The sequence below is a fragment of the Pleurodeles waltl genome, chromosome 12, assembly GCF_031143425.1.
Source record: "Pleurodeles waltl isolate 20211129_DDA chromosome 12, aPleWal1.hap1.20221129, whole genome shotgun sequence".
Classification (NCBI taxonomy): Eukaryota; Metazoa; Chordata; class Amphibia; order Caudata; family Salamandridae; genus Pleurodeles; species Pleurodeles waltl.
In genome coordinates, this window is record NC_090451.1 from 216,558,744 (window position 1) to 216,630,832 (window position 72,089).

The 72,089-nt window shown below is 45.8% G+C and overlaps 1 protein-coding gene across 1 annotated transcript; it reads left to right on the forward strand.

The window, feature by feature from the left end:
* Positions 1-16,885: 16,885 nt before the first annotated feature.
* Positions 16,886-50,275, forward strand: TUBB3 (tubulin beta 3 class III). Its single transcript, XM_069216593.1, has 4 exons — positions 16,886-17,180; positions 41,907-42,015; positions 43,366-43,476; positions 45,221-50,275. The coding sequence occupies exons 1-4, from the start codon at positions 17,124-17,126 to the stop codon at positions 46,294-46,296; spliced, it is 1,353 nt and encodes a 450-aa protein (XP_069072694.1). The 5' UTR covers positions 16,886-17,123; the 3' UTR covers positions 46,297-50,275.
* The last annotated feature ends 21,814 nt before the right edge of the window (positions 50,276-72,089 follow it).

Consider the following 72,089-nt stretch of genomic DNA (forward strand, 5'->3'; position numbering starts at 1 on the left):
GATTTGACACCTATCCCATACCCCGGGTTGACGACTTATTAGAGAAATTGGGAAAAGCTCGGTATATGTCGACCCTAGACCTCACAAAGGGATATTGGCAAATACCACTCGCGCCCGCGGATAAAGAAAAAACTGCATTTTCCACACAGTCAGGGCTGTACCACTTTACAGTTCTCCCTTTTGGTCTACACGGGGCTCCAGCCACGTTCCAAAGATTGATGGACCACCTCTTAAAACCCTTCCAATCTTTCGCTGCCGCATATTTAGACGATATTGTGGTATTCAGCAATACGTGGGATGATCATCTAAAGCACCTCCATGAAATATTCCACACCTTGCACCAGGCCGGTCTCACGGCCAATCCTAAGAAATGCAATCTGGGGAACGATCACATTGCATACCTGGGATATTTCATAGGGAAAGGCCAGCTACGTCCACAGAAAAGCAAGGTTGAAGCCATCCAACAGGTTCCCATACCCACTACCAAAAAAGGGCTTCGCTCCTTCTTGGGGTTAGTGGGGTATTATTGTTGCTTTATACCACAATATTCTACTTTAGCCGCCCCCCTCACTGATCTCCTCAAGAAACACTTCCCATCAAAATTGCCATCCCTATCAGATACACAATTATCCAGTTTCCACCAATTGAAGACTTGCCTCACCACAGAGCCAGTCTTACAGTGTCCTGACTTTTCCAAGACTTTCCATCTCCACACGGATGCTTCCGATGTAGGGTTAGGGGCTGTACTCTCACAACCCGACGAGGAGGGACGTGACCACCCTATTGTTTACATAAGTAGAAAATTGCTTCCCAGGGAATGCAATTATCCCATTATCGAACGAGAATGCTTAGCTATTAAGTGGGCAGTAGACAACCTGAAGCATTATTTACTGGGCCGCCCTTTTGTGCTTTTTACGGACTATGCTCCCTTGACTTGGTTAGCTTCTCATAAGTATTCCAACTCTCGAATACTTCGTTGGTTTATGGAACTCCAGCCCTTTTCCTTTCAGATCCGACATATTCCGGGTACTCTGCAAGGCCCCGCGGACTTTCTGTCTCGTTTTCCGGATCCGGCGGTACTATATCAGTCCCGATCTTGGGATGGGGTGTGTAGCCGGTTGTCGATAAACCCGGCTCAGGACGCCTCCGATTGGCGCTGCCCGCGCGGCGTCCACAGAGAAGACAACGGCTTGTCCCGTTTCCTGGACGACGAGGCCGGAATCACCCTCGAGAACCCGGACATCCGGGTTCCCGCAGGAACAAAAAGAGAGGACGGACTGCAAGGAGGGGTGGTGGAAGAGGACGCTGAAGAACCAGGAAGGGAGGAAAACGCCGAAAGCACCGAAGACCTGGAGGAGAAAGAGGATGCCGACAGGAGACACGGGAACAGCGAGGTTCCCAGAGGAGCAGCCGAGCAAGGAAGGAAGGAGAAGAACGGAGACGCGCTTACAGCCCGCCACGCCCCAGGAGGGACGTGGCTGACGAAGGTACGGTCCTTTTTAAAGGACAGCCTTAATATAAACCAGGAGGGTAACGGCAGGATGGGAGAGGGGAGGAACAGTGCAGGAGGAGGGAGGAGAACAGCTTGGAGGGAACAGGGAGGTGATGAGGAGGAGTAAAGACAGGAACTAGAAAATATACAAACTTCACTTATAGAAACAGTACCCTAAAGAGCACCTAACTCAAGTTCATATTTACGGTGAACCACCCAGAGGTGACTTTACACACTCTCGCTCTTATCATACCACCTACGCACCCGGGAGCTATCTCTCTCTCTCTCCCTCCTATCTACCCTGGTAGGATCTGGTAACATATATGACCCTGTCTTACCTTCCATTTCGTTCCTTTTCCGGTGCGATGGAGAGAACGGCAGACCATCTTCGCCGGTCAAGAGGTAACCTAGGAGGAAAAGACAGGAAGGACACTTTATAAGAAGAAGGACATTACCCCACACTGTTGATAAAGTAAAAGACTATAACGAACTATAAATAAATTCACACTATCACCCCACTCGAGCCTCAGAGTCCTTATTATCACCTCACCCATTGTTACACTCCTTTATCAGGATAACAACTATGAAATGCAGAGCTGGAAGTTGGTCTGCCTTTAGAGCTTTTACCCCCAGAGACCCCTTTTACTACAGTTAAACATTCCTTGATTTTCCCTTTCCCTGGTAATCTCCTCAACCTCCCTATGTGTTTCTTATTAGACCTCCCCTTGGCTACTGGCATCTTACTTATCACAGGGGTCACCACTGGGCTTGAAGACTCAAGAGGTTGTCTGAAAGATCCTTCCCCCTGCAACTTCAGTCGACCCACATGTTTTCTGCTTCCCCGCCTTCTGGGAACCCTCTTCCGGCCTGAATCTGACAGCAGAGTGAGACTAAACTTAGACAGGACTCTTTTTCCCCAAAAGCAGTCCCCTTTTTCAAGACTAAGTAAGGGTATATTGAAATATATGTCCCATGATTTGCAGTGCAGTCAGTAGAAGGCATCATCTCTTGGGGGGCAGAAAGAAGACCTATCTCCGGGATAGCCCCTTTTGATCTCTCTCCCAGAGTAGCATCTTTGGCCCCATCCTTTACTGATTTACCGATAGTTTTGAGAAGTTGGATAAGCTTAACATTTTGGGTTTTGTTCAAAACAAGAGCCTTTAACATTCCCTGACAGGAGATTTGCAAAAGGGAGAGCAGGTTCAGCATTGACAAATAGTGAGCAAAGTCAGACACATTCCCCAGGGAGTTAGTCTTGTTGGTTTGTACATGCTTATCACCTACACCCCCCTTGCTGATCCGGCAGCCAATTCTTCATACCCAGTAAAGGGTATTCGTTCAGTTTGTGCACTGCAACATGGTTTGGTAGGGCTGCACCAGGCCCTACTCCCCTCTTGGCTATTGGCAAGGATGAAGACATTCGAGGTCTAGCTCCTGACTGCCCCCCCGGCCTTGAAACCCCTCCATCAATTTCGATACATTTGATAGCTCCTGCTCGCCTAAGCCTTTTCTGACACATTCAAACGCAAGTTGGGAATACTCTACATCAATCTCTTTGTCATAGGGGATACTTAATTGAGCAGTGTCAGGGACCAAGTCAACTGAGCTGGACGTTAAGTTTACAAGGTTTCTGTGCTGGACGAGATTATTCACTGGAGGGCGTCACCCCTATTTTGAAATACACATTGGGGTACCCACTGCAGGTCATCAGCAAGAGGTGTCGTAGTTACTACCAGCTCCTACTTTCCTTTGACCTTTGGTAGAACACCACCTGCCCCGCTATGACCCATAGGATAGTCTACTTCCAACTGCACAGTCACTGTCTCGGCGGAGATGGAAAACTCTCCCGTGAGGATTTCAAACTCTAATTCCACTTTCCAGTCCACCTGCTGTTTGAGACCCTTAAATACTAACAAGGTAATTCCCATCATCGACATTGGTTTTGTCCAATCTCAAGTTACTCGCCCACTCACTCAGCTCAGAAAATTGACTTTTTGCTTCAAAATGTTTTTTGACGAAGTCTCATAGAGAGGAAGGCAACCCAGCAACTGTCCTGATAGACTGTGTAGACTTCTGTCTATGCCTTACAGCTTGAATCCCTTTTATCTCAGGGAGTTGAGCTGGAAGTGACTCAGTAATAGTTATACTTGTCGGCGGCTCATATGTGGGCTGCATCATTGACTCCATTGTATGCTCTGTAGACCCATCCCGCAGGTCTCGATTTATCCAAGAGGACAAGACACCATAGGACCCTCAAGAATGGCCGGAAGGGTTGCTGATGGGGTCACAGTGGTCAGGCCCTGATTAAGCAGGGTGCTGCATCTCCCGGGTAATCCCCATTTACTTATTCTGTAATGCTGTCATCTAACCAAACTTCTCCACTATTTTTAGAGATGGGTGGGGTTCGAGAGTGTGAAACATTAGTACCCCCAGCGGATTCTCTTAGGCAGCCCATTGTAGTGAGTCCCCCCAAAAGAGATACCTCAACTTGCTCCTGGGCTGGCTCAACATAAGCATATGAGGCTGAAGGGGAGGGCTCCACAAGGGTCCTGATGATGCACCATGCCTGACTCCAAGGCACTCTTTAATCAGCGCTGATTGGGCCCGTCAACCTCAGTCCCCCTCCCTCTTGGCCTCAATAGGCGCCCTGACATAGTAGAGTTGAAAACGATTAAGAATAAGAGTTACACAAGAGTCAATGGCTTTCTGAGTCCTGGTTCCAACTGATGCCTCGATCAGGAGCGAATAATAGTTAAGATAAGGTACCACTGCGCCAAGACAAATGGGGTAAGAGAAAAGTGTGGGCAAAACTCTTCAAGAAGCACTTAACACTCTGAGACTTTAACATGGATGTCTGGTCTAGAAGATAGAGAAATGCGGACGAGGGTGATTAATAACCCTTGACCAGTGCCACAGCACAGCCTGGTTGTACTCGCAATAGGCTAAAGTGTAGAACATGCAAGAGATGAGCTTTCGAGACATCTATAGTGTTTTATCATACTAAGCAACAAACCTAATCCACCTTTCAGAGTAGACCGTCTTGTTGGTGACACAGCAAGCAGACAGATTTACTTCTACCACATCTACTAGTTACTGAAAAACAACTAAAAGTCCATGTTCTATCTCCAGACATAGCTGTGTAGGTTCCAGAGCTTGTGATTTAGAATCTGTTCCTATAACTGGGAGAGAATTTCCACCCAGAGAGGAAGATGAAACAGGAGATGTAGAGTGATGTAGGGGTTCTGCAGTTCACACCTTTTTTGGCCAATCTGGAGCAATAAGACTGAGTTGGGCTGGGACTTGACAAGTCTTCCTCAGAGCTCAAGTAATCAAAGGTATAAGAGGAAACGTGTAGTGAAGTGGAAATTTTCATTTACATCAAACCACATCCCTTAAAGCCCCATGCAGTGGATGCTGGAGAGCACAGAACTGTGGGTAATGGGTGTTTCTGGGAGTTCCAAATACATCCCCTACAGAGCAAAGATGTTGAACAGGGTCATCGGCTTGCTGGCAAGAGAAAGATGAAGAACGCGACAGACCCTACGGTGATGCATTTTTATTAATTATTTGCTTTGCATTATAATATAGATACATATATTTGCTGTGTATATTGCAGTGGAAAATCATTTGTGTATGTTTTCATTTCATTGCTGCGACCTTTTTTAAACGTGCGCTTTCAAAATGCTAATCTCCTTTTAGGAACCTAGTGAAATAATAAATGTCTCCTTTGGGCTAAGAAGCACATTCCAAAGATTTTTGTCAGTGCATGAGTCTTTTAGCTCAGTCATTTGTGAAAAGCAAAACATTTTGGCACAGATCAGACAGTCTAAAAGGGAGGTCGGAGGTTAAAAGTGTACGATATAAAAGTGAAAATATGTTTTTATTCAGAGTGTTAAAGGAGGCATCGCAAACCATGTTTGAAAATGCATGTGTGAAATTAAAATGCCTTATGATGTCTTAGCAAATGTGTTTTCTTGTTTATCAGGACAAATTTTGGGATGAATGCTCAGATAAAACAGAATTAATGATTGTACTTACGTGTTTAGCAAAGGTGCTTTTTGAACGGAATGATATCCCTTTTGTTCTTGACAGGAGGGTTCGGACACTTTCGTCTGCTTACAGAAAAATGCATGAGAGATGTAAACAGTTAGAATATGAAAATCAAGAATTGAGGGAACAACTGAACCAGAATAAGTTATTACAAAATGAAGCTGAAATCTACCAAGCTGTCAGAGGGAAATCTGACTTTTTACATTCCAGTAATGAGGAGGTTAAAAAAGGTGGGGGCCAGTGTGAGCTGCATGAGCAGAACGTAGTTCATTCGTAGCCAATATTTGGACGAAAAATACAGAGTAGCCCACAGTTTTTGACAGGAGTTGAAATGCATTCTTTACATGATTACACCCAGCAAGGAGTTAAGGATGTTAACAATATATTCACAGCGCGTTTGCAGAGTACGATGTGTACAATTAGTTCAGACAAGACACAGGGACTATCGCAAAATGTGCAGTTTCTAGGAATTCAGTGGAATCCAGAACATAGAGAGATGTTGTTAGAGGAAAAACAAAAGATTTTGGAGTTTGCTACTCCTCGCACTAAGCAAGAGACACAGCGTTTCATGGGATTGTTTGATTTTTGGAAACAGCGTGACCGTCATCTGAGTAAAATCTTAACCCTTTGGTACAAAGTGACAAGAAAAAAACATGAGTTTGATTGGGGTGAAGAGCAGCAGTATGCTTTTGATTTGGCAAATTAAATAATTCAACAGGCTTTAGAATTGTGGCCAGTGCAGGAGTGAGACTTTGAGTTACATGTAACTGTTCCGATGCAATATGCAAATTGGAGTATGTGGCAAAAACAGGGGAGGACGAGGGTGCCCCTGGGGTTTTGGACTAGAAAACTACCTGACTTTGGGGAGCGCTATACTCCTTTTGAAAAACAGCCTTTGGCCTGTTATTGGGCTCTAGCAGGTACTGAGCAATTAACACTAAATCATAATGTAATTCTGAGAAGTGAAATACCAATCATGCAGTGGGTGATGAGTTCACCTAAATCTCACTGTATAGAACATGCTCACATGCTCAAGAGGCTAGTATCATACACTGGAAATGGTACATACAAGACAGGGCTCGAATAGGACCGGCAGGCACTGCAGCCCTCCATGAGCAGGTGTCACAAGCCCCTGTACAGGATGAGGAGAAGGTGCAGGAGGTACAGCAGGTAAAGGAGTCACCAGTAATATGGGGTGTGCCATTTGAATCCTTGTCCCCTGAGGATAGGAAGCATGTTTGGTTCACTAATGGTTCATTCAAATCCGTGGGTGCCAAAAGACATTGGAAAGCAATGCCATAAAATCCAGCTACTAAAAAGTTGTTGACCACCACAGGAGAAGGAAAAAGTAGCCTGTAACAGGGTTTTGACAACCCTGTTGCGGGACAAGGAAGCGTGCCCTTATTGTCGTACCCCGGGGGTACTGAAGAGAGAGAACCGAGGGCCGGACTCTCCTCGAAAACCCAGATATCTGGGTTAAAGGTGAGAAAAACACGGAAGAAGAGCAGGACGTGAAGGAGAAGGAGAGAGGCGCAGACAAAAGAGAGAACACGGAGGAAATGAAAGGCACAGAGCAAAGCGAAGGAAGAGGTGGAAGACTGACCAGCACAGCTGACGAGAGTAACTGGATAGAGCTGGCCGGGACGAGCACGGTGGAAGAAGCAGCCGACGCGGAAGCAGAAAGCACGAAGGCGGCTCAAGGCACAAGAACCAGCCACGTCCCGGGAGGGACGTGGCTCATGCAGGTACGTGCCTGTATACAAAATCCCATGGGATATTGGTGGTAGTGGGGAGGAGGAAAGGACAAAGTGGGTACAAAGGAAAGAGCAGACGTAAAACCAAAAAGAGGGGACTCCTATACACTTTGGCTCCACTGTATCTCCAATAGAGGGAAGACTTAACTGAAATAATTTTTTTTCTTTTCAGAAGGTGTTCACACTATTTATTTTCCTTTAAAATCTCTTCCCACATGGAACAAACCCACTCGCTGTCTGTCCTTTCAACCCCCCTTTTTAAAAAAAAAAAATATCTATAGAAGAGAGGAGTCCACTTACCTGTTCTCCTGGTTCTATTTTGTCCGCAGGGTCCCGCCTGTGTTGGAGGTGCTTCACGAAGCTCAAAACCTAAAAGAGGAGAGAAACAAAAGGACATCAACACACACATAAAGGAGTTCAACGAGACAAGAAAGAGAAGGATTGGGACACGATCTTTAAAGAAATAAATGGACTACGATTACTTACCTGTACACACAAAACTTAAAATAAAATTCACCCAGTATCCAACTTGGCTGTGTTACTTTAGTACCTTCCGCAAATGGTCATAAAGAACCCATCACTCTGGTGTCAGAAGTGGGATTTAAGTGGAAGATAACAGACACCTTGAACAATAGAAAGTAAACCCACCCTAGAGGACATGATTCAATGACTGGCGGAAGGTCAACGCCATTTACAATTGGTATGGGGAGATCAGCAGAGAGAGACCCGAAACAACAGAGAAATGCTCCAAAATACCCTAAAGAGTAAAGCTACGATAATAGCTAATAACCAATTAGTACATGAAACCACACTACAAAAACAAACTGATACTATTACTTCCAGTCGGGTTCACCCCAACGTCCCAAGTTCAGTGTTACAAAAATTCCAAGAGGGAGAGGATCCGGACGCCTTTTTTACCAATTTTGAACGAGTAGCCGCTTCAGCTGCCTGGCTAGAGGATAGGTGGGGACAATATATAGCTCCACTACTAACTGGAACCTTACAGGCCGCATATCAGGTTATAAATCCTGGGGGTACAACACCCTATCCTGAAATAAAGAAAGGAATCCTAGAACAAGTGTGGTTCGATACCGAATATTATCGAACCAAGTTCCGGAAAACGAAATGGAGTCCCATGTAAAATCCTCGTGCCCTCGATTACAGAATCCAGGACCTGGGGCTAAAATGGTTACGTCCCATAGGTACAGATAGAGAGGAGGTGATCCAGATTATTCTACTCGAACAATTTCTAGAAGCCTTACCTCCACAGACCCGTAATTGGATTAAGCAACATCCAAATGTAGACACCCACCACGGCAATAAAATTAGCTTGTGCTTTCCATCGGGCCCTGAATTTAAAATAGGAACTACAAGGAGACAGACTATGGGGAACCGCCTATCCAGTTCCCCATATCGTGTAAAACCTGGGAAGGGACCCGAAGGGAGTCTTATACCTAGAATACCGGATAAGAATCCCAATCAACTACCTCAGTGTTACAATTGTGCCAAATGGGGGTACTTAGCATGGAACTGTCCCCATAAAATTGAGAAACCGGAACCAATGGAAATCGGGGTCACCAGAGGGAGAGTTCTATATACGGGCAAAAAAGTTTCTCGCTATGTCAGGGAAATGCTAATAAATGGACAACCCACCAGAGTATTAATCGATTCCGGCTGTAGTCAGTCGGTAATTTGTGCAAGCTTAACAGCCAAGACAGCATTATCCAATGCTGAATGTGTCTCGATTTGTTGCATTCATGGAGATATGAAGCAATACCCTTTAGTACAAGTGTCCATCGAGTGGAGAGGACAAAAAGAGACTCTTATGATGGGGGTAATACAACACCTAGTCGAAGAAGTGATCATAGGCACAGACTTCGACATTTTCCATGATTTATTGAACAGTGTCCATGACAGACAAAAACTAGACTTATGGTGGGATGAGGCTCCTTTTTCCCAAATCTCTATTACCCCAGAGAAAGACAAACTGAGATTAAGTAAAAAACAGCAGAGAGAAATAAAAAAAATCATACCAAATGGATAATATGTCTGTTAAACCAATTTCAACAGACAAGTCGGTGCTGGCAACACTAACCCCTTTCCGAATTAGTCAGAGAGAAGACCCTACACAACAGCACGCCTGGGAGACCGCTGTAACAGAAAAAACAAGAAAGCTGGGTCCATACTTTCTTGTCCAGAGAGGTTTACTGTATAGAGTGACCCAACATAACAACCAAGAAAAAAAACCCGGTTAGTAGTGCCCCATCTATATCGCACCCAGACCTTACATTTGGCACATAGCCACATGGGGGGTGGCCATTTTGGAAGAGAAAGGACATAGGAATACCTGTTACAACGGTTTTATTGGCCAGGGTTTTTTTCAGATATTAGTCGGTTTTGCCAACATGTCAATCCCGGTCCACAAAGAAAGGCTCCACTTTTCCCTTTACTCGTTATTGATATACCTTTTTCTAGGGTGGGTATGGACTTGGTGGTCCCCTAACTCCCTCCTCAAGGGGGTACATGTATATTCTCATTCTGGTAGTGTTGTGTAGCCATTATAGCTATAGCTCCATGCACGTTATTTTAACACACTAGGCCAATCCGCTGTGCACTCTAACCTAGATATATTTTATTCGGCTTTATTTTATTATTGTTACAATAGGCACTTTTAAGTTCTTGTTTTATTTTCTGTTTATCTAACTGTTTTTGCCTAGGCCAGCACTCTGTTCTCAAACAAGACATTCTTGCTCACTCTGTGCTTCTTCCAAGGCTACAGCAAGGTACATTGCCAGTGAACGTGGTATGAATTTAGTCTCCGACATTCCTAGAAAAGACACATCCTTACATAGGGACATTTTCTCAGAATATCAGCTGTGTTATTATAAAAACACTTCCCTGTCCCTTACACGTTAGCGGGAGATTCCAGCCAGAGAACCACGTCTGTATGCTGATTGTCGAATGCTTCGCTGCAGCTGTTCTGAAGACCGCAGGCCTTTACTCAGGTATGGGGGATGATGTCTTTCCAGGGGAACCTGAAGGGCAGAATTAGAGCTTAACATGCTGTGCTCAATTATAGCTTAGGTAGGAGTTAGTCTACTGACTGTAGTGACAATATGGTAGCATTATTCTTATGCTTCACTCTCCTTGTCACAATTTTAATACTGTCATGCTGTGTTGTCCTGGTTATTGTAGCTCACGCTTTGCTATCTAAGATGCAGTTGCTTCATTAAAAACATTATTGAAACATATACTGCCTCTGTTTGTCATTATATATATGAGACTAAAGTAATTGAGAGAAACGGATGAGACCTGAGTGACCACGACTTCCCTGAGAAACCGACTATGTCATGCGCTTGGCTGCCCACTCATCTCTGCCCTCGGATAGACATGAGGCACTGCTAGTTGGCTGGAGCAAAACCCGGATTGGAGCGACAGGTGTCACCTGCAGTGGGTCAGGCTCAGTCTCCCCACACCACGGGCGATTCTGCCGCTCAAAACCAGTAGTCTCATTAGAATAATGAGAGCCTACGCGACAGTAGATTATGCAACAAGATACCCAGAAGCCATCCCACTTGTTAGCATGACCACCAAACGTGTGGCACAAGCCATGACAGTTTTTTTTTTCCTGAGTTGGATTTCCCAGGGAATTACTCACAAACCAGGGAACTCCGTTTATGTCTCACTTGATGTCACAAATTTGCCAGATACTTGGGTTTAAACAAATTTGCATCTCATTCTACCATCCCCAAACAGATGGGTTAGTCGAGAGGGGGTCCAAGAGAAACAAAAAACAATATTATGATAGAAACACAGCTCTTAGACAGTTCAAGATCAGAGACAAGATTTTAGTCTTACTACCTAGTTCAGAGAATAAATTATTAGCCAAGTGGCAAGGCCCTTATAAGATACTAGAAATTGTGAGTCCTGTTACGTATAAGATTGAATTGTCCGAAAGTCCAAAGAAAACACAGATACATCACATTAACTTATTGACGAAATGGGAAGAACCAGATAGACCCCCTGGAACAGCAAAAGCCGGGTTCCTCATAAGTAACATGAAATCTCTGGAAATTAATTATACCCACAACCCAAGGAACAACCTGACTATCGTCGCTCCATGAACCCCATCCTCTTTCCAGAACAACAAAGTCAGTTTAGGAAAGTATTAAACAAACACAAAAACTTTTTTTACTAATTCCTGGGAAAACCCCATTGGTTCAACACGCTATCAGAAACCAAGAAGAAATTATTCATCTCTGACCCTACAGAATTCCGGAAGCATGTAAAAGGGTTCTAGAGCTGGAAGTTCAAAAAATGCTGAAATTAGGAATCATAGAACCCTCTATTAGTCCTTGGTGTTCCCCTGTAGTTCTGGTGCCAAAACCCAATGACTCTGTCTGATTTAGTATTGACTGATGACAATTAAACAATATTTTCCAATTTGATACATACCCCATACCTCAGGTAGACAAATTGCTCGAACGCTTAGGTAAAGCACGATACATGTCCACATTAGATCTTACAAAAGGTTACTGGCAGAATCCTTTACACCCCCCAGATAAAGCAAAAACAGCCTTCCCTACCCCATCTAGGTTATATCAATTTACAGTCCTACCTTTTGGTTTATATGAGGCCCCTGCTACATTCCAAAGATTAATGGACAGACTTTTACGTGCTCCTGTGGGATATGCGGCAGCATATCTTGATGACATCGTAATATATAGTGAAACCTGGGACGACCATTTACAACAACTCGCTAAGGTATTCCAAACATTACTCGAGGCAGGTTTAACTGCCAATCCTGAGAAATGTAACCTGGCACGTGATACAATTGCTTACCTAGGATATCATATAGGAAAAGGACAGATAAGACCTCAATTAAATTAAGTGGAAGCTATCCTCGACGTACCCCCTCCTACCACAAAAAAGAAGTACAGTCCTTTTTTCAGAATGGTAGGGTACTACCGTGGGTTTATTCCAAAATTACTCAATGATAGCATCCCCTTTGACTGACCTTTTAAAGAAAGAACGAACCTCCAAGATTAAGGAAGTAAACCAAGACCAACTCAGTAGTTATGAGACCCTAAAAAAAAGTCTAACAACAGAACCTGTTTTACGGTGTCCCGACTTCACGAAGTTGTTCTACCTACAGACAGACGCATCTGATGTCGGTATAGGGGCTGTCTTGTCCCAGAAGAATGAACAAGACCCCAATTACTCCATTGTTTTCATCAGCAGGAAACTACTACCTCGAGAACAGTGTTATCCTGTAATAGAAAGAGAATGTCTGGTGATTAAATGGGTGGTAGAAAGCCTCCAATATTATCCCTTTTATTAATTATTTGCTTTGCATTATAATATAGATACATATATTTGTTGTGCATATTGCAGTGGAGAATCATTCGTTTATGTTTTCCTTTCATTGCTGTGACCATTTTTAAATGTATGCTTTCAACATGCTAATCTCCTTTAGGAACCTTGAGTAGTGAAATAATAAATGTCTCCTTTGGACTAAGAAGCGCATTCCAGAGATTTTTGTCAGTGCATGAGTGTTTCAGCTCGGTCATTGGTGAAAAGCAAAACAGATGCATATGTGGAAATATGTGTCTGGCAAGTAGAGTGACACCATTAAGTCTCCTTCTTCGAGAACCAAAAGGGTATGAAAGAGAAACAGCATGCTGAAATTTTCCATGTGAACTAACTAATTTAAGATCCTGACCTGTAGGATTGGAAAGAGATATCCTTTGGGTGATCAGAAAGTATGTTGAGTAGCACTGATGCTCAACTTTCTGCTGTGCCACCACTCCACTGCATCTTTCTGAAGCAGGAGTGCTATAGATGTGGAGATGTTGTTCTGTTTGACCAGAAAATGGTGGGGAATATGGGGACGGGCTTAGAGAAAAGGAAGAGTATACCCCTTTCTATAATTTGAAGAACCCACTGGTTCAAAGTTATGGTCTTCCAAGCATATTGAAATGCGGATTCTCTGCCCACTTACCAGTCGCACTTGACCTGACTAGGCCAGACTACAGGTGCTTCCTAGGTTGGCTGGAGGAGGTAGAGGAAGTAGAGGAAAAGGCAGGTGGCTGGAAGAAATGGTCATTATTTCTTCCACGGCCTGAGTAATGGATTCTGCATCTGAAGTTGCAGCTGAGAGGATTGTCCCTGGTGAAAACTGAACCCACGTGTGTAGCCATGAAACCATCAAAATTATCTATAATCCCTTTGGGGAGGTTGAAGCGCTAAAGAACTAGCTGTTACTCTACTAGCCTTAAAGTGCACTGTTGACAGAGTAAGAGTCACAGTCTGAGGTGCCAATGGCGTTTGCATCAGCATTGAAGGAGCGAAGGGTTAAGACATAAAGGGAACAAAGGGGGTCATAGGAAGACCAAACAGCAGCCTGCCTTATCCCATGGAAACTGGGAACACTCCAGAGTGGACCTTGGCTCGACAAAAATACTTCACACACCATGTTCCAAATGAACACTGGATCCAACCATGGTGCCAAGAACTCTGGATACGCCTGTGGGGCTGAAGACAGATGCTGAAGGAAGGCAATGGTATGAGGCTGCAGTCAGTCGGCGCTCATGACATTTGCTCGATTGGTTCCTGAATAATCCAAGGTCTGGAAAATCAGAAGAGTCAGATGAATCCTTTGGTGACTTAGTTTTCTTTCATATCCAAGTCTCCTCTTCATTTTATGTGTGTGCCTCCTGGAAGTTTTAGGTACAGAAGTGACTTGTGATCTTGGGTGAGACTTACACCTACCTCTGCATTCTCTTGCCATAAATAGACTAACTTCTCTCTCCCTTAAAACTTTGGAATGCATGCTTTGTCAAGACTCACATGAAGGTGTTTCTGGGTCGCAGCTCAAGCAGCACATAATGATGTTGTGAGGATCTGACCCTCTCATTTTCAGCAGAGCTTAATGTCTGATTTTTTTGGGAAGATGTTCCCATGCATAATGGGAATTCCTGTCATAAATCAAGAGGAGTGTTCTCCGGATTCGTGTTAGTAGTGTGGGAAAAAGGGAACTGTTGTTGGTAAGCCGTTTGGATGCTGTATGCCTCTGATGACACCACTGGTAGGTCATTGATAGCATCAACAAGGAATCGGCTCCTTCTACCAGCATGGATGGGCTTTGACAAAAAAGTTTCCAGATTCAGACTGGCGTCAGAGATGTTCAAAAGGTGTGAAACCAGCAGGTAGAAGTATTCATCAGAAGCTCAACTGCAGGAGCTGCTTTTCTTTTGTTGTTCTGTGTCTATGGTGGTGCTGAAGCTATGTGCAGTACCATCCTTTATTTTTTAAGTCTATGTCTTAGTAGAAACTTATGTACATGTGTCTCATGTCTGTGAAGCAAACTGTGCACATGGATGCCTTTCTATTAATTTCTGTGCCTACTGCAATGTCTAAGCTTATGAAGAAAGGCTCCATTTCTGGTGTTTGCCCATATATATGGCTGTGTAGAAGCGAATGCATTTGTACTATTTTCATAGAGGTGGGAGAGCCACTTAAAGCTAGTGCCATGCTCGAACCAGAGGCTTGACTGGCTCAGATCGAGATTGTCTTGGTCCCTGAAGCCCAAAATGAGCTGAGGTTTAATGTGGCTTCTGCCTACCACATATGTGCTACCACCATGCACAAAGATTAAAAAAACAAGCATTTACAACTCAAGGGGTCCCACGTTTGCTTGAGTTAGAACTATTAGCATTGTGAATTCCTAACTGTACTTTTCTTGCCACATAAACTGAAAATGAAAAGTAAAACAGCTGACATAAGTGAGCTGATTCAAAGTGCCACAGAGGCCATGAGCGTGAAAGAGAAACACAAAATGAAAAAGAAGTTTGCTTGCAGTCAAACATATCGACAAAAGAGCAATTATCCATGTAAGAGGGTCAATGGCTAGGGCGGTAACAAAACTGCCTCAAGGAGGGACAAACGTAAAGCATTTACCAATGATGATGAAGGATTTTTGAAAGGCAAGCCCATGAACGAAAGATAGTGATGGGTGTGTGGTGGCCGAGGTTCAAAGCCCACAGATAGATTACACCAGGCCAGAGCACTTGCTCGCTTGACCTAAAAACAAAGCATAGGTCTTTGATGTTAAAAAACAGAGAACGAGATAGCCATCTAGTTGGGGAATTCAATAATGTGAAATCAGAAAACTTGGGACAAATCCTGTCTTCCCCGCTTGATCAAATGGTGTGATTTTATAAAAGCATTCTTTTTTTGCAGAGCCTTCTTTTTCGTCACTTTCGCCTGTAAATCCATAGGTTCAGGATGCGTGCTGCACAACAATAATCTGTTTTAAAGTAAAAAGCTTATGTCTGTTACAGAAATACCCTTTTTAGGGTAGAGCGCACAAACGCTTCGCCCCTATTGTAATCTCTCTTTGGGGTTTTAACCACGCCCATGTCGTGCCTGTCACTTTCATTGGTTCGTGGGCTCGCCTTTTAAAATCCACTTGATTTCATTAAAGGCATGCAGACGTCATGCCTTTTCCCGTGTTTAGCCCTCCTCGAGCGCACCAGGCAACTACTGAAAACTTACGAGGCTCAATGTTTTCAGCCTGGTTTCTGCACTACTTCATCTTTTTATTTTCCCAGCAGCGTGATCGTGCTGAGTTTTACATAGCACAATCACGCTCGTTTTTTTTCATTCAATTTCAGCATGATCGCTCTGCGTTTTACATAGCGCAATCGCGCTCGTTTTTTTCTTTCAATTTATGTGGCAAGAAAAGTCCAGTTAGGAGTTTACAACGCTAATAGCTCTAACTTGAGCACATGCGAGACCCGTTGCATTACAAATGCTTGTTTTATTTTACAGAGACTTCACATGATGCTCGTATTTTAAGGGCTGGGCTCGTGGTTGGGCTCTTAGAGCCGAGCTCGGCTCACCCTGTAAATAAGTTGGCTTGCACACTTCTATGCTTACAGTGTCGACTCGCCTACAGATGTCCCTTTCTATTGTTTAAGCATAGCTGCCGGGGTGTACATATCCCGCCTTTCTTCGATTTATCATGGATGTGTCTGTATGGAAGTTCATACACCGGGACGCTCTCCATTCACTGTTATGTTTGTCAAGACAAGAAGCTCCCTTATACTTCGGTCCTGACTTCTATTGCTCAGGGGCTCGTGTACATGGATGCTTTTCTGTTGTTCTTTTGTTGTCAAGGGACCGCGAGGCTGATGTCCAAGGGTTGCCAATGGCAGCTTTTATTGCTCTTCGACTTCTATCGATTTGGGGAGACTCGCGTAGATCAGCTGCTGTTCTACCGTATGTTATATAATTCAAAATAATCATCATCATCTATCGCATGTTATATAATTCAAGTGACTGTGTAGAATCTCACCCCTATGCCACTGCCATTCTTTTGTCCTTCCTTTGAACTGATTAGTGTAAGGAGCGTCTTCTATGTCTACAGCTGTGGAGATGCTCGTTCACAAGGAGCTCTGCTGTCACTCTATCTGTTGTCCGTGCTATAAGAAGCTCCCGTACAGAATTCCGTCTTCTATGTCGGTAGCTGTACCAGACTGGACAGGGTTACGTCTGCCTCTTGGGCACTGGGGGCGCGCGGAGCTCTGAGCGGGCACGCTCGCGACGAACAGTGACAACGCCCTGCTCGCGCCTGCTCCTGGGTGCTGATGCTGCAGAGATGCCGCAGCATTTCTCAGCAGATCGCCTCTGATTGGCCGAGGGAAGGAGTGACGTCAACCTCCTTTGCACAATCGGCCTAGTATAAAAGACATCGGGACTGGACCAGCCCACCTTCTGCACCGCACAGCACCCGCAGCTTGCCCGCCACCACCACACTAGGCACCATGAGGGAAATCGTGCACATCCAGGCCGGCCAATGCGGCAACCAAATCGGGGCCAAGGTAAAGCTGCAGGGCTGGGGTGCGGGTTCAGGGGCGGAACGTGGATGCACGACTGTAGCTGCTGGTGTGATAGTTGCAGTCTCGAGAAGTGACGCATTGCTGGAGGGCACATGCAGTGCTGAGGGTTAGAGCGCTGGAAGGAAGATATTCTCTGGCAGGGGCGTGGCATATTGTGCTGGAGAGAAGAGACTTGCAGTCGCCTACTGCACGTCTTGTAGAGGCTATGCGAACAAAGCGGATGGAGCGAGACATTAAGTGATGATCGCATGCTGTGCGGATGGAGAAAGATATACACCGCTGAGAGAAAGCGAGACGTGAAGTGCTAGCGTGTGCTAGGCATGCAGTGAGATTGGGCTGAGACATGCAGTGATGGGTGTGTAACAAAGACAAAGGTACAGTTGGCAGTTGTGAGGTTTTGAATGCTAAAACAGGCAAAGTCTAGTATTCTGAGGGTCATTAGTGGATTCTAGGTGCTAGCTGCTAAATGAAGCATATTCAGGGTCTGGAGTGGATTAAAGGTTTCTGAAGTTAATTGAAAACCCTTGGGGTTGAGTGAAGATCACAGGGGTTTCTGCGGTTGGTTTAGGATCTTTGTGCTACTGCCGATGAGCAGGTGTCTATGGGGTTCAGATTTTGATTAAGGACCCTGGGTTCTGGGGTTGACTAGAGATGCCTGGTGGATAGGGGTGGACTAAGGGCCGCCAGTTTTCTGGGAGTAAGGGGACATGGACTTCAATTCACCGAAATGCCAGGGGTAGCGGAAGTGACATCACACGCCCTTTGACCTCCACTTTTACTCACACACTCATGCTTACACACACACACACTCACATAAATACACTCTCATCTGCAAACATTTTTTACTTACATCAGCTGCCATGGAAGTGCATATTCTAGCTAGTTGTACTCCATTTTTATTACACTAATAGTGAAAAATATATCATTCACTGTTAGTGTGATAACAAATTGACAGAAAACAAAGAGAGTGGAGGCCCAACTGGAGGACGAGCTGCCACTGTGTTCCTGGCTTCAAATTTGCCACCTCTGAGGCCAGTGGTCACAAAGGCAGTGCCAGGGCTAGCAAAGGGCAAGCCAGGGGCCGCAGGTGCGACTCCTCGCGACCCCTAAAGGACATCCATGTAAAGGGACCGTAAGGTTTTGAAAATCATGAAAGAACCCAGGAGACTCCAGTCGACTTACACATAATATGGTTCCGGTGTGGAGCGGACATTGCTGGGGTTCAGAGTTTTGCTAAAGATCCCAGAAGTATTGGTGATGATTAGGAATGCCTTGTGTTGTATTATGGACTGTGGGTACAGAGGTTCAGCGATTAAGGATCACTCATTTCCTCGTGTCTATGGGTGGTGGGAGGAAGGTTGCATAGAATCACAAGCTCTGTGGGACTGGGGTGATTAGGGTGCTGGGGTGTAAGGTCTATGGGTGGTGGGATGAAGGTTGCATAGAATCATAAGCACTGTGGGACTGGTGGGACAAGGGTGCTAGGTTGTCAGGTCTGTGGGTGCTGGGATGAAGGTTGCAGAGAATCACAAGCTCTGTGGGACTGGTGGGTCTACGGTGCTGGTGTGACAGGGGTGCTGGTGTGTCAGGTCTATGGGTGGTGGGATGAAGGTTGCATAGAATCACAAGCTCTGTGAGACTGGTGGGTCTAGGGTGCTGGTGTGACTAGGGTGCTGGGGTGACTAGGGGTGCTGGTGTGTCAGGTCTATGGGTGGTGGGATGAAGGTTGCATAGAATCACAAGCTCTGTGAGACTGGTGGGTCTAGGGTGCTGGTGTGACTAGGGTGCTGGGGTGACTAGGGTGCTGGGGTGTCAGGTCTGTGGGTGCTAGGATAAAGGTTGCATAGAATCACAAGCTCTGTGGGACTGGTGGGTCTAGGGTGCTGGTGTGACAGGGGTGCTGGTGTGTCAGGTCTATGGGTGGTGGGATGAAGGTTGCATAGAATCACAAGCTCTGTGAGACTGGTGGGTCTAGGGTGCTGGTGTGACTAGGGTGCTGCGGTGACTAGGGTGCTGGGGTGTCAGGTCTGTGGGTGCTAGGATAAAGGTTGCATAGAATCACAAGCTCTGTGGGACTGGGGTGATTAGGGTGCTGGGGTGTCAGGTCTATGGGTGGTGGGATGAAGGTTGCATAGAATTACAAGCTCTGTGGAACTGGTGGGACTAGGGTGCTGGGGTGCTGGGGTGTCAGGTCTACGGGTGGTGGGATGAAGGTTGCATAGAATCACAAGCTCTGTGGGACTGGTGGGACAAGGGTGCTAAGTTCTCAGGTCTATGGGTGGTGGGATGAAGGTTGCATAGAATCACAAGCTCTGTGGGACTGGTGGGACAAGGGTGCTAGGTTCTCAGGTCTATGGGTGGTGGGAAGAAGGTTGCATAGAATCACAAGCTCTATGAGGCAGGTGTATCTGGGATTCTGGCGGACGCTCTGAAGTGTAGTGTGGTAGTTAAGGATGCTTTGACAATGCCCAGGTGTGGTGCTTGCTTTGTCTTAGCTGAGCTGGCCATACTGATCACCCAAGCAGACCTGTTGGGGAGGAGGCTGGGCATGGGGACAGCCTTGTGACAATATTGGAAAGAGATGATGTCCTTGAGACTCGCCTGGTTTGGGTGGTATTTTGCGTATATAACACTGATGTCTCATTGACTGCGGGTGGAGAAATCCTTTGTGCCCCTCTGAGTGTCAAGGCAGTTTCTACAGATGCTGTGAAGCCTTGCGGTTTGATCGCCTCAGTATGGAGGCTGGCGTGTTGAGGCCCCGCCCTAACAGTACTTGATGTGCTGAGGGAAGGCATATGGCAGGGCGCACTGTCTGCACATCAGTGCTTCCGTCGTGCAGACGTGTCTGCTCAACATCAGTGATCTGAGTAGACAGGGATACGAGCTCCACGCACCCTCCTCCATTATTCCCTGGTTCACGGCTTTAAAATGAAATGTATTCATAGCCCTGGCCCATGACGCCAGCCCTAGACAACCCTTGGTGCTGGCGAAAAGGGAAGACTGTCCATCTATGGCTGTGCAAAATTCATATAATTTGTTTTCGCATACTTAACCAAAATTCCATAAAAAATTAGCACAATTATGCAAAATGCAAAACTGCAATTCCTGTATTTTGTATGGTTTCCGCTAACATTTTGTTGTGAATAGCACAATTACCCCATGGGGTTTAGTTGGGTAATTTCGGAAATTCTGCTTAACAAGCAGAATGTTTGAAGCTAAGGGCCAGATGTATCAAAGGGTTTTCCCCATTCTGTGTCAATTGGAAAATGTGTTCGTACATATGGCCCTAAGTGAGATTAGGCTGGTGTAAGGGACATTTCGCCTGGGCCTTCTCATAAGTAGATCCTTACCGCAGTGCTAGACCCTGTCTCCTGGCGCCACCAATCACCTATTAATCATGTTCAGCTTTGCTATGGCCCTTCTCACAACGCACACCACTCTGACATGTTCTTCCCCGTGCCGTGGCCACTGACATACAGACCACCTACAATGCTGCGTTCAGTCTCCTGGTAATGAACATTCACATACAGACCCCTTTCTACAATATCCAACCTCGCTGTCATAACCTGCTTCCCTGTTCACGTACAGACCACCCCCTAGAGTGCTCTGTCCTGTCTCCTGGGGTCCGCTGTTCGGATACAGACCATCTTCTACAGTGCCCTGGCTCTGTCTCCTGGTGCCCACATACAGATCACTTCATCCAATGCTCTATTCCAGCATTATAGTTCCCTCGTTCACATACAGACCACCTTCTCTCATGCTCTGACCTTGTGTTGTAGTATCGACCCATTCGTATGCAGACCACTTCTATAATTTTATGATCTGCCACCTTGTAGCCATTATTGGGTTGTAGGCCACGTCCAAAAAATGTGCTGTCCCTCGGTTACAAACCCCTGTCAGTACAGAAAATTTTCTGCCCTCTCACCCGGTACCCACCTTCCCACACAGGCAATCTCCAACTGTGCGCTCTTTCTTCATGGGCTACAAGGACACAGACCATCTTCTACAGAGCTCGGCTTCTGTCTCCCTCTCCCCATCATTGACATACAGACCACCATATACAGTGTACTCTCCCTGTGCCGTGGCCCCCACCGCTTAGTCACACACAGACCACCTCATAAAATTGTTCTGTTCCTATCACCGGATACTCACCGTTCACACACAGACCCCCTTCTACAGTGCGTTGACGCTGTTTCCTGGTACATACAATGCCTTCTCCGAGCTTGACACTCCCCCCCCTTCCCCGGAAGGAGAAGGCCCTTCCGAGGCGGTAGGCCGCAGCGGCATGGAGGGTCCGCCGTGCGCTTTGGCGCTTTGGTGCAGTGGTGGGCCACACCCCGGGACTGCAGCAGAGGCCTGAGAACAAAGGCCTGAGCTCAGCTCCGCGGCAGGCTGGGCCCATCGCAGGGCGCACGAGCAGCCCTCGTCCCTGGGCCAGCAGGGGCAGGTCTCCTAGCATTGTGCCGTCCCGGTTTAGCAAACCCAAACAACAGATTTGATTCGTTGTCAAAAAATGGTTTGCCCTTGTCTCAGCATTGACATTTTCACATCTTTATATTGTTGGATTTAGATTTTCTGGCCTTGTACGGGTTCAATATGTGTCATTTTCATCCAAGCTCGTCATCGACATAAAAGAAAAAGTATGTACTCTTTATGTGCATTAAATATTGTACGAGCTCGTTTTAATGTTGATTCTCTGTTCGCGCACTTGTGTGTGTTACCTCAGAATTGCTTGTTTCCATTCATACACAGGTGCTTTCTAAATAAATAAACTCCTTTTGGCAGACATCCTTTTTCTGGGCGATAGTCAGATGATGACAGAGTGACGTTACAATGAATGATGCGCTCCAATAATAACATACACAGGTTTGTTTCTTTGTTTTCGGAGCCGCCACTTGAACCACTGAGGGGGCTGGCACGCCCCCAATGTACACTAATATGTGTGAGTCAGAAATAGGGCCGAGGAGCCACGATAGAGCAGGGAAATGAGGCCTCTGCACAAAAGGGCGCTATAAACACAACCTAGATAGAAACGTGTGCATCGGAGTATTTCAGGTGGGGTGAAGGGCCATTAAAGAATAGATATGTAAAACACTAGTTGCTGCAGGCCCGTTACCTGCTGCTCCCCTGCAGTGGCTTGGATACCTTCATTTGGAATTGTTCCTCACCCTGTATCTCTTGTCAGCGCTCACCATGCATGCCAGACAAGGGAGTAACCAGAAAACTGAAATATCCCCCACTTTGAACCATGTCCAATATAGCGCTGAGCAAGCGAGTGAGGGCAGTGAGCCCGGCACTCGTTCAGGGAGTTCTTATCTATCCTTTTTCTGTGTTTTCCTCTCATCCATCCATCCCTTTCCATTCTCTATCATCCATCAATCCATTATCCACCCGTCCATCCTTTTTTCTCATCCATCCATCCCTTTTCTGTGTCCCTTTCTCTTTCATTTAACCATCATCCATCCTTCATTCTTTAAATCTAGCCATGAATCTATCTCTCCTTCGTCGATCGAACGATTTTCTTTTACATTAAACAGATTTGCCCAATGACCCCCCCGCTCAAGCTGCTGACGCGCGGTGTCGATGACGCCCCTGATGTCAGAAGCTTTTGTAGAGCCGAGGGACACAGCTTTCTGAGGCCAACTCCGACTCAAGGAACCGTTTGATATTGATAGGCTGAAGAAACAGAAAACACAACATTTGCATCCATCTAGTGATGAAGCACGATAGCTGCATTAAGAAGGAACATGTCAGGCCTTCAGTTTCATTATTAAAAACAAGCTGCAACAGGAGAGCAGAACCCCAAAATGCACGTGGCCTGTAACAACAGACCACCCTTTGTGACGGCTCTGGACCCCTCCAGCAGAATCCGCTTCTTCCAGTCACGTCTGTCCTAAGAGATCAGTGGTAACTCTGCCTGTTCCTAGAGACAACTACTTGATGGTCTACGTCCGGCCTATGTCATGTGATATATAGAGCAGCTCGTGATATGTGGCATTAAGTTTAGTGCACAAGGCATCTCTAGGAAAATGGCCCCTTCACCTGCAGACCCTTATCCCACATTATCGCCCCAGGAGGAATCGGAGGCCTTCTAATGCCTCACGCCTCTTCCCACGCGAGTCCGGGTGATTACAAAGCTTACTTCAAGTCAAGCTTGGGCCCCCTCTCAATGGTGGTGTGTGGGCTTTTATCATCCATCCAATGAGTGACAAGTGTTGAGGTCTCTTCCTGGGATGGTTCTTGCTACAGAAGAAGCGGTGGTCCATGAAGAGACCTGTGCACGAGTGTCAGCTCCTGATCTGCAAGCAATGATTGACAGGCGTCGACCTTTCTGAGTGTTTATCTTGTTTTCTACAGGGCGTGCAGTGATCGTGACACTCAATGGTCTATCTGCCTCAGGATAGTGGGTTTGAAGCCTACGCAGTGACTGTGACATTTAAACTTCATGCTGTTCATCGTGTATTTTACAGGTCATGCATTAATCGAAACACTGTGCTGGTGGACAGTGTTTCTTAGAAGCCATGCAGTGATTGTAACACTTGAAAAGGGAGGAGCTTGTTGTGTTTTAAAAGGCCATGCAGTGATTGTGACACTTGGAGAGGGAGGAGCCTGTAGGCAGTGTTTTAAGAGGCCATGCGGTGATTGGGACACTTGTAGAGGGAGGAGCCTGTAGTGTGTTAGTGTTTTAAAAGGCCTTGGAGTGAGTGTGACACTTGAAGAGGGAGGAGCCTGTAGGCAGTGTTTTAAGAGGTCACGTAGTGACTGAGACACTTGTAGAGGTCTGAGCCTGTAAGTGCTGTTATCGAGGCCATGCAGTGATTGTGACACTTGTAGAGGGAGGAGCCTGTAGTCTTTTAGTGTTTTAAAAGGCCATAGAGTGATTGTGACACTTGAAGAGGGAGGAGCCTGTGGTGTTTTCGTGTTTTAAAAGGCCATGCAGTGATTGTGACACTTGTAGAGGGAGGAGCCTGTAGTCTTTTAGTGTTTTAAAAGGCCATAGAGTGATTGTGACAACTGAAGAGGGAGGAGCATGTGGTGTTTTCGTGTTTTAAAAGGCCATGCAGTGATTGTGACACTTGAAGAGGGAGGAGCCTGTAGGCAGTGTTTTAAGAGGCCATGCGGTGATTGTGATACTTGTAGGGGGAGGAGCCTGTAGTGTGTTAGTGTTTTAAAAGGCATGGGAGTGATTGTGACACTTGAAGGGGGAGGAGCCTGTAGGCAGTGTTTTAAGAGGCCATGCAGTGATTGTGACACTTGGAGAGGGAGAAGCCTGTAGACAGTGTTTTAAGAGGCCATGCAGTGATTGTGATACTTGTAGAGGGAGGAGCATGTGGTGTTTTCGTGTTTTAAAAGGCCATGCAGTGATTGTGACAACTGAAGAGGGAGGAGCCTGTAGATAGTGTTTTAGAAGCCAGGCAGTGATTGTGACACATGAGGATGGAGGAGCGTGTAGTGTTTTCGTGTTTACAAGGCCATGCAGCGACTGTGACACTTGAAGATTTCAGAAGCCTGTAGTGTTTTCGTGTTTTACAAGGTCAGGCCGTGATCGTGACACTTGAACAGGTGGGAGTCAGTAGTGGTTTAGTGTTTTAAAAGGCCATGCAGCGACTGTGACACTTGTGGGGGTAGAAGCATGTAGTGTTTTTGTGCCTTAAAAGGCCATGCAGTGATTGTGACACTTGAAGAGGGAGGAGCTTGTGAATTGTAGGGCACAGACAAAGTTCCATTTGGTGTTAAAATATGACTAGGGTTTCGATTAGTCATCTTACAGGGAGAGAGGATAATGAGGAGGGGTGGCTGCCAGCCTCTAAGAAGAGCACTTAGTAGAAATCATAAGTCCCTAGAGAGCGGCCGATGAAGGTGACTCATCGCTGGGCCGGGGACAGGGTGAGGTCATTTCAGATTCTGAGGGACCCTTAAAGAGGTTAACCCCTCCTCCTCCCACCCTCCAGACTTAAAACCAATTTCACATCTGTGCCCACTTCTTATAATGACCCAGGCTGCTGCAAGGAGCGCTTTGTGTTTGACAAGGGGGTGCAAGAGAGGGGCCGGCTCTAAAGCGCTGGACTCAGTCGCCTGAGCTCCTCCCTTGCTGGGCCAGCATTCAGCCTGAGCAGTAGCCCACGTCACCGCCTCGCTCCACAGGCAACCCTCGAGGGTAATGGTAATGAGTGAATCCCATGGCGATGCCTGCTGGTCTGCCTGCAATGAACATATGCAACAAGCACGCACCTGTGCCACGCGCACACCCTGTGGACAACAGGACAGGGCCACAGGGCTCCAAGCTGAGTCTCGTGCCATCCTCCTGCACTGCTGAGCCCAGCGCCATCAAATGTATCCACTAGCGGACTGAAAATCACTTTACAAGGAGAGCTGAACACATTGTCATAGGCGGCAACGCACCTTGGAGCAGTGCTTAATTTGTAAATAAATATGTGGCATGGCCCTCATTAGGAGGCCACTGCAGCTTAAACCGCCCATTGCCCCTGCCAGGGCTCCATATGACAACACCAACACAACTACTAACTATCATACACGACTATTCCAGGCCCCCAAAACTAAAGGAAAGGCTTGGGCGACAGGTGTTAGCCGTTTTTAATGTATATTTAATTCATAAATAACTGATGTTGTGCTGATCTCTAAATTAGATAAACAGCGCCACCATGTGGCAGACTGTCATAAGAGCTGGTGCTGACAAGTGGTGGTGCCAATCACTGGAAACCACCAGCTCAATTTAAGCACTGCCTTAGGAGTAACCTCTCCTTGGTATACCTGTAACAAGCCAGTAAAATCTTAATGAAGATTTGTGTGGCTTCAGCCACAAACAACGTACATATCTTGACTCAAAAATGCAGATGAAGTCCTGTGGCTAAAGGGTGATCCCTTTAAGGTGAACGGAGAGTTAATACTTTTTTGGAGACTGACATAGGTTTGAAAAGCAGGTGACCCCACTAACTTCTATGGAAGTATTTTGGTTGCCAGGCGAGGAATGGATGTAAAAAGAGAGTGACACTGAAAATGCGGTCTATTTGACATTTATGAAAAAATGCACCCAAGACTGCATTGAAAAGGAAAAACGTTTCAGGCCTTGTAGTTTTTCATTGTTTTTTGTTTTCCACAAACACGGTACGGAATTAACCTTGTATATATATATGGTCATAAGTGATATCCCAAACCCGGAGTTGGCTAGATATCTCTTGTCTTCATAGAACTTAATTAAATAATCTGGGGTCTTCCTCGGAGAGATCAAATGCGAAATGCTGTAGAAGGTGACAAGGCCAGATGAAAGTGAATTTAGAAGAAAGCGTTAATCACGTCCTCTGTCAGACTGACATAATTCTCCATTGGCAATCTTATGTAAATTATGTCCTTGATGAAGTGGAGAGCACGATAATAGTAGTTTTCACTCTACCTCATTATATTTCTGTTGCCATATTCCAATAGGTGCTGGCTTACTAGTCTGTTTTCTATTTCCTTGGTCTTAGAATTGCTTTGTATTTCTTATCTTTCTGTTGTCTGGAACCTATCAATATATTTGTTTTTACATTTTCATGATTGTGTTTAGCCCAATATATGCACTTGTCCCACGGATGCAATTTTAGAAAGCTGCAGTCTTTGTTTTATTTCTGTGGCTAGGATCAAACACTACAGTTTCCATCAGAGAAGGGACGTGAGTGACATGCAGCCATCTACCAAAGTGGCATTGGGTCATACTTCGTTCTGGGGTAGGTTGTGCAGGATCCTGTTTTAGAGAAGTGGGATTATATTTAAAACCTGGTTTTGTTAGATCTTCTGTTTGGGTAGTGTTATAAAATTGTTATTGTAAGACTGGTGGTTTTAGGCGGTAAATGGGGAGTTAGGCCTGCTCTGATGGTGGGTAAAGCTTGGATTTTGCATAGAGACAGAGGCTAGAGCGGGGTGGTGTGAACCACATGGTGTGCCCATAGCGTGGGTTTACTGTCAACGCACGCTGTGGGAGTAAAGGATTGGTGAAATGGTAAGGATTTCTACTTCAGCTGTTGTCCTGTGAGATTCATGCTGCTGGTCAACGAAGTTCCTACTTCTGGTTCACGACTCCCATCTTTTAACAGAAGCTGCCCCGGAAGTGAGGGGCATGAGGGGTGGGCCATTGCAAATGATTCAGAGAGGAGTCCACATGCAACCAGAGATGTGTACATTCCATATAGCAGTGTCCAGCTCTCCCGTGAAGCAAGATTGTGAGCTGTCAGGCGTCAGAAACGCAGAGGACTCCCATTCCCCAAGCCTACCCCGAGCACTCGTATTAAAGCTCCATCCGTAATCCCCCATCTCAGATGCATACCGGCCCTGGTGATGAAGACAGCACAGGGAGCATGGGCGGCTGTCGCTGTATTCTTCTTGCAACACTTGAAACAGAGCAGCTTTCACCCACAGCAGCAGACCAAGGGCACAGGGAAAGAGCGCGAGGAGCTTGGTGCACATGGGTACTGTGAGGAAAGTCAGACACGTGCAGTCCGGGGAAAGTGAAGTACATGGAGAGAGCGTGTGAGGAGGAGCGTGGGCCATACGGATACTCTGAGGCGCTTGTAGCACATGGAATGCGAAGGGCTTGGGGCGCAGGGATACTTTGAGGAACACCCAACACACTGGGTCTTGGGAACTTGGGGGTACATGGAGAGACCGTGTGAGGAGATTAGTGCCATGGAAACTCTGAGGAACGTGCGACACTTGGAGTGTGCCGGACTTGGGGTACATGGACAAAATATGAATGGAGCTTAATTCACATAAACCGATCACGTAAAGATCTTGGCGCACGTGGGCAGAGGGCACAAGGAGCTGTGGGCACGTGGTTACTTTAAAAAACATCGGAAACACCGGGAGCATGATGATGGGCATGTGTATACTATGAGGAACTTGGACACATGTACAGAGCGCAACGACCTTTGGATGGTGAAGGGTAAGGGGCTATGGGCATACACAAACTGCGAGGAACATGGTACACGAGTTTTGCGTCGTGACAAACTGGGCACATGGAGAGCGTGAGAACCGTTGGGTATGAGGGCACTTAGAGGAGCTTGGGGCACATAGCGAGGGTAGCTTGTGGCATATGGACCGAATGTAGCGCCGCGGCCCCATGTATAGGCTGAGGAGTGTGGGGCACACTAAACGTCAGTAATGGGACAAATCTAGCTAGAGGACTCGTGTACACAAAAAGATGCCGTGCGGAAGATAAAAAACACCAACCCCGGGGTAAAAGCCCTATGTATAGCGCGATAGCTATGCTCCCACGCCCCTTCCCCGCCCCCCTCGGGCGGTTTGCCTGTCTCCTTAATATGCAGACTTTCCCCCAAAGCCTGTAATTGCAGCACCTGCTGCTGGCGAGAGGCTAATCATCCTATCTCGCGGGTGACATCTGCGCCTGCCGTGATTACAGGGCGCGCGCACAGACTGAGAGGAACAGAATGTTTCCGGCCTGGTCCCTGCGGGCGGCGACGAGAGGGAGGTGTCGGGGGAGGAGAGAAGTGCCGTGCTGGGGCCAGCCTGAAACCACAGTCGTGCATCTGAAGCACAGGACAGGACATGAGGGTAGAAAAGGCCCAGCAGGCCCTCTCGTGTGCATTCCCTGTCTGCTCTTGGCACGCTGACATTCTCTGTCTCCCATCTTTATTTCCTCTGGCTTTAGGCTGCGCAGTTACACTCCTCAGGGACAGCTCCGGGTCCCGCTCACTGGTTTTGTGTCTGCAGCACATTTGTTCCCATCTCTGCAAAAACGATACACCCCTTCATGTGGGTGGACGTGCAATAATAAATATATACATGTATGCAGCGTATTTGTAGCACTAGCAAGAGAGCAAACACGGAGCGTTGAATCAAATAATGCTTTAGTGGCAAAGCTGAACCTACAAGTAATGCGAAAGCAAGGGTATTTATAATGTGTATTTTGTGTATATAAAAAGTACATATCTGTTATATTGAAAGAAATCCATGTAGGACTAGATGCGTTGCCTGTGTGTGTGTGTGGGGGGGGGGGGGGGGGGGGTGGAGTGGGGGGCAGGTGTCGGTGGTCGTGTGACTTCCTGAGTATACGGGTGGTGCAGCTGCTGGCTGGGTCTGTCCCCTCTTCTGAGCAATAGTGAGACTTCAGACACGTAAAGGCCTTTGAAAGCTGGGGGTGTGAGGCCAGTGCCAGACATATAGCTGGTGCCCTTGACACGCCTCTGCCTCACCTCTTTAGAGGTCCTGTCCTGGCACATCTCTGGAAACTACCTGTGAGCAGTAGTGCTAGGAGGAGGCTACGCTCCGTTTTAGACCTCCACGTCCCTATCAGGATTTGGAGGAAAAAGCAGGCTGCTGCTCTTTGTCCATTCTTGGGCGAGGGAGGGGGTCGGGGGCGCTGTGTTATCCTCCCAGTGGTACAGTCGGAGCAGGGGCCTTAAGCTTTTTCACTCCCAGTCCCCACCTCTCCTTAAACAATAGAGGGAGGGGCTGTCTCCATATCATCCCATGTTCGTCCATGAGCATTCCTCCTCCTCGTGCCACACCAATTTTTCACAGAGGGGGGGGGGGGGGGGTTGGTAGGGAGGGGTTGGTGCTGGTACTGCGCCTGTAAATACAGCTCCCAGGGACCAGGGTTAGTCGGGAGGACCAGTTACCTCCACTAATGGGGAGACAGACAGCGCGTGCAGGAGACAGATTTCTGAATCAGCAATTAGTGGTGGAAGCGTGCCAGCATCTCCCTGCTTTGTCTGCTCTTGGGCCTGCAGCGATCCAGCCAGCCTGGCAACCAGCGCCCTGTATTAACCCTGTTGAGAAATATTCCTTCCTACCCAGTGCGCAGTGTATTTTGGGGCGGGTGGTTCCGCCTGCTCACTGCACTACGGTCTTTGGTGAGCTCACGCCACGCAGCCCCCATCCACCAGGGTAGGATTGGCTCACAGAGGAAATTGGACCCAGAACCTTTGAAAGTTCGTGAGAGTTTTATTGTTGGGTAGCCAGCCGCATGATAGGCTCTGTCTGATGTGGCCTTTCCCCTCCAGTGTGGCTTGCCAGCATTTCTCTTGAGGCCCTTTGAGGCCTATGTCACCCAGAGTGAAACACCAGGCCTGTGACGCAGACTCAATAGCCGGAAAACTACAGTAAACAAGGCCTGGTTGACCATAAAAGAGAGCACAACAGAGGGCGAATTGTCTTTCACTGCTGACACACGAAGTGCATTTAACTTCCCACAGATATACCCAGCTTATCATCGAAAATTGAATTTACCATGTTATCATAGATAATCAAGCCATAATATAATGACAGATTTGGATGGATGTGAGAACAGTTTATAATTGGGTACGTTTAAGAATCTGGGAAATTGAACTATGCCAAACATTATTTTTTTCAGTGTTAACAGGTTAAATTGCTGAAAGGAAAATATAAAATGATTTAGAAAAAGTGCTAAATGGCATACACCTACATGGCCCTGTAACAATTAACAGAATTGAACATACCTTTTCTACAAAAAAGTATCAATGTAAAACATTGTACAGCTGATTAATATACATGTTTGTTAATGTACAAATTTCTCTTGCCACCAGCTTCCTATCTGCGCTCTAGCAGACTACGGATTTCCATCCTGCACTGAGATCTCAGCCACCAAGTGCTTCAGCTTGTCCTACCAGTATGCCTGTCAGCGCTTGCCAGCATGGGGGTACCATTTCTTCTAGACCGCATTGCCATCATCAGTCGTCATGTGCTCTTTCAAAGCCCTTCTGAATAAATAAGTGCATGCACCCTCCATTTCTGGTACAAAGCCTTTTGCAATGAGTGCAGGAGAGCAAAGAAAGGCGCCGAGTCTTCTGGTGGTCTCTAGCTCCGGTTGGAGACACATTCCTCCCTCCGAGAGTGGTTTCTAATGAGGGCAGTGACTGAGTTTGGGGGACTAGTACCAAGTCAGTCCTCTCGCCTTCCTCAGACACCGACTCCTCCAAGGAACAGGACTACTCCACCATTGGCTGTGCTACCAACTAGTGGCAGAGTCCGTCACTCATGACGTAGAACTTCCTTCCCCTCTAAACAAGAACCCTTTTGTGCAGCCATAAGCTGGTAGATGACAGTGGCACACCTTTCTCTCACCAGCTCCAGGGGGGCCATTGTCACTCCTCTAGTGGACAAGCATAGCTCTCTCCTGGGTCACCCCAGATGTGAGATCTGGGACAAAGTATTCAATAGTAGTGACATCTGTCGTAGGCTTAACCATCATACAAGATGCGTTGGGACCTCCAGGGCCACCACCTGCTAGAAACTGTACTGACCACACATGGAATGGCATTTCTGTAGCTCCCACTTCAATGTTTTTCCTAAAGATAGTGATTGGAAACTATGTGTGGTTTGTGAGGTAGATGCCAGTGCCTGATACTTCTGATGCTGACACTGCGATCCCAAATATCAGCTACCAGTGAAAAGGAAGAATTATGGCAAGCCAGCATAGTCCAGCGAGCAAAGGGAACTACATGGGAACTCAGTGGGCTTTAGGAAAGAACAGAGCAGGATGGTGATCCGCTGTAGTTTTAGCCAGGAGTGAAATTGAATAGAAAGTCAGTGCACTGCTGACAAAGAGGGGACACTGTGGGGAGTCAGTGTGTACCTTACAATGGAACTGAATAGCATGTGTGAGTAGTATATGCTCATATGCAGAAAAGAATAATGGGGTGGGGGCTGTGTACTCCAACATACACAACAGATGGTGTGGAATTGGTATACGCTGTAATGAAGAGGCGTACACAGAGGAGGCTGTTTGCTCTATCTCCAGCAACAAGAAAAGTAGGATGGGAAGTTAACATCTTTCAGCTAGAACAGAATATTATGGTTGAGTTGATGTCATCCTGCAAGGAAATGAATAAAAAAGGAGGCTCCGTACTCTACTAACAAGGCTATTACAGGAAGTCAATGTATTTACCAAACAGATGAGAATGATCGACATTTTGCTCAGGCATACACCTTCAGTGGGGATAAATGCATGTAGAATGCAGGACAAGAAGCAAGCAGCTTTGGGGTGAATGCTGCTCCAGTTTTATCAATCTAAAATTATATGTGCTTGGTGGAACTCCCCAAGCAGGCTAAATCAAGACCAATGGCAAGAGAGTTTGGTTTAAAACCCACACTATATTTATTAAGAAAATACAACCACCTAAAATACACTCTGTAGAACGCCAGAATACGCATAGTTTTATTAAATAGGCTACAAGAAGGATCTCTCACGGTTCTTTGTTTACCTCACCAAGGAATGGAGAACCATCTTCATAAAATGTCTTGCTGGTTGCATGCTAAAAATGCACAGGAGAAGATGACTGTTCAAAATGGATGGCTTGAGGTTGCCAGAAGATCATGACTTTGCTAGGATGCCGTGACTGTGTCACCACAGCTAATGAGTGTGGTTCTGATGAGTATCTAGAATCCATTTGCCTGGACGGAGTGGTGCTTAAGTCTGTCCCAGACATACCTGGTACTGTCTGGAATTTTTCCAGAGCAAGCCATTTGTTCAACACAGCACACGTTTGTAGGCTGCTTGAATTCAGCAGCGGTGGTGTTCCTCAACCTAGCAGCAGTCCCAGGTAGCCTTCTCTCACAGCTGCATGTCGGCTACAAAGCATTGTGGGGCCTGCTTTCTTCGCTAAGAAGAACTGCCCTCAACAGGTACCCCCAGGCAGCTCTTTACTGCAGCTGTTTACTACAGCTCCTGCCATTTCCACCCCTCTTCTCATAGGTTCATCTGGCTGGATAAACTTACCCTCCTCAAGGTATGTACATCTTTCACATGAATTGAGGAAGAAAGTTTGATTGCTTGAAATAGAAACCTGAGTTACAGCTCTCTAATTCTCACCGTCCTTGAATTATTCCCTTTTACACTGAAAACCACCATAGAAGGTCAGAACAATGAAGCGACCCTCTAAACACAAAGGAGTTTTTAAAGTGGTAAACAGCTGACTGTAGATAGATCACATCCTCCCTGATCATAAGAAGCGGACTGGCTTCTAGAGCAGACATTGGCCAAATTCCTACCTTAGACTTTGTGGGTGCCATTACATCATTGCCTCAGAGCGATAGCACTCTCAAAGTTACAGACCTTCTGGGGCTGCGACGCTTGGTGACCTATCCTGCAGTACTCTGTCTATTACCATGAGAGTATTCAGCTTTAACATTAGTCCTCACACCACACTCAACACTGTTCTTTAATACCTGATCTGAGCTGGAAATTTGGCATCTGTGAAAAGAGCCCACCAACTAAGACTTTTCACACAAGCTTTTATAAAGACCGGCCTTCGACATTAAAAGACACCCTATAGGGTCATGTAGAATCCCACAGAATGTTGAGTGCTGGTACACATGGACATGCCAATCTTCCAGCTATAGGCAAGCTGAAGTACACCATCAAACACAATTCTGAGCACTGCTGAGAGCTTCACACGATACAAACACTAGCCTTATTGGTCACACACACATCCAACCACATATACATACTACATCCTGAAACAAAACGGACAGGTTGAGCACAGAGTGTAATACAGATGGCATTAATGCACTATACAAATGTCACCAACAGTAACATGGATGGTATTGGTGGATACAACCTGGCACAGTAGCTCAGGGGACAGTGTTAGTAAGAATTCCTCTTATCTGGGACACCACAAATCCAGTCTTGTAAGCAGCTACCTTAGTCCAGGCGGGTTGTGAGCCAAGAGTACAACATCCAGACTATATTAGGTTGTTAAATAAAAACCCATGACTGTGACATGGTGCCCGGGATGATATAGAATCATTTAGTAAATGTGACTTAAATAAAGTAAGCACCACGAGATATCAAAGCCCTATTCTGGGGAGCCCATCTGTGCCCATCCCCTCTTCTTAGAGGACTGTCCAGTTATTTTTCCAGACATTCAGGCTGCCTAAAATACATAAACCCGGAGGCCTGGAAAGGACAGTAAAGACAGTGTAGAAATGGAAAGACAACAGGGACATTTTGAGTAAAAGAAACCAGGGATCAGGGCTTAAGGGATCGCCATTTGCATAATGCATTTGTTTAGAGGTTAAAAGGAGATGGTAGGACTGACCTCTAGTCATCCCTCACATTTCAATTTAGGTCCTCATCAGCCCTCATTGCTTCTGCTCACCCTTAAAGTGAAAATAAGGGGGAACAACGAGGGCTTCCTATAATGTATAATGTAGGCACCTCTGTAGGTGATCAATGCCTATATCAAAATAGTTTATTTGGGTTGGAATGTCCACCAAACTCTACATTTGCAGTATATAATCCATCATCATTCGCCCTTCTTGTAAGTAACGTTAGGAACAGCAAGCACAGCGGAGACCTAACAAGCACCGCAAAGGCCTACACAAGTGAACCATAGGACATAGTCACAGATATCCACTGTGTTTGCTTTATGGTATATGGCATTTGTCAGACCCTGTTCGGGAAGCCTCAGGGCAAGCATGGTCTATTGTGCTTTAATCATTGGGGCTGTTTTTTTTTCACCTTTACGTCCCAGGGTCCATCCTACTGTGGTGCTGCAAACCGGGCCAAGTGCAACACCTTCAGCACTTGAGTGTCAGGGGCGGTGAAGGCGAGCAGACACATGCTTCTCAGTGAAGTAGCATGGGGGTGCTTCAAGCTCATGATTCAGCAATCAGCCAGCTGTGCAAAAAATTGAATGTCCAACCCAGTTCTTGTCTTTTAAAAATAATGTACCTTAATACACACAGAAAGTGTAATACTAGGCACTACAGCATAGAGACATAGGCATTTCACTGGCATGATGCCTCTGTACCCAGAGATCTGTTATCAGTCGCTTTACTTTCTCAGCTCACTCTCTCGCCTATTGACTAATTCAAGTCTACCTGTGGACAAGTGTAGATATCAGGTACAGGTGCAGTTCTACCCTCTGCCCCATAGAGTGCATGTGCTCAGTTGCTTTTAATAGACCCAACTGTTTGTTTACCTGATCACGGCAGAGACCTAGAGCACACATCTGGCTCACCCTCCCTCTTCTGAGAGGGGTTACACTTGCTGTGAGAGCTCCAGACTCAGTTCAAATTCACTAGGAATAGCAGCAGAGGGTGCCACCCAGAGTCTGTGCCATGGGCGTCAATTCACCAAAATGCCAGGGTTAGCGGAAATGACATCACATGCCATTTGACCTTTACTTTGACTGACACACATGCTTACACATACACACACATTCACAAACTCTCACCTGCAAGCACACAGACAACATACACTTTAAAAGCATTTTTTCTTACCTTAGCTGACATATATTTCTATATTCCAGAAAGTTGTACTCATTTTTTTATTATACCAATAGTGAATAATATTATTCACTATTTCTGTAATAAAAAACTGCCAGAAGAACAGGGCCGTGGCACCCCAACCTATGTCCACTAGGACGACCTACCCTGTGTTGCAGGAAGTGATTTTGCCACTTCTGAGACCAGGAGTAGCAGAGGCAGTGCCAGGGGTCGCAAGAGGCGAGCCAGGAGTCATTTTCTTGCTTAACCATTCCGTGTCTCTGCCTGTCAGCTGAACACGTCTGGGTCAGGATGACAGTTGGGCTATTTGTGCATTCACTCTAGACAGTCACACAGCGGGAACTGAGGTGTGTCCTGCCTATCCTGATGGCCCATCACCAGGCTGATGGGGTTTCCTGAGCGAGAGTGGTGGGAGGAGCTGACACATGCACCTGAATAGCGCTGTGCCTGTCCCCAACAAAGCAGTCTCCAATCCCCTGGAGTGTGTCTAGGGCCAGGGCAGGGAAAGGCAGGGTCTTGTGCGCTAAAAAGACTTCTCTTTGAGGTTTGCCTCCTTCAAAGACAGGAATGGGTATAAGTACTGGACCTCTTACCCCACCTAAAACAATTCTGGACTGAGGACATTCTGCCAGGAAGAAGAGCTAGATGCTGTAGGAGGGACTGTCACTCTGCCTGTTGCTTTGCTGGGCTGGCTTGTTTCTTGCTGCTTCTGTCCTGGTAGTGAAAGGACTGGACTTGGCTTTCTACATGCTGTTTTCCAAGGTTCTCCAAGCGCTTAAACTGAGCTTGCCTCCTGTTAGGAAGTCTCAGGGCCATCAAAAACTTCACCTCCCAGCACGTGGGCTCTCTTGCTGAGAGTTCTGACTTGCTAAGTGGTGCCATATCTAGTCCTTGGGACCTTGGGGGTGGGTTCTGGTGTAAGAAGGAAGAAATTACTGTATCGACCTCCAGAACAACTTCAGAACCGGCGCTGCTCTCTGACCTCATTCCCGTTGAGTGCAATGACCATGACCGACACTGCCTCAGTGCCTCTGAAGTCCCACCACAGCGTGAGTCCAGAGTGCTGTGTCACCGACGTCAGTGACACCCGACTCCGATGCAGCACCTGTGGCCCCATGGTGTGATCGCAACACTGCAAAGTCGACGCCTTGTGTCTTGACCCGCTGGATTCATCGACCCTGTCTAAACGTAAGGATCCGCCGCCAATGCCACATCACCTCCCCTGCAACTGTAAGGAACCGATGCTTCACCTTCCCTGCCTAGCAGTAAGGAACTGATGCCGACTCCAATAACGCCTCACCTTTCCGACTCCATGCAACGTCTTAGTTTTCTCATAATTTTCCAAGGTACTGTACCTGGGGTCCGTGCGATTCCATGATGGGTCTGTACTCCCTCACAATTGGCATCCGACTGTTGGAGATGACTCTGTTGGAGCTCTTGTGTATCTAAGTGTTATACTAACATTTCATCTTTTAAAATCCAGATTTTTCCCTATGTCTGTTGGAGTTTTGTCTTGTTTTCCTCAGATCAATATTGGCTATTTTTCTAATTGTTTGTGTGTGTGTGTGTAAAAATTATTTACACATTGCCTCTAAGATAACACTGACTGCCTGAACAAAGCTACCAAGGGGGTGAGCAGGGGTTATCCCTGCTGTGTGACTCCCTTACCCTGACTAGAGTGAGGGTCCCTACTTGGACAGGGTACCACTGCCAAAAAGAGACCCCATTTCTAACAGTCTTGAATCGTTGTGTCAGAAGTCATAGGACTGCCTCAAGGCACTGTTCTGTAGGCAGCACAATCCCAGCTCAGGTTACGGTGCAGGGTTAGCAGTCCTCACAACTTTAGTAAGTTGTGACAGCAGCCACTCTACACAGGCTCACTCTGGTCTGTCGCAGTGGCACAGTCCACTTAAACACATGTTGAAAATGGCACAGTCTGCTCGCTACATCTTCAGGATCACAGATGCTTGGTATGTTGGGTCTCAGGACAGTACAGAGGTTCAGGCTTCTCGGGCATCACTTCAGGATCACAACAGAACAGAAAAGTTGTGGATTCTCTATCTGCACTGTCAGAATTGGTTTAGGGTTTCGTTCATGTGTCCTCTTCAGGCTGGTCTCCAGACACAGCCTTCGTGTAGAGGTGATGCTTCTCACAGCCTTTGTGTAGAGGTGATGCTTCTCACAGCCTTTGTGTAGAGTGATGCTCCTCACAGCAAGGTTGTCTCCAGTTTAGGACCTCCATAACAGAGACTCAAAGTTTCTGCACGTGGGTATCGACAGCCACACCTTAAGGAACCTTCACACTCTCAACAATAGAAACTACAGTCCCACACTTCACCCCCTCCATCTCCCAGATGAGAGTGCTCAGGAAGACTAATTACTGATTCACAAAACACTGTACACTGCCACCACCACTTTACTTGATAAACCCATTACAGGGACATTAGTCCACTGTCAAATAAATGAGGTTATGCTTCATGTGCCCCTCCAAGTCCAGGGCCTCACTTATGTCAAAGGACAAACTTAAGCCTCCAGACACACACTAGAATAGTGATGGGCTGAGGCCAAAATAAAAAAACAGGATACTAGATACTAACAGTTGGGCACTCTGGTTAAGGGGATACGACTGTACACTATACAAGGGACATCCACACCCCAGCAACACTTTAGAAGAACCACAGTGCCATAGTTCCCCAGAAAACAAAATTATGCCCGGAATGATGGTTGCGAGGGGTGAGAGGATTACAGGTGATGTTCCCATTTATGGAAAAAAAATGTTTTACATATTCAAAACAGCTATTTCAAGCTACTCTGAGTGTCAGCCTAAAAACCTTAGGAGGGATTTAGGGAGAAAGAGGAAGAGAAAGAGAGCAAAACTATATTCATAATTAGGATTTCAGACATTTATACACATGCATCCAAACAATTTTACGCCTACATTGACAAGTTCTACAATTAATATATGTTCAAATTCTATCTTTAAAAAATGTATGCAAACATTCATGTTAAGAAAAAGATATGGGCTTTTACTCAGAAGACAAAATAACCATTGTTATTAAAAATTGTACCTGATATTTCACTAACAAAACTGTAGTTGATGACCCACTATGATTACATTTCAAAACCAAACAAACAGTGCTATTTGAATTTCAAACTCTCCCAACCAAAAACACTGCTTATAATTTGAACCTGGAGGTCACAGATGACACCACAATTCACAATATAGCTGCAAGCCGCTGTGGAGTTAGGGTCAATTACTGGAGGGTCCTGCTGAAAGCCCTGTGCCCAGGAGTTACTGGCCAAAGGAACACTGTGGTCAGGTGAGGGAGAAGGGGTTTTACTGCATGGCCTGCACATTCTGCTTACTGGACAGAACTGAAGGCTATGTCCAGCAGGCTAGTGAAGCAAGGGTCATTTATAACAACACGGCCAAAAGCCAGCCCTTGCACCCAGACACCACGGGACACTCTTGCAGGCCATGTCCAGCAGGTACTGGGGGAGTAGGAGCTAAGAACAGGGTCTGGTTGCCGAGCAAGAACTGAACCCACTGGCCAAGGCCTAAGCATACTGCCTTGACTGAATGTGATGCTCACAGAATTTGTAGGGGTAGAGTGTTCAGCGGAGGGTTACAGAGCTTGCTTGTGGATTTCAAGTAGGCCCTGGACCTCTCACACTTTACTCGGTGTGTACCTGCAGTCCCTGCTTCCAAGGCTCTCTAATTACAGCCTAGGGTTAACCCATTGTATTTAGGTTGATGTGAAACATGGCGTCAACTTTGATGACATTAGTGTTGTTGTCTAAGTCATCGTGCGTGAAGTCTTGAGCAGTCCATAGGGGTTATGGTTGTACTTCTATCTATAACAGGAGAAGATCAGTGGGTCATAGGTTTTGCATTTCAACCATAATGTTCCTTTTAGTGCAGTTTGGTTAGGTGGTCAGGCAGGTGTACTTGAGCCATTGCACTTGAAACAAGGTTTTTTTTCCCCTGCTGTCCGCAGCATGTCTCACCAAAGATGGTTGCTATGCAAAGGTGTATTTTCGTGACATTCCTCACAAAATACAGTGCGGAATCCCAGCTTCCTCTTTTTAGAATATATCCTAGTTCTTTTTAGCGTGTTGAAGGTTCATTGTTAGAGCTAGCTGTGTTCAGTAACTTGTCTATCGTAGTTAGCACTTTTCAGGACCGTGACTAATTTCTTTACTATTAAATATTGGTGGTCAGTCTTTTACATTGCTCGTTTTGGTAGAGCTTTCCCCATTCCTCACCAAGGCATTTTCATTACTCTAAACCTTCGCCCTGTACTATGGCCAGGTCCTCTGGAAAGAGTTATCCGTGTTCAGCACCTTGGCGAGCTCCTTTCTGTGGCACAAACCCTTGGCCACGTCACATAGAACTAACCTTCAGCACGCACCAAGGGTAGGTATTTTACTCTGATCTGTTGCTATGTAGCACTTTGGATAGCTCCTTTGAAAAGAGCTTTCCCCTTCAGCATCATGGATAGCTCTTTTACACAGAACTATCACTTGTCAAAACTTAAGATGGCTCGTGAACTAGCATTCTTCCACACCTTGGTTGGTTTTTTGAGTGGAGCTATTCAGCATCACGGAGAGCTCCTCTGTATAGAACTAGCATTCTTCAACACTTTGGTTATTTTCTTTTGTATAGAGCTGTCATTCTTCAGACCTTGGCTGGCTCCTTTGAAAAGAGTTATCCTTCTTCGACATGAGGGCTAGTTCCTTCATACAGAATTATTAGGCTTCAGCATGTTTTATTGCTTATTTTGGTAGAACTAGTCCAGTTCAGCACCAGTGGCAATTCCTTTCCTCCAGATTATTTCTCTTCCACATCATGGTTAGCTCACCTGGAGACTCCCACTCGTCCATGGTGCCTTGATGAGCTCTTTCCAAAGAGAACCATGTCTCCTGTATATTGTTTTTATTTGTTTACTTGTTTTGTAATTGTAAATTATATATAACTCTTACTATTTCCAACGAGGCAATGAAGTTCTTTTCGGCGAGTAGAAAGCTACTCCAGAGCCCAAGGTTAGATGCAAATGAGCAGTAAATTAGTAATGTGTAATTCATTTTCCCCTTGTAAGATTAGTTGTGGTAGGTTTGTTATGTTTGTGGTCTTGAAATCTCATGCATTTAGTCTAGTGTTTTGAATAGGGATGGATTAATTGAAGTGGATTAGTAAAGGGAAGATGTGAGTGGTTATTGGCAGTGGTGGACATGTGTGCTTGTTAGTTGGATGATTTTGACAGAAAAGAGACTGGAGAGATGTTTGGGAGTCCATAGTGGTCAGAAAGATTTGGGGTGACTCATAGAGTAGAGGGAGAGGCAGAGGTGGACCAAGTCAAAGTCGACATCTGAGCGCTTTACAAATCGCATACACATGCAAAATGTTGATATAAAGCTATTCAGTTCTTAAAACATAGTTAAATGACGGTACAAATTTCTTTTGCGTTAAACACAGAAATTCTTAACTATGATTCCCACTGAGTGATATACTCATCTTGAAATATACATATTAGAGTATAACATCTTACAAAATTATGCAAATGCGCAAGAGGCTTGCATAAGAAAGAGTGTTTAACACAATGTATATAAGGCCAACATTTTATCAGTTTGAGGAAGGATTTTTCTTAATTAAGAATTCGTTCAGTCCTCCCATTAAAAAGATGTATGGTCAGAGTGACAGTCCCTCCTACAGGATCTGGATCAGTCCTCAGAGCTTTCTGGCCGGCTCCCTCCACGGCACCGTCCTGCTTCAGCCTCAATAGTAGCACCTGTTCTTGGAGCACACGAGTTTCTCGAGGTTCTCGGAAGATACGTTTTTTGATGGAAACACCCTTGACTTTCAAAGGATATTGCTTCGAGAGTTGAGGCATGGGCTGCCGCAGCCCTCAGACCCAGAAACACCGACCGGATGGTTGGTGGAGTGAAGGTTTCAGATGGGGCGGACATCTTACTTCGAAGATATGGGAGAGGTTGTTCCAGTTAGGAAATAATGGAAAGCAGTTTGAACTTGATATTGGGTGTGGCTCCAACCAGTGAGGAAGGTGGGACACTTCCCGGGGGGATTCTGTCCGCCTTGGGTGAGTTGCTGCCGCCTTGGCAAAGAATGGATACACTAGTGGCATGATATTTGCATTTTAAATTAAATAAATGAAACTGTGTGTTAATTGAGAATAAACTTCCAAATGTAAAAGACAACAATGACAGTGCTAACGTGACGGTTTTAGCGCACCTGCGCAAAGGTCTGTTTGTACAACAAGTCCGTTAAACTGCAGGAGGGCACACTTGCTGCAATTTAACGGGGTAAAAAGGTCTGGAAAATACCAAAACGTGCAGATTTTGGTGCAGAGACAATTTGTGATAATTATCGGAATAGCCTTCCGTGGCACTCAAAATTAAGTCCCATATCTTCGTTTTTCTCCTCAGTTCTGGGAGGTGATCAGCGATGAGCACGGAATAGATCCCAGCGGAAACTACGTAGGAGACTCCGACCTGCAGCTGGAGAGGATCAGCGTGTACTACAACGAGGCCTCCTGTGAGTACCTACCCTTGGTGCTCTCCAACTTTCCAAGGAAGGTAGACGCCTTCCTTGGGCCTCCAGCTGGCTCCCACCTGTTCTGTTTCTGTGAGGTGGAGCTTACTTTCCCCTCCCACAACGAGCTGCTCCTCAGTTTCCTGGCCCGAAAAGAGGTGTCTCACCCGTTCTGCCCAACAACGTGCTCCTCACCTACCTGGCACTCGAAGGCGCTCATCACCTACTCTAGCCACAAAGGTCATCCTCACATTCCCTACAGTCAAAGGTGCTCCTAACCGACCCTGACCCACACAAGTGCAGCACAAAAGCTTTTCTCACGTATTCTGACCCACTAAAGGCCTCTTCACATACTTTTGCCCACAACATCGCTCCTCATTTGCCCTGGCCCCTAAAGGTGTTGTTCACTTGCCCTACCCCAAAGGCGTTCCTCACTTGGCTGGTCCCACAAAGATGCCCCTCACTTTCCTTAACCCCCAGTCGAACGCCTAACCATCCATGGCCTACCAAGGAGTCCCAGTTAGGCAGCCCTCACATACCTTGACCCACAAAGGAGCTCCTAACTCTACCTGGGCCACAATGGTGTCCTGCAAAGGTGCTCTTCATCTGCCTCCATCCACAAAAGTGCTCCTCACCTGTCCTACCCCACAAAGTTGATCTGAAACGAAAGGTGCCTCTAAACCGCTCTGATTCACAAGGAAGCCTGTCCTGCGACTACACAGTTTACTGCCCTGCTGTAATAAAGTGATTTCTGTTTGTCCAAGTCCTCAGAAGATGCTTTTCAGGTCTCTCACAGAGGGGCTTCTGAAGCAGCCCATTCAGAATACACACAATATAGAGGTGTCATTCAACTGCCCTGCAAAGGTGCAGCTCACCTTTTCTGATACACACGTTTGCTCGTCACTCCTGTCCTACAAAGGTGTATTTTCACGCTTCTCCTGAGCTAACAAAGGTCCCCCCCTGCCCTCCCCCCTCCAAGCCCTGCCTTTGCCAAAGCACAGGTAAGAGGAAGCGCAAAGTGATGCCTCCTCGAAGTCTCAATGAAAAAAAAAGTTTGTAAAACTTACCCTCCTGACCAGGTGACAAAGAATCACCAGCCACGCTTCCATGCCTCTAGTCCATGGTGAAGGAGTGCACGAGCGGGGCCAAGGCGCGAGGCAGTGTGTGAATACATAGAACATGTTACTCTTTTCTTGATCCTTCTATGTATCTGTTTGTAAATTCCTGAGGATCACACTTCCTAGTTCTGCCTGTCCAGCAGTTTTGTGCCCGTGCAGTGTTTCACTGTGAATATATAGACACATCTTCCTCCTTTAAGTATACACTGGACTAACACATTCCTTTTTCCTGCAGCTCACAAGTATGTCCCTCGAGCAATCCTGGTGGACTTGGAGCCGGGAACCATGGACAGTGTACGATCCGGGGCCTTTGGACACCTCTTCAGGCCGGACAACTTCATTTTTGGTACGTATCTATAGCTAGATGTGCTGGTTTCCTTGTGACACATCGATGAATACTTCAGTAGCACCTCTTCGTATGGCTGTGTCTGTTTCCGATGATTTGCTAACATCAGTTCCTGTTTATCTTGCTCTCTGTATTTTTTGGCTGTCATTTATTTCCTGGGTTGCAGGATGCAGCCCAGGTTTAGGTCAGGAGAAACGCTGTAATATCCCTCAGAAGTACAGTGTTTGTGTTTTTGCTGTAACCCAAGTAACAAGAGAGGGATTTCTGTTGGGCGTACCTAAATAAGGGTAGAGGGAATTTTGTGATGATCTTTACTATACCTGATCTTCCTTCTGTCTGGACTGGACCCAAGGAGGCACAACCTCAGCCCATGATCTTCCATCTGCACACCTTACAAGGGATGGGATGAGTGAGCGGGTCTTGGACACCTCAGCCTGGAATCAGGATGTACATGCTTCAGATCTTGCACAAGGCTCGACTTTGCATATTTGCATGGCTCGTCACTCTCTTCCCCTGCCATTTGAAATCAGTTTTTGGAGGCCTAGGATCACATACAGTCCCAGGCACAAGGCCTTCATGTCTGGGCTACAAAGCTTGAGTTTCCCCTCAGCAAATGGGCTCCTTGCTCCCTCTCTCTTTTCTCACTTTCCTCTGCTGAGTGCGATTGACCACACAAATGTAGCACATGCTCCCATATTATCCAATTTCCAGCACCTGTGCTGTTATGTATGCAGCAGGCCTTACCAGGCATGTTCCAGAAAACAATCAGTTAACATAGACGCTACATATATACATTCAAGAGCAAATCCAGATAAGCACTTCCCATCTCATTTACATTTACATGTACATGTATCATACAATTCCCTGTCTCCTAGTCCGCACGGTACCCTCATCATCTGAGGGGGGGTTGGGGGAGTTCTGGAAAAAAATACAATTGGATTAACCTTGCTTCCACAGGGCACCAACATAGGGATAATTCACTAAGGTCAGACCAACTCTACCCCACTAGGTAAAGAACACCTGCTACCAGAGAAATGCATGGCCCAAACACTACCACAGGCCTGATCATGAGATGGGAGATGTAGAGTCCTGGAAATGCAGAAAGACACTTCGATCTATGATGATTGCATCAGAGAAGGGCAGTACACAAAAGCAAAGTAATCACATGGGAAAATTCCAAAAGTTAAAAGAAGACAATAGCAACCTCTATCCTCACAATCAGTGTATACCTGGGTAGCCCTGTTTTTTGAGTTGCTGATTAGCCAACAATGAATTATGACCGTGCCCTAGTGGCAATTACTTCAAAGATGGAGGCAAAACTAGGGGAAATCGCGAGATGACAAGATAGCGTAGTAGATTAATAAAAGTATTAGAAAAATAAGTTGGATAGGTGGAGTCATCAAAGATGGCAGTGGATATACTGTCTGCTCACTAAATATAGCTATAGACCGAGCAATCCAGGTCTTTCTTTTCGAAAAGGATGAAATATTTTGCAGAAGAACGTTGCCTTAGGAAGGTGACCCTTCTGTTGCTTCACTGATGGAGCACTTCATATACCATCCAAGACACAGGGTTGGCGGAGCTGGGTAACGTGCCGTAAAGCTCCCAAGGTGACATCTGATGTTTAGTTGTAAAAACTCCATTAAATTATTTTTCTAGCCCTAGGTGGCTTCATCTGTTCTGATGAGCTGAATAATGTAGTTGAAGTCCTAAAGTTGTATTTTTCTTGTGCTTGACTTCACAGGGCAGAGTGGTGCTGGTAACAACTGGGCAAAAGGTCATTACACAGAGGGAGCAGAGCTGGTGGACTCTGTCTTGGACGTGGTGCGGAAAGAATGCGAGAACTGTGACTGCCTACAAGGATTCCAACTAACCCATTCCCTTGGTGGTGGCACCGGCTCTGGCATGGGCACACTCCTGATCAGCAAAGTCAGGGAAGAGTATCCCGACCGCATCATGAACACTTTCAGTGTTGTGCCCTCGCCAAAGGTGTCTGACACTGTGGTGGAACCCTACAACGCTACTCTCTCCATTCACCAACTGGTTGAGAACACAGATGAGACATACTGCATTGATAATGAAGCCCTGTATGACATCTGCTTCCGGACCCTCAAACTGGCCACCCCCACCTATGGTGACCTGAACCACCTTGTGTCTGCAACAATGAGCGGAGTTACTACCTCTTTGAGGTTCCCTGGTCAGCTCAACGCTGACCTGAGGAAACTTGCAGTCAATATGGTCCCATTCCCCCGTCTCCACTTTTTCATGCCTGGCTTTGCCCCTCTCACAGCCCGTGGAAGCCAGCAGTACCGGGCCCTGACTGTTCCTGAACTCACCCAACAGATGTTTGATGCCAAGAACATGATGGCCGCATGTGATCCTCGCCATGGCCGCTACCTGACAGTCGCTACTGTCTTCCGAGGACGCATGTCCATGAAGGAAGTTGATGAACAGATGCTGGCCATCCAGAGCAAAAATAGCAGCTACTTTGTGGAGTGGATCCCAAACAACGTGAAGGTGGCAGTGTGTGACATCCCTCCCAGGGGTCTCAAAATGTCTTCCACGTTCATTGGAAACAGTACTGCCATCCAGGAGCTATTCAAGCGCATCTCTGAGCAATTCACTGCCATGTTCAGGCGCAAGGCCTTCCTTCACTGGTACACTGGCGAGGGCATGGATGAGATGGAGTTCACCGAGGCAGAGAGCAACATGAATGACCTGGTGTCCGAGTACCAGCAATATCAGGATGCCACTGCTGAAGAAGAAGGGGAAATGTATGAAGATGACGAGGAGGAATCTGAGGCTCAAGGCGGGAAGTGAAGGCCCACCACTGTTGTTAGTGTCTTAGGCATCTCTTAACTTAACATGATACATCAACTTCACTCACGTCTCACAGGTCCAAGAAGTCCTTGGTCATCAATACTCATCTAGCTGACCATTGTCATTAGCTTCTTATTGCTTATGATTTTGTGTGGCATTCATTGCAACATTCTGTTTTTACTAAATTCTAGTCACTTCCCAAATTAATATAGTCCCGGATACTTTTTTAACTTAGAAACTCAAGAGTTTTTTTTATGTTTTCTGTCATTTTGTTATTTTTCGATTGGGGATACTTAATAAAACTTTTGGTCTCCAGTGCTTGTCAGTCCTAGAAGTTTCTTGTGGCAGTATTAATTTCTGAAGTAGCCTAGCCCGATGTGCAAACCTGGAAGTCACATTCGATTCTGAGGAGTCATTGGCATGAGGATGTTTCAAAATATTCCATTAAAGCAGTAATATTACGAACATTTAACACAATTTTTAATGCATTAATAAAAACAGACTCTTTTCCAGGATGGTTTAATATAGTTTGAACATAATTTATTATTTTATATAAACCCTTTTGCGAATTACATAAAAAATTAAAATAGTTCCATTCTTTTCTCAGAATGTGAAACTTGTCTGTATGAGTCTCCATTTATTGTCAGAATTCACAGCTCCACTGTTTGTCAAACAACATACAAAGCCAAAAGAGAAGCCCAAAACATTTATTTTTCTTACTTTCTTATTTTCCTACATTTGTTTTTTTATTTTTTCGCTGTTTCACTCTTTTGCACCACCACTTTATTTGTTTTTCTTAATTGTATTTTTGTTCCATTGTCATTATTACATTTTTCCACATGCTTTGTTTAGCTATTCTAGATTATTTATCACATTTTTTGTTCTCTTCGTGAGCTTTTTTCAATGTTTTTGTTCTCCTTAGCTTTTCACCCCTGTTGCAATTTTTACCACCTTCTTATAAAAGCGATACCACATAGTCCGTCTTCATTGTTGCAGACCTCGTGTTAAATAAGGCAATGCTGGAAATGAAAAAAGTGTACTCAAAAATTCATAAAACGAGGCAGTGGCAGAAGGGGGCAGGGTGAAGTAATGCAGCAACATGAGAGTGGAAGGAATGGTAGACTGTGCATTCCTTTCAGACTCTATCCCCAAATACATTAGGCAAAGGGAAAATTTGCTGGTGAAGATGTTCTGCTTACTTAACTGATCACAAACGACACCATTTTAAGTTAGCCTAGAGAGTTAAGACACTGCTGCAGAAATCTTGCATCCTGGAGGGTTCAGGGTGTAATAATGCTAATATAACCTTGATGCTTACTGCCTTTGTTGGAGAAATATTTGTGCACTCTGGTCACAGGGTTGAAGCATCATAAAACTGCTCGAGAAGTTCATAGATTAGAAAGCACGGGACTGCACTGTAGGTCACAGATATGTATTTTATCAAAGAAAGTTCAGTGGGATGATGATTTTGCAGTAGCGATCCTTGTGTTACCGGCTGATCGCATGGTTAAAATCCTAGTAAAAGAACTCAGTTATGTGACTGCTTCAAATATCTCCATGTAATCTGCAAAACATACATCCGATACCTTGAAGGGTTTAACTCAGTCCTTCATTGTTCTAAGGTAGATAAAAATCCGCTACGATGGGAGGTAACTTACTACAAAGTGCCAATCATGCTCAACTTGTATTACTTTCTATACACATGGTGTACTAAAACACACAGATGGATACAACTGGTAGTTCCACAGGGCATGCACAGATCTGCAAAGTTTACAAAGAATTAGAGTTAGAAGAAGTTAAAACACTTTAAAATCTCACTTCATCTGATTGCAACTTGTGAAGTTACACAGCAGGGGTTATCTTTCTTTTTCTTGATTGGCTGCTGCTTGTGGCGGCAAACTTTGACGTTCAATTCTGACTTCCAACTGTGCCCAATCAAGACACCTCTTAGGAGGCATATGCTGTCTGTTGCACTGGATATGAGCCCTCCGCTACCCCAGAGGGAGAAGCAGAATTAATGTGCGGACCCGCCTGCATGTCTCCCAGAGTCATCATCCTATGCCAGGACACAGGCGGGATAACTCACTTGTAGGCTGAGAACCAGGCTCCCACTCCAATCGGCACTGTAGTAAGGACCCAGACAAGAACTGCTTGGAAAAACCAAGATTATCAGTAAACAATATGGTCATCACTATTTTAGGCAGTGAGCTTTCACCTGTAATTTGGTTGCAGTTCCAGTCAGAGTGCGCTGATGGTATTCGAAACTGAAACTACATGTTTCTTACGGCCTGACCCTTAATTCTTTTGCCCTCCTCACTTTCTGGGTTTCTGGACACTATGACCACAGACACTTGCAGCTAAGAGAGTAGTTTTTTGGTTAAATATTGGCGCTAATTCGAACACAGCTTGGCACAATATCCCTACCCCAAGGGCATGAAGGACAATTGAGTAATCTTAGGGCGGAGCCCACCAGGGTCCAACACAGCCGTGTTTTTTCAGAGCTCTGGGTAGTGAACATTCTTTCACTTGGTGTCACCCTTTAAGTCTGGAGAACCTTGGAGATTATCCCCGGAAGAAGTGGGAAGGGCGCTGCCCTGCAAATTGCGCAGCATCCCTGAAAAGATTTCCCCAAGGTCTAACAATAGCGGCTGGAGCATCATCCTCTCCTTCCTTGGGAGTATCAACAGTCCGATCCTTTCTCTCGAAGGCAGGGGCTGGCTGCTACCTAACGCTAAGAAGTGGAGGCAGTAGCAGTTGGATTTGGTTTGCACATAAGAGGTCCTTGTGTTAACTGGACCCTGGAGTTTGAAACGAGGGCTGAATGAGTGTCCCACATGGGCTGGGAGGACTTGCTACGGAATTCTGAAGATTAACTTGGATGTGGCAGATATTTTAACCTCCCGGTCCCATGGTGAGGATTGTGGAGCTGGTGTGTGGTCCTAATACTATCTGCTCTCAGTGTGGCATTAGAGCATTTTTCCAACATGGAGGGCCTCAGCATCCTGTGCATCTACCCTGATTTGGCGTAGTACACATTGCTCACTTGGGCTCTGCGGCAGCCATTTTATAAAGGTGTAATATGTAGACATTATAGCAGTCAAGAAAAATAATACCAGTCAGGAGAAGATTTTTAAAACCCAGAGATGCAGCACAGCATATAGGCAGCAGGAAGTCAGCTCATAAGCGTGAGTAGAGGACAGAGACATCTGGTAGGGAGGGTGAGTGGGAATGGCAAAGCTAAAATCTATAAACTCTCTGTGCAAGCCCTGTCAGCAAAACTACAGGGGCTATCAAGCGGTTGTGGTGGCCACAGAATCAGTAGGGAGAATAGATGTGCAAATTTGACTCCTTAGAACAGAAGGTGGATAGACTTTACCCACTAGAGGCAGAAACATTATGCAAATGGAATCAAAGATGAGGATGATGCTTAACCTGCAATGACGGGCAGTGCTTGGGTCCTAGGAATAAATGCTATAGTGAAGACCAATGTTTTACAAGCTGAAGTAAAGAAGGTACTGATTCACCTGTGAGCAAGAGGGCTTAGTTGGCTATGAAGGAAGGATTCAGTAGGCTGAACATGCATGTTTCCCTCACTTCCCCACTGAGGTTGAGGTTGGATTACCAATGGAAGTGACATTTGCTAAGCTGTTTTTTTGCAAATGTCACAGATGGAAATGGACATATTAGCTTCTGTTCACAGAGAGGGTTGTTCATGGGTTGCTTTGTGAAGGTAGTTGGTGGGTTTGGCCCATGCTCCTCGGAGAGGGAGTAGGCCACTAGAAAAGTTGTGTATGAGGGGATTATTGGTTTAATTTTCTGTCGCCCTTTCTCCTGTCTTCCTCTTGGTATGGGTGCCCATTGGCGTAAGTTCCTTGTTAGTGCTTCTTGTTGGCTAAATTGTTTGTAATGGATGTGGTCTCTTTTCACAGTATACCTTATCTGTGGAGTTATCTTTCAATAAAAAAGATTTAGCCCATAATCAGTATTCTTTGTGATGTTTTTGTGAGGTTTCTTTAATGAAATAGAGATAATTATGCTCTCATTTGGATGACATCCCAGAAGCTACATGGTTCAGCTATACCACCCAGTATAAATGTGAGTTACAAATTGCAGACTGTTATACATCAGATTTGTATTGATATATATATATATATATATATATATATATATATATATATATACATATATATATATATATATATATATATTAACCTAGAAAACCAAAGGTTACAGGGACGTTATAGTTAGGCTCATATTTTAAACATAACCATAGAAATTCATCTGTTAGAGTTACCTCAAGTAACTATAACCCATGCCCTAAGGTAATTATAACTCCACACCCACCATGTACAGTTTTTTTGTCAAAAATGTTACAGCAAACATTACATTGATATAATCAATTATGTTATAAAAAATGACATGAGTGCCGTAATTTGTGGGGTAATTAGCAGTGCATGGTGAGGGCTCGAGGTACAGTTACCTTAGGGCAAGAGTTATAGTTGAGATAACTATAACAGATGAATTTCTATGGTTTTGTGCGTTTAAAATGTGACCCTTATGAAAATGTCCTTGTAACCTTTGGGTTTTTCAGTGAATTTCTGTGTTTTTTCTAATGGAAAGTAATTTTCATTACTATATGTTAATCCACCTTCGCTGGTGGTTGGCTGCAGTCCCTGCAGCCAGATCCTGCAGCCAGCCCCAGTAACCCCCCTCCAACACCATGCTGTGCATGGCCCTTTGGCCGTGGCCGGTCTCTCTGGGTATGACAATATGTGTGACAGGGTGTATCTGTGGGTAAAAGTAGCTGTGAGAGTGTCTGTCTGGGTATGAGAGTGGGTGCATCAGTGTCTTAGTGGATGCGTCAGTGTCTGTGGGAGTCTGTGAGTTGGTGTGTGTGGGTTTAAGTGGGTCCGTGAGTAGGTGCATGAGTGTCTGGGTGTGAAAGTGGGTGCATCAGTTTCTTACTGGGTGCATTAGTGTCTGTGGGTCTGTGAGGGGGTGTGTGAGGGTTTCGGTGGGTCTGTGACTGGGCGTGTGAGGGTGTGAGTGGGGCTGTGAGTGAGTGCACAAGGATCTGAGTGGGTCTGTGAGTGGGTGCATAAGGGTCTGAGTGGGTGTGTGAGTGGGAGAAAGATTAAAAAAGAGAAATTGAGAGGAAGATAAATAGAGTGAGAAGGGGAGAGATGGAGAGTTTTTTAGGCTTTGGTGAATAATATACTTAGAATGAGATATTTCTGGACAAATAAAAAAGAAAAATGTATTTGTCAATTACATGGAGTGAGATCACCTTTTAGTATAAACCTTAAACTTTTAAAGTTTGAAATAGGGAAATGACTGCAGACACACCTGGACTAGAACCCTCAACTCTCAGTGGGAGGGTCTGTGACTTAACCATTATGCCACATGACCCTCCAGTGTTGAAGTCAATGCATGGAGAGACCTTTGCAATGACTATCTCTCTCTCGTCCATCCCATTATGTGATGAAAGAGAGAGAGAGTGACAATACCGTGACGGGAGCCTAAAGGCCCCACAATCCTAGCCACCTCCCAACATCCTATGGGAGCCAGCATTGCTCCCATAAGCAGGGAGCTGCTTTAAGTAGCACCTCCCTGTATGTGGAAGCAATGTTTTCATCTGTCTTTCCCGCATGTATGTTTGCCTGCTTTCTGCAAGCGAGAGCTGTTTGACAGCTCTCTCTTGCAGAAACTGGACTTTGTTTACTTTTGCTTGGTGGGAGCTGTCAGCTATTGCTGTTTCTCTCAGAGACTAGCAGAGCTACCTCTCAAATCCTCTCACTCTGACCATGAGAAACAGATCTCCTCATGGAGAACTAACACCATCTTACAAAACATACTGTCTCTGACGTCACCAGAAACAATCCAATCATATCCTCTGTTGCTTAACCCACCAGAGCCAATCGCCCAACAGGAACTTAGGAAGCACTCATAAACCAATAACTTAAGGAGTCATCCTGGACAACTAGAAAATCAGCATTCACAATTAACCTTAGCAATGACAATCACTTGTATTTCCGAGTCCAAGGGAAACAGTATTTCTCCACAGAATGTCTATTCTTTTCAATCTGCCCCGCTGAGAGCATGATAAATACCCCGTCTGAGGATTTTAGGTGCAGGGTGAACTGGGAAGGGTTCACAGAAAAAGTTATGCACTACTAGAATCATTGTATGCAATCAATACATCACCATATTACCCCTTGTTTCAGTGGTAGAATCACACGATTCAAGCAGGGAAGAGACTGAAGACTGGAAGACAGGGCACTGAATGGTGTCTCCGGCAGACCAGTCCGCTAAGCTCCACAGAGGCGAGAGAGGACTTCCTGGGTCAGAGGTTCCCATCCAGCACAACAATAATAGAATCACACTGCATACGTCTCCTCATCTGTCAGCATTTTGTTGTTGTATTGGTTCTCTACTTTCACTTTACTATGTACACTCAACCTCGTATTCTATCACCTTTGTTGTTTTACGCCTTCCCAACTCCCAGCACAGATAGTACTTGTTGATGCTTGTTACCTTATCTTGTTTACATGGTTGTTTTACTACCACTCGTCTGTTGCGGGGCTGGAGCCCTCTGCTCCTTGGAACCCTGGGAAGCAGCAGTGGTATTCTGGTTGACGTTTGGAGTCATGACCACCCATACCCCCCCTCGATCAGGGTAAGTTGCTGCCTCAGAATGTGGGTAACCCCTCTCAGTACCAACGCCCATGTGCATGGACGTCATTTAGGGGCCACCAGGCCACATCTGCGGCCCCCAGCTTGCTCCCTGCGAACCCTGGCCCTGCCGTTGCCACCACTGGCCTCCAGTGGTGGCTGTCAAGTACTACGATAGGAGGGGCGGGGACATGGGTGGGAGCATACAATAAATACATAGCAGAATTAAATAAATATACATATTAAGTAAATAAAAAGATACTTACTGTGCTTGCTGCGGACACGTCCTCCTCTTCTCATGACATCACGTCCAGGGCCCCAGCTAACTCCCTTAACCAATCCTGGCGCTGCTCTCATACTGTTAACCACAGCATTAGAGAAGTGCCAGGATTAGAGGGAGACACTTCTCTTGGCGCTCCTGGGGACACTGGAGGCTTGTGCAGGCTCCTAAACCAGCTGTCTAAGACAGCTAGGTTGAGAGGTTTATAGTGTGCAAGTTAGGATGGCTGTCACAAAACGGCCAGCCAAAATGACACACGCACTATAAACTAGTGCACAGGCAGCCCACCAGTGCTGCCACTCAGCAGGCCCCTCCCCATCCTGACACTCGGTCCTGGACAGGTTGACAAAACATAAAATGGTAACGAATTAACTTCAGTACCATTCTCTGGAGCTTTTCTGGGGCATTAAGTGAGGTGACGCTCCTCCTTTGTCATGGAGGAGCTGCCCCTGCTGGTCTCAGAGGTGCCAAAATCAGTTCCAAGAAGACAGGGAAGACTTTGTTCACATTGTTTTCAGCTCATTTGCAGGCTGCTCTTTCAGAGCTGTCAGCTAAGGTCTCCTTACTGTGAACGGCTGATGCATACCTCTGGAAAGTGCAGCACTCCTGGCAAGCAGTACCCATACCTTCACATTAAAGTCATAGCGGCCTGCCTAACAGTCTCCATGATGATGGATGAGGTGATCTGGCTTCGAAGGGATTGGGTGAGCATTGTGCTGTATGAGAGTAGGGTGAGTGCTGTGCCTGTGAAGGATCGAGTGAGTGTTATGCAAGTGTAGGGTGAGTCCTTTGTGAGTGAGGGAGTGTAACAAGAGTGCATTGCCTTCTGTGGGAGCATAAGGCAAACAGTTTGTCTACTGTGTGTGAGAATAGGAGAGTTGCCATCCCTATGTAAGTGTCAGGAGAGCGTTGTGCCTGTGTGAATATTGTCTCTGTTCAATGGCAGGGTGAGCTCAATGTCAGTGAGTATAGCGTGAGCTTTGTGTCTAATGTCTGGGAGTGCAGCATGAGCCCTGAGTGTAGGGTGAGCACTGTGCCTGTGTGAGTGTAGGCTGATCAGTCTGCATTTTATGAGTGGATGGGAAGGGATGCACTGGCTTCTATGTGCAAAGATGAGAAACATATGTAGCAAAAATGCAGTCTTTGCATGCCTTTTACATGTCTTTTTACATGCCATTGCTAGTACTTTGTACTTTTAATTTGTAACCAGACTAACTGTACTTATATACCTATGTACTATATATGTGCATATAATGTAGAAACTCATGAGGCTGGCAAGGAAAGAAAGAAAGCCGTCCCTAAGCCAGACCAAAATTGGAAACATCTAAAGAGCTGCAGTATATTAACTCTAATAAAGCAAAGTGTCATGTTTTGTGGTCTAAAGCATTGATAATCACCCTGGTTGAGCTCACTGTTCTGGATAGTACTACTGTACGTGTTTCTTCACCAGCACAGCAAAAGTGATGCATTTCAGAACTTTGAGATATATTTAAGAATCACAGTTGAGTGTTTGGTGCTCTTAACTGGTATTGACAAGGTTAGTTTTATGTGAATGACACTGACTAAGTAGCTGACATTTCACACAGTGCACCATCATCCAGTATGACTAAGTATATTTTAGTGGCATGCATGTTATATTATATTTTTCCTATAAGAAAAAGGATTATTTTATAGCCTCTTCACTTCACGTTTAGGTCCTTATGTAAATCTGATGGTGATGATTTGTTGTTTGGCTGTGAACTGCTTTATGCCCTTAGGCTGCCTTGACATGCTAAGAAGAGGAGAGGAAAGGATGGATCAGATCAGAGGGACTGAGGCAGGAGATTTGTACTATGCTTGCACCATTCCGGTTGGTGGAATGTAGTTTACAAATGATAGCCAAAGTTAAGTGTTGGTTGGCTGGGCAGGAAGTTGGGGACAGGAGATTTAAGACAGGAGCATCAAGGAGGGTGTGCTGTAAGCCAGAGATACTTATTTTGGAAAAGGAGAACCAGGTTCCAGTCTCTGTGCTGGATCACTATCTTGTAATTCTAGGCAAATCACTTAATCTCACTGTGCCTAAAAATCCCATGAATACATAAAATAGTTTTTAAAAAAGTCAGTGCGAGAGAGTAGCTGTGAGTTAATCAGTGTGAGAATATGTAAGAGTGAGTTCAAGAAAGGAAGAATGAATGCAACCGAGTGAGAATGATTGAGTATGAGTGAGGAGGTGAAAATGAGTGTGAGCTAGTGAATGTACATCAGCATGAGGGAGAATGTGGTCTGCTTTTGGCCCTTGCAAAACACTGGTATTGACATGCTGGAGGCAGTTTTTAACAGACAGGGGCCTGGCATACTAGATATAATGCTTGATATATGAGACATTCCTGGCAAAACTGGTGCAGGCATACTGGAACTAATTCTTGGTGTGGAACATGGCAAAATGCTGGTGCTAGCACGTTGGAAGTGATTCTTGTCAAAAGGATGACAGCTGTGGCATATAGGAGGGGGCAAACATGACAAAATGGTGCCCCTGCCCCTGAGTTAGATTTGGATATAAGGGTCACCCATGGTATATGGATAATATTAATAGCAACATTCCAGGACTGGCATAGTACATGTGATAGTTGGCATAAGAGGGAACTCAAGACTCACGGATGGGCATCCATGGCAAAATGCTAGTCGTGGCACAATATCAATTATTCTTGGCATATGGGACACAAATAGAAAATTTTGAAAATAACAGAAGGGTCAACTCCTGTGGGACGTCTGGTGCCATTGGCTTGGCAGACCATGAAAAGACATAAATTAAAAAAGTGCTATTTCATAGCCTACAAATTATTAGCAGATTTATGTGAAATGGAAAAATGCACTTTTCTTGTGGGAAGAACCACTTATCCCCGAATCCAGTCAAAAAAGCTCTGGTTCTTTTTTGTTCAGTATAAAATTTAGGGCATGTATTGTACTACACCATTCCAGTTTCAATGGTTATGTCAGCACCCTACTATACTTGGACTCAGAAGAGACATTAGTGTTCTAATTTTACAATAATGACAGTTATAATGTAACTTCAGTGACGTCAGTTATTGAGATGTCATTCGGGTTAAGGGCACGTCACATCACTTTCTGGGAAGATTTAGGGACAAAAGTCATAGTCACTTCCTTTGATGTAGCTAGGGTCAAAGTGCGAGTGCTGTCACTCCAGTTACCCCTGGCATTTTGGTGAATCGATAACCATGCATAGTTGGCGCTACTTGTACCATGACCGATTTAATTGCATCTTACTTATTGAGAATTCTCTCCGTCTGCCGCCTGCAGTCACGGCTGCTCATCACACCGCTAACACATATGAGTCCATGCTAGGTGTACCTGACAACACAGCAGCCTAGCAACCGTCCTGGTGTCTTATCTTCCCTTTCTGTTTGCCCCTTCTTTCTCTGGTGAGGTACTGGAGTTTCCCAGGTCCATGCGTGATGTGCTGCTTCAGTCCTGTTTTTTCCTTTGAATTCTGGCACTTGTAGACCTGTTTCTAAATGAAATAAACAAGCAGTGGTGGCTGGTGACTGAAAGCAGTGGTGGGGCACATATACAAGACGGAATTGCACCTTGTGAGAGAGCCTCACTACCCACGTATATTTCCATTCAGCTACTCACCCACTGCCTTTGGTCACGTACCCATTTACTCATCCACATTGTCATCCACTGCCATTCACACAACTCTTATACACAGACACCCACATTTTCTCAGCCACTCTGTCAAGCCCTACAAACACATTCAAACAAACACACATTGCCTCACCCATCCAGTATCCAGCAGTTTCAGTGATAAAAGGTACACGTTTATTTGAGCTGCAGATTACATGTTTAATATGAAATATCACGTCATTAGTTTGCAGAAGAAATAAAACAATAACTAGCCATGAGAAATTACTGGAACCATTACTGCCTTTGAGAGACGAAATCATCTACAGAGGCAGTGAAAGGAGAGGAGAGCTGAGAGAACAGATTATTTTCTTATTGTCTGTAAAAAAGATAGAGCTCCAACTTACTTGTGTGCAGGGTTGTCTTTAGCATATTTATGACTTGAGGTCTTCAGGTCACACTCCTGTCTCCCAGAGAGCCCTGCATGGAGTTATTTATTGTATTTATTCAATTTTTCTGCCACAGACTGGGGATGTTCTTTGCGCAATGCCACATTCTTTTAATAAAATGTGACCTCTGGTAGACCCTTCTGATCACACCCCACCATTTGAGTAAATAGGAAAGGGTGGAGAATAATATTGGAGTGACATGAAGTTTTCAGAAACCCGGGCTGAAAAAAAAACGCTCCAGGCTGTTTACAATCAGGGCTTCTGGTGGAGGAGGAGATAAGCCAGGGACATCACTGCGTTCTGAGAAAACGTAAGGGCTTTGAGCCCTGTCAGCCCTACTGTGCAGCTTTCAGCCACATACTGACGCAGGCGCAGTGGGGATTTTCAAAGTGCACAACTTTCACTCCGAAAATGTTCTGCAGAAAATGTTTTACTTTCATCATGTAATTAAATTTATGCTTCCCTAGAGAGGCCAGAAAAGGCTAGGGGCGCAGCCCCTTAGCCCTTGAACACCAGCCACCACTGTAAACAAGACTACAAGTCCCAGAATTCAAAGAAAAAAACTTGGTCGGGAGCAGCACGTAATGCACGGAGCTAGAGAACTTGACAGGGCTGAATACCTTCACAGAGTCTCAGGGAAAGTAGCGATTCTCAGCAGATTTACAACTTGTGCCAACGTTGAACATCTACAAACTGAGGCGGCACAGCCTCCTGTTTCCTCCCTTCAATCCGTGGCGTAAGAAAATGCTCTCCAAGTGCCCATGGCTACCAACCTGACAGTTGATCCAATTGATTCACTCAAAATATACCTCTCTCTAATCCTATAAAAAGTACCTGGTTTTCTGACATTCTACCCAACCTGTCAACTGCCCGGTTCCTATCAAAAATGCTTAGTTGAGGTGCCTCTCAAGCTCTCTCGCAGTTAAGAAAAGAGAAGTGAGTGGTTGATAATCTTAGAACGTCCGCTTAGCTATATACCTTGTCACAGCTGTTGCACTAGGAAAGATGAACAGGCAGAATCAGTTCATTCCTTGAGTGCTATAGAGAAGCACATTGAGGAATTCACTGCTGAAGGAGTCGGCACATTCCCTTAAGTGTTCACTAACTATACATTATTTTATACAGAACATGAAACAAACTGTCTTCTGGCGATTTCCTTTTTTGTAGGAGGGAAACTAGTGGTATGGGAGCGCTTGCTTACTTTGTATAGAAATACGTTTTATTGTTTGATTATTAAAGAGCATTACAATCATAAATATAGTTTGTAAACATACAAAGTGAGTAAAGTAACCAAAAGATAAAACTGGATAAGTAAATTGAGAGTGATCAGAGTTGTTCACAGTGTGCACGATCAGCCTAAATAAATGTTCAGTTCCTGGCACCAGGTAGTACATTGGTTTTATAGAGAAGGGTAAACGTCTAAGATCTTATTCTGCTCTGATATGGCCGCGGCCCCAGGTTTGGCTGCGCAGGATTCTCCCGAGAGGGCTTTGAAGCCAGAGTGCAGCGCGGTAACTTATCCGCAGACATTTGGACTTGTGAATGGCATGTCGAGGACTACCCCAGATTGACGGAAGCAAGGAGGGATTCACAGCAGGAGTGATGGCGGAAGCGAGCGGACTTGCGGAGCCGGAGCAGAGCCAGAGCGGCCGGAGTGGCTGACGTGGTGAGCTGCGAGGAGCGGAGGTCGGGAGCAGCATTGGTGCGGACGGCGTGCTGAACGGCACCCAACAGCGACACCCGACAGCGCCCACAGCAGCAGTGGCCAGAGGTAACCGGGCGGAGCCAGGCCACCAGACCCCGCCAGGCCTCACCTGACCCCGCCCTGACCGCCACAATCGCCCAGCACCCGCCTCTGCCCCTGTCCCATCCCAGCACAGCCAACGCTGCCCAACGTAGGGGAGGGCCAACGCAGGGCAGGCCCAGGCCCAGGGCTCGGGGCCAGAACCAAGATTCAGGTAGCCGGAGGTGCGAGGAGGCGCAAGGAGGGGCCCAGCAAGCCATTACCCGCACAGTGGCTCGGGGAGCAATCCCTATCGCCACACACCACCACAAGTCGCCTTGCACCTCGCTCCTCTCCAAATTAAGGCCTTCAAAAAGGGAGAAAAGAGGGAGAAGAAAAGGCGAGAGACCAACACCCATACCAGCAGAAATACTAGCAGCCCTCGTAGTGGCATATATCGTCACAGCTAGCCACACCAGGTCCCCCAGTTTTCCACAATCCTGGCCTGGAGGCACACGCGGGGGTGGGGTGGTTTGAGTGCAGTGGCTGTGTTCAGAAGTTGCCCAGCTAGGTCTGGGTGTGGTTTGTGTCCCCCAAGTGAGACCCGCTCACCCCCCCTCCCATCTGAAAGCTGATCCAGCAGCAGCCTCAGCCTCCCCCAAGCCAAGAGCTTGAGAACTTTTGTCAATTTGCTCAGCAGCTAGCTCTTCAGCTCCAGCGCCCTCAGCAGCCCAGCGCAATGCGATCCGGCAGACCCCGAGGGGGAAACAACAGAGGGAAGAAACAACCACAAAAAAGGACCAGACAGAGCTCCCCAGTGAACTCATCGTCAGCTATTACAGTCTCCTCACTAAATGAAGGAGCTCAGCTCGTGGAACAGAGGGCGAACTCTTGCAAATCCACCCCAACTCTCTTAGCAAAAAAAGCGGGTTACAAAATTACCCACTTTTTAACTATCCTGCCTTCAACCTCTCAGGACCCAACTGACCCTTCAGAATTAACAACCACAGGGAAGACCCCCGATAAAGAATTTAAAAGGGTCCGTTCACCCACATGTCCACTCACAAGTCAAATCTTCAACCCGCAAGAGCCAGAATGGCCGGCCCTAGGCAACAATAACTCCAATCCACCCCTCCCCCCTCACAGAAGGGAGCTTGAAGGCTGCACCCACCAGAGTAGCCTCCTTAGAGCTTGCCTCAGTCTTGGATTTCAGCACCTGGGAAGATCAATCCTCACGTTTGAGCATAAGGGAGGACTCAATCCACCAGCTCTCTGTTAGCCCCATGCTCCACCGCTAACAGAAACCTCTGATATGGATTTACCCGGAGTTTGATTTGGGGAGGCGCTTAGCATCCCGCAGAATACGACCACCAATCCACCTGTAACCCCCAAAAAAGCAAGAGGTGGAGCCCATAAACAGCATAGTCTCTATAAGCCCGTTCCTGAACAGCTTGCAAAATCCTCGGCAACATTCGGAGGTGCCCGCCAACACATGGGGCTCCCTCTTGTCGACACTTGACATCATGGTAGCGGCAAAAAAGCACCAGGTGGACAACCAAGACATCCAAGTTGACCTACTCAAACTCATGGCCAAATACATTGTGGGGAATGACTCTAAGTTGCAAGGACTCATCGATCTGATACTTCGAGCAAAAAAGTACAACTATGTCCAACAAGCATGATGCAATTGCAGTCCCTTTGGGAACAAGCCCCAGGTCATCGCTCCTATCCTTAACGAAATTCTCACGAAAGTCAGGGCCCAGACCCATAACACTAGGGAACGACTTTGAGTCATAGAAGCACTGTCATAAGAAGCTAAGATCACGCCCAGTCTCTAAGAGTGTCTTCAATGCCAAAAGCTTCACAACTCCTAGGGCGCGCAGTCTCTGGTAGTCCACAGCCCAGGCCTCAGTCCTGCCTATAGGAAGGAGTCCATCACTCAGAGAACAACAGCGCCTCCCGCAGCCTCTCTAAGTGTGCAACACCACCAAAATCAAAAAGGGAAAAGAAAAAGCAAAGGAAGGCACGGAAAAAAGAAAGATCGGACAAGTAGAAAAGCATTTGGCAACTTTTCAAGCAGCAGAAGCAGCCCAATTCCAGCAACATTTGTGCAAAATCATCCTCACCACCTGACCATGATCAGTCTAGCACCATAAAGGATCAATCCATCTTGGACCCATGCCCCAAAAACCATCCACACCCACCGATGAGGGGGCTCAGAGCAGCCAAACTCAAAGTGCCTCTTCCAGTCATCCAGCACCGAGGTCAATCAACAAAGAGAAAGAGGCCGATAGAATCAGTAAGCCAGGAGAGACAAAGCCAGTCAATACCGAACATACTCCAGTGTGCCTTCCCATAAGCACCGAATTCAGCGGCGCAACAGCTTGGAAGCCCATAACAACAGATTTTTCGATACAGAAGCTGCGGGACCAAAGAGGGAAAGAGAGGAGTCCACCCGGCCTGAGTCGGCAGGTACATCAATTGCCCCAGCACCGCTCAACAGTGTGCTCCAATAACTTTCCATCGCTTCATAGCATAGATCACCAACTGGTGGCCCCAACACCTGTCATGTCCTCAGAGGAGTTTAAACTACTCCTCATTCCATAATTAAAATCAGAGGGAAATTTTGACATCCTCAATAGAGGAAACATCCTAAAATTGCTAGGGGAAATGAGTGACCTATCTCAGATCACCTCGGCAGATCTTCTCTCCGTCTAATTCAAACCGCACTCACAAAGGACAGATCAAGAGGCCACACTCACTTCATGGTCTTCAGCAGCCTTAGTAGACCAACTATTTACTTTTTTTCTGCCATTTTTCATTCATGTGGTATCGAACTGCGACAAGTGGATTACCCCTGATACCCAGGACCACTGCGGGCGTCAAAGCTCCGCAACAAATCAATATTAAAAGGGGCAACAGGAGCCGGCACACACTCATTGACCACGGACAACCTAATGGTAGTGAAGCACATGGGCTAACCAGGTTTAGGCCACATTCTTTGGGCATCAAAAGAGCTACCCGCCCAGCTCACAAAAATATCCCTGACCATGATCAACAGCGAGGGGGCCAGAGCCCTCTCAGCTCACACATTAACATTTGCTTATGGAATGTACATGGCATTGAGTCAATATATCAAGATCCAGAAGCCCAGGCCTTTCTCCAGGAGTACGATATCATCCTACTCCAGGAAACCTGGAGTTTCGATCCGACCGCGGTGTCGGGGTACACCGCCTTTCACATCCCAGCCAAGAGTTTAAGCAAATATGGTCACGCAAAAGGAGGCATGACAACCATGATCTCCTCGGCCCTCATAGGCCACAAAATTGAGTCACACTGGATTCAGGCAGCCAAAGTCACACTTAGTAGTCCGCAAAATAGTCAACTAGATCTAATCCTTATAAACGTGTACATTCCTCTTAAAAGGCTCAAAGGGGGGAAAGGTGGAAAAATTGGGCAAATTAATCAAGCTCTTACAAAGGCAACACATCAAGTCCACATTTATCATCAGCGGTGGCTTCAGTATCAACTCACTCTCCTCAAAAGGAGGGACTGCGAAGAACCAATTGACAAGCACCCACAGGAAATACCTGGATCTTTTAGGTCTAACACTATTAAATGGCAACAGCGAAAAGGACTCTCCAGCAGCAGTAACCTTTGTAAGCGGAAAAAAGAAGCTCAATCATTGACTTCACCGTGAAAAACAACTCTGCAATGCCCCTGGTGCGCTCCTGTCAAATAAAATGCAGAGCTGAGAGCAATCATTTTCCACAGTCATTGGAGGTGGCTTATAAACTCGAGAAACTACAGACCTCGAATGATCTACTCTCCGCCCCAGCAAGATTGAAATGGTGCCAAACAGGGATCGCGGCTGTGATGGCTGAGGTGTATCAAAAGGCCTGGTCTTTAGAGGAGAGAACAAACATAGCAGACAAGCACCAAAAGGACCCCATTTCCAAAGCAAATTGAACTGACAGTCAATCCTGGTTTAATAAAGCTCTGACCAGGCCAGGAAATTGGCAAATGCCACCAGGCAGGGTGCGCAAGGCGACAAAGCCTCCCTGAGGTCCATGAAAAAAAAGTATCATGCAGACTGCTGGGCCGCAAAGAAAAACGTTTAGAAGATTCTTGGTCCAAGCTACATTGGGTGAGCAAAATGAAAAACAGCAAAGCCTTCTGGGGCATAGTGAATGACCTGGCCCTCGGAAAAAAACATCTTCTCAGATATGGGATTAACCCGGCCATGTGGGAGAGTCATATCCCTAGCCCGTACAGCCCGACAAGTAGGAAAGGAATCATGCCACTCAATTGGAAAGGGGAGCAACCGCCCTTGAGCCACAACAAAATAGCAGGCCAGCAAGCAGCGACCACCGCCGAGAAGGAACCCCAGGTCCCAGTCTGGAAATCAGACCGAATAGCCGGCCTGGTTAGGAAGATGAAATCTGACGGGGCTGCCAGTCCAAATGGGTTCCCAAACGCAATCTTTAAAATCCACCCAGATTATTGGGCACAGTACTTCTTGCCCCTTTTCACTACCACTGCTCTGGCCATCCGCATTCCAGATTTATGGAGAGGCAGAATTATACACACTATCTTCAAAAGTGGAAACCCTACCCTACCCACAAATTACAGGCTAATAGCACTCATTGATGTGGAAGCCCAATTATACGGCTTCTGCTTGTTACAGCACCTGCAAGCCTGGGCTGATGAGAACATGCTCCTCCCAAGATTTCAGACAGTCTTTAGGGCAGGCCTGGGAACATCAACAAACTAAATTGCCCTTTCCCTCATTGTGGAAAGGGCCAGCCACAGGAAATTGAGCCTTTATGCATGCATTATCAATCTTAAATCGGACTTTGACCAGGTCCACAGGGAAAGACTTTGGTACAAGTTGGCTCAATGGGGCATTCCTCCCAACTTGCTAAGGGCCATTATAGACATATACCCTGACACCTGGGTTGAGGTTAAAATCGGCGACGGCACAAAACTCACAAAAAGAATTCCCACAAAGTCTGGCCTAAAGCAGGGTTGCGTCCTGGCCCAACTTCTTTTTAATTTATAACTTGGCCCAGAGAAAATCGGATGCCTACAATGTGCCGATTATATTTTACTTTTGAGTCACAATCCACGAGGCCTGGAACAAAGCCTATCAGCACTCAAAACCTTTATGAACCAGCAAGGTGTAGAAATTAACCAGGCCAAAACAAAATTGATGAGGCTCCTCGGGACTAATTACAAATCTTTCAATTGGTTCCTTAGAAGACAAGAAGGTGGAGATGGAGGTGGTACAATCTTACAAATATTTGGGAGTCCATCTCGAACCATGCCTGAAATGGAAACGCCATCTGCTGTCAATCCAGGCAAAGGCCAACTCATGAACCTATAGTTTCAAGCTGATTAAGAGAAAGCTTAATTGCCCAAATTGGTCGCACCTTCTAAAAATCATGTCAGCTCAGTTGCTCCCACCCATTTTTTATGGGACCAAAGTATTACAGGGCCGGGTGATCTCATCACTAAACAGTAGCCAAGTTAGAACCTACAAGGACGTTTTCAATATACCAAAAAATGTCTCTCCCGCTCAGGTATGGCTGGAGATAGACCTAACAAATTAGATCTTTCAGTGTCAGGGAGCATTCCTCAAAGCATCATGGAGGTTACGGCTGGCAGAGAAGACCTCCATACTTCATTCCTGCTGGCAAGAAGTCCAGGCTCAACAAAACTGTAATAGAAAAGGCTCCTGGGGAGGCTACTTAAATCAAGTAATCAACAGCATGGGCATGGAAGATGTTTGGAAAAGCGGCGCAGGGAAATCTAAATTTAAGAGATTAGTCAACCTCTCAGTTCGCTCACTTTCTCTCATCACAGACAAAGCTTACCTAGCCAAAAGATGGCACCCCTGGGCAGTCCTAGGGTCCTATTTGCTCCCATTTCCTCAACACTATGTAACTGAACACTTTTCCACCCGAATAAAACAACAATTTTTGCTGTATCGCATGGGCCTTTTTGACACCAAAGACGCTCACCCATCCTGGAAAGAGCAATACCCCGACCAGAACTGCCACCTTTGTGGTTACCATCAGGAATCACTGCTGCAGGCCTTTTGCATCTGCCCAGCTCTAGGCCCGAAAGAAGGAAGCTGCTAAAACCAGCCTTTTTAACAAACCACATTCGCTCCTGCAGTCCATTGGTCATTACCTGGTTCAAGGGTGACTCAATCACATTTTGCTGCAGGGGGGTAAAGTTTTAAAAACTATTTTTAAAAAAACTGACCAAGGTCGACCCGGGACATTAGCCATGATACATAGAACTGTGTCTCTTTCTTTTTTTCTGTATCTTAAAATCATCTGGACCCCTAGACAGGTTTGATCCAGTAAACGTTTTAGGTATTTAAGGCCCCTTCGCGAAATGAGTTTTGTAAAGTCAGCCATCATGAAACTAAATAAAAAAAATAAAAAAAAACACTCCAAGTATTGCAAGGGACAGTTCTGTTTTGTTAGAACCTGAAGAAGTCATTGTCCCTGTCACTCACTCACATGGTCACATGGTTTTATTTTATGCGCCCCGAATGAACGTTATGATTTTGTGTCAAATTGCAATGGTTTTTATTAATCGAGCAATAAAGATTATCTTATCTTATTCTGCTCTGCTGCTCACTTTGATAAAAAAGATTTTCTTTGATATGTGGTAGGGCCCATTTTGGATCAGCTGATGTAACCAGTTCATCAATGGCTGTATTATGTTGATGGTTAGTTGCTAAAGACATGTATTTCAAGGATCAAGTAGTTAACCCCTTACTGCTAAGGCTTTTCAACCCTTCATGCTAAGACCTTTCCTGATATTTGGGATAGTTTGCACTTACACCTTCATAATTGTTTCCACATAAGGTATCCATGTCACATTTGTGTTCTTTTTCTCCAACACCCTAGGGATTTTATAGGTCCCAGAGTTTGTAGATTCTCCTCGAAGGGATCAAGAAAATAGACAAGATATAGCTAAAGTTTGGTTATTGTGGGAATAAGGGTAACACATCAAATTAAAAAATAATGAAAATGAGAAGGAAAGAACAGCCGTTTCTGATAAGATTTTTAGCTGTAATATTTTTGTCACAGGTGCTGCTTAACAAAGTACTATACTGTTATGCCCGAATTAACCTGTTGGTCACAGCGATAAATAGGGTTTGTAGGTTGTCTAGAAAACATGTGATACCCAGAGCAAACAATTGAGCTGAACTTTACAATGAGCTTTCATTGTATACGAACTAGACATCAATTGATATAGTAAAATATAGGAAATGAAAATTGGTATGAAGAAAACCTATGGATTTCTGATATGCACACAAAATACTGAGTTTAGGAACTGTGGTTATTTGCACCTCTGAATTTGTGTGTACCCATACTGTTGTGATTCAGAGGGCATTTTGCAAAATATTTTCTTTCATGCACACTGGCTTATAAAACTTAACATGGATGGATCAAATTTCTCCACTCAAAAGTGACTCTTTCTTTTGCAATGTGGGTGAATGAGGAATTTAGGCCTTAGCTCAACCAGTACCCAAGGAGACCTACCAAACCCAGACAATTTTGAAAACTGGACACCCAGGGTAGTACAGGATGGTGTGATGTGTGTATACCTCACAAGGTTTTTGTTTTTACCCAGAAGCCCTTGTAAACTTCAAGCTTTGGCTAAAAACACACATTTTCCTCACATTTCTGTGATGAAAAGGTCTGGGTGGGTCCACACATTTCCTACCTCCCAGTGTTCTCACATGACATTTGATAAAAACAGTACTCCAACTGTGTGAGTGAGACTAGAATCCCTACAAGAAAGGCCCTAAGACACAATGGGGATCTTTACGAGTCTGGTGGTCACTAGACGGCCAGACTTGCGGATGGCAGTCAGACTGCCGCCAATGTGGCGGTCCGAGCGCCACATTACAACCCTGGTGGTCGGGCCGCCAGCTCCGCTAGGATCAGAGATCCTGGCAGTCTGGAGGTGGTGGCAGTCCTACTCCGCCAGGGCAGCGCGGCCCTGGGGATTAAGACCCCCTTCTCCGCCAGCGGTTTGATGGCGGTACCACTGCCATGAAAATGCTGGCAGAGAAGGGATGCAGGGGGCTCCAGGGGCTTTGCAGACCGTGAATATTGCGAGGGTGCTGGTGCACTCTTCAGGCTAAAGCATTGCAGCCAGCTTGATTACGAGCCACAGACAATACTTTAGCCTGTTTCCCGCTATGCCAGCAGGTGGACACTCAGGACTCTGCCCGCTGACCTAGCTGGAAACTCTTAATGGGGCCAGCGGGGAGGTAGCCTGTGTGGCGGCAACCTCCCCGTCGGAAGTTCGGTGGATGGTAAAAACCATCCACCAAACTCATTATGACCCCCAATGTGTCTGGTAGTACTGCAGTATTTGAACCCAGTCTTGGTGGCCACCCAGGTAAACCTACCAAACCCAGACATTTCTAAAAACCAGACACCGAGGGGAGTTCAGAGTGGTGTGCCTTGCATAGATCCGCAATGCCCAGCAATGCTCAAACTTTGTCAAAAATCATGCATTTTCCACGCAATGGACTCCCATTGTCCTTGGTTTTATCTCTTCCTGTTGGGAGCGCTAGGCCCAGCCACACAAGTGGGGTAGCGTTTATTAGGACAAGTGTGGGAATGCTCAATGATAGGAGTTTTGTGGATCCGTGGAGATTCCTGATGTCTCTATTACAGAAATTATAGGAAAATATGTGATTTTAGGATTCTTTGAGGTTTCCAGACCACCCTAGACTCCCCTGGGTGTTTAGTTTTCTGAAATGTCTGGGTTTGGCAAGATTTCCTGAGTGACTGTTGAGACCAGGCCAAAATACTACAGCTATCCCTATTGCTGATTTCTCCACATTGCGTTTCGAGGCCTTTTGTGTCATGGGCACTAGGCTCAGTCACCAAATTGGAGTAGCAAGGTGGTAAATGCTGGGTGGTAAGAATTTCGTGGATCCCTGCAGATTCCTTCAAGTTTCTGTTATGGAAATATGAGGAAAATGCACGGTTTTAAGCTAGTTTTGAGGCTTGCAGGGAATTGTGGGTACAAAAATGTCATGGTATCAATGCAAGCCAAACAAACCCTGGGCTCCCCTGGGTGTGTAGTTTTAAGAAATATCAGGGTTTAGTAGGTTTCCCTGGGTGGCGACAGAGCTTGGGACCACATAGTGAAGCCATTGGCTAGGAGGAGGACATTTGGATTTGTCACTGTTCTGCTTGAAGCAGAGAAACAGAGGGAGTAAAAACAGTGAGTTGTCAGAGGCAAGAGGTAGGTAGGTGTGTTTAAAGAGAGAGATGTAATGGAAGGAGAGAGGTAAGACACACATGTTAGGTAGAGAGTTGACGTACACATGGTAAGGTAGAGCGAGGGAACTGAGGCTGAGAGACCTGAAGTGGGTAGGGTCAGAGAGAAATGTGTAGTAAAGAGATGGAAATGAGGTAAAGAGGTCTAAGGACAGGGGAAGAAAGGCAGACAGAGGTAAGGAATGCAGGTTTGGTGGTCAAGTAGAGAAAGAAAAGTCAAAAGAAAGATGTAGAGAGAGGCAAAGATAGAGGTGAAGTAAAAAGAGAGGTGAGGTAGAAAGAACAAAAGAAGGGCTTGAGAGAATTCAAGAGGGGTTCTGGAGGTGGTGAGTGGTAGAGCCCTACACAGAGAGAGAGAGAGGGAGAGAGAGAGAGGCATAAGGTAAAGCACGAGATAGAGGGTTAAAGTAGAGACAGTGATGAGGAATAGAGAGTTGAAGCATAGAATTGGGTAGAAGTAGAGTTACCAAGAGTTACAAAGTGAAAGAGTTTGAGACAGTCAGAGATGAAGTAGTAAAACAGATAGAAAGAAGTAGCGCAAGATGTAGAGTCCAGAGTGGTGAACCAACGAAAGCGGGATGGATAGGTAATAATAACTTGTTTTTATATTGTGACTACCACTACTTTTTATTCGCATTATTCATGATATTGCTACTCAGTTCCTCAACATGGGAAGCTAAATTACTGAGTTAGGGGCTGATGTAAATCAGGAGCGTTGCAATGAACGAGGAAGAGCATTAAAGTTAAAGCCCTTCTGTTCAAGGTCGGACTGGGTTATAAGGTAATCAGGCTGTCCTAAAGGGCTAGTCTGAGAGGTCAATGTGTAGGCCGTTTGTAGGTCACAGCCTACCAAACAGTGCACTGTATAGTTTTATTAGTAAAATTGTACGTATGTGCAAATGTAATGTTCATTTCAATTGAACATGTGTTATCTGTAATGACAGCGCACTACCATACCACGCATACTCCACTCTACGCCACTCCACTCTACTCTGCACCAGTTCACACCACTGCACCCTACCCTGTACCACTCCACTTTACACGACTCCATGCCCTTGCGATCTGCACCGCTCCACTCTATGCCACTGCACTCTGTCACTTCACACTCCACCTCTCTTCTCTACCCTGTACCACTCTACTCTATGCCAATGCACTCTTCACCACTCTACTCTACACCACTGCACTCTTCCCTACTGCACTCTACACAACTCCAATCTAGGCCACACTAATCTACTCTGCACAACTCCACTCTACCCCATTGTACTCTATGCCACTCTCCACCACTGTAATCTATGCCAATACACTCTACCCAATGCACTTTACTCTGTAACTAAACTCTATGCTCCTGCACTCTATACCAATACCAATCTACTGTACACCACTGTAATCTACTCTGCATCATTGCACTCTATGCCACTGAAATCTACACCACTTTACACCATTACTCTTTGTGCCACTATAGGCAACTGCACTATACCCTGCACCACTCCACTCTATGCCACTTCACTCTAATCTGAAACCATCTACTCATTGCCACTGCACTGTACGTCACTCTACTCCACTCTGCGCCACTCCACTCTACACCGCTTCACTACTCTCTGAAACAATCCACTCTGTGCCACTGCACTCAACGTCAGTCTTCGTCATGCCACTGTATGCTACTGCACTCTGCTCTTAACCACTGCAATCTACACCAGTGCATTCTACACAAATGCACTCTGTCGCTGCACTCTACTTTACATCACTGTACTCTACGCCACTCGACTCAACTCTGCATCACTGCCCTCTGGCCCACTCCACTCTGCATCACTCCACTCTGCACCACTCAGTTTACACCACTGCATTCTACCATGCTGCATTGTTTGCCGCTTATTTCAATAGCAAAAATAGCAGATGATAGACGGAATGCGGAACAATGCAAACATTCACCCCTCGTCACAGAGATCTGGGTTTAATCCATCGTTTTTTTGCCCACAACACCACCCAAATATTCTGTAGAAGTGGGAGTCGGAATGCCAGTTTTTTTTTTCAAAGTTAAATGCCCTCGAGTTGTAACATAAAACGTGAAGATTTGAGAACAGATTAGCGCTTCCATACATCTGCTGAAATACTGAGCAGCAATTGGCGTTTCTGGATTAAATCCAAGTTTATGGTGACATTTGTGAAACAGAAACATTTCATAAGTGGGAATTGCTTTCAATTAGAGTTGGAATGTTCATCCAGTTCATGGTCCTGAGGAAAACCCTGACTTGATGGGTTCAAAACGCATTGACAGTGTTTTTTACTGGAGATTTGATTAGTAATTAGGCTAAAATAAAGAGAACCTTTACAAATTTTCTAAGTTGTTTTGGTCCCTCTCCGATTACAGGTCCGTTAAAATCAAAATGATAATTGCCATCCATTCCCTGGGTATAAGAGATAGGATTTTTTTTCGAAAATATATATTTTTTAATTTCTTTTCCTGTTTTGAATGATTGGACTGGAATTCAATGGGGTTACATTGTAATGTTTTCTATTGTCAAAGAGTCTGTTTGTTGTGTCAGTGTTTAATGTTCATCTAACATCAGTATGTTTGGGTAGGATCAAGACAACAAGGTGGTAAAGCCATTTGTTGTGCGTGGTCTCTCTGAAGTGAATGACGTCTTTTTTAAAAAGAACTTTAAGAGTGTAAATAAAAATATGAAATAATTGAATAAATAAACGTGGCCGTAATGAGACAAGGTGTTGCGCCCATTCATTAATTATTCATTTGAATTATTCAGTGAAGGTATTTCTTATTAGTATTAATCACTTAGCGGCCTAACTTCACTGACGTGAAATAGGCCCAACACCCACTTATAGAGAAAAATGCAAACATTCACCCCTAGTCACAGACATCTGGGTTTAATCTATTGTTTTTTTTGCCCACCACACCACCCCAGTTTGGACCCAGCCATATGCAAATCAGGCTTTACTCTGCTCCCCATGGGAACAGTCCAGCCCGGACTGCCAGACCAGGTCCTACCTGGACCAGAAACAAGAATCCTGGGACCGGTTTCAGAGTACTAGCCCTCATCAGCCAGGCTAGCTTGAATCCAGTGGTGCAGTGAGCTTGGGACCCACGTCTGGGCATCCCATTTAGGGCGACAAAAGTCAAAAGAACAGATGATGGACGGAATTCCGAACAATGCAACCCCAGTCACAAAGATCTGGTTTTGATCAATCGTGTTTTTTGCCCACCATGCTACCCCAGTTTGGACACAGCCATTTGCAAATCAGTCTTGACCCTCCTCCCCATAGGAACAGTCCTGCCGAAACTGCCAGACCAGGTCCTTCCTGAACCGAAAACAAGCATCCTCTAACCAGTTTTGGGGTATCACTACTCATCAGCCAGGCTAGCCAGTGTCCAGCGGTACAGTGAGCATAGGACCCACCGTTCCTGGATTGCAGCAATCCTTATTGCAAAGAACTAAAACACTACATGAAGGATAGAACTTTCTGCAGTTACATAGAAAAGGATACAGTGTTGTTAAATATAGCATGGGAGGTCACGGTTTACACAACATAAGAATCGGAGCACCTAAAACTATTCAGCTAATGCCAAATGCATAGGCCACAGAGGTTACAGTGTTGGTAAAAGAGCCACAGCCATAGAAGGGCCAAAGTGCACAGAGAAAAACATTGACAATTACGAAGACATGCAAGTGACTTCGAAGAGAAAGTAGATATTATTGACATGAGAG

What these genes read in the sequence shown, in the direction of transcription:
- TUBB3 (XM_069216593.1), top strand. Translation starts at nt 17,124, where the DNA reads ATGAGGGAAATCGTGCACATCCAGGCCGGCCAATGCGGCAACCAAATC. An exon ending in GCAACCAAATCGGGGCCAAG is followed by an intron (nt 17,181 to 41,906) that starts GTAAAGCTGCAG and finishes TTTTCTCCTCAG; the next exon opens with TTCTGGGAGGTGATCAGCGA. An exon ending in GTACTACAACGAGGCCTCCT is followed by an intron (nt 42,016 to 43,365) that starts GTGAGTACCTAC and finishes TTTTTCCTGCAG; the next exon opens with CTCACAAGTATGTCCCTCGA.